Raw genomic sequence first — 66,824 nt, forward strand, 5'->3', positions numbered from 1 at the left:
GAACATGCTCTCATTCTCAATTTGTGAGTTCCACTGTTGATGTAAATTTGTCAAAAAATAAAAATAAAAAGAAAAAGAAAAGAAGAAAGGAAGTAATGGAGGAAATGGAGGAAATTGCTTTTGATATTACAAACTATCCATGTTTATAATTCCTCCTAAAATTCCAATAAAGGGGTCTGTTTATACATGATATATACAAAGGTGAGAGTTGTTATGAAGAATGGAGTGATTGGTTTTACATGTCTTATATATTCGAGCTTGAGTTGATTCATATTTGCTCCACTAGTTTCAATGGCTTTTGAGCTACACTCCCAAATATTTCTGTAACGCTCGTCTTTGTGGTGTGTCCTTTAGAAAATTATTTTAAGAAAATAGACGGGAATTATGGTTCCTTTTTAAATCTCTTTTCATTTCGTGCCAGGATACAAAAGACTCCATGTTTATAAATAAAATTATTTTTTAATTTAAAAGGTTACAACGGGAAACATTAAATTTGTATAATTAAAGTATCTTGTACAAAACAACATGCCTAGGCTTAGGTGCTCTTCCACCTAAGCTATGTCCGTATTGATGTGTCATGCTCATCTTGTCCTTGGGAGGGAACACATAAAAACTAAAATGAGTCAATGAATCACAAGCATTACTTCATACAGTTAAAATATAATAACATATGTTTCAATCATGCATTCATCACTCCATACATATCATACATAGACATTCAATTAGTTTAAAAATATTACGAGGTGGGGTTTTTCTTTAAAAATGGTTTTCTTTAGTAAAATAGTTCCTCACGCCTTCCTGTCTTCATTTCTTAAAGAGTTTGTTCATGCATACGTCTTTTCTTACATACATACATTCTTTTTTATCACTTTCATTAGCTGTAGCACACTGTTATGCCCCATGTGCTGGGGTTGGCGGTCTTTAGGACCTCGATTCTGCCTGTGGCCATGGGTTGGGAATCCATTTATGTTAGAATGCAGCACTGGGTGCACTACCAGTACTACTTATCCGGCATTGCAATTTGCCCAATCCAATCCTTTGGTACCTTTTTCCATTTATATGACCATTACATATTTTCATACATTAAACATTCAGTCATTTCATTTATTCCAGCCACTTCAACCCTTTACAGCCCTTTTCAGTCATAAAACACTTTCTTTGAGTCTTTTAAAGCATAGGGTCGAGACCTCACATTTCATATCGTGAAAATACATACAATACTTACCACGTATAGCATCCATTCACATGCATACACTTACATACTTAGGGTGCATGAAAAGTGGCTGCCAAGGAGGGCCGTTATAAATTTATACTTAACATTCTTTCTTAAAACATCTTTCGTGTCTTTTCATAAAGCATCGTAAGGAAAAGCATTTCATTTTCATTTTCATTTATTTAGAAAGCTCTAGAAGAGTATGAACGTAATACATACCTGGACTTCATGCCATACTCATTCCATGAAGTCCATTCATGTGCGTAGAACTACGCTTCACTTGGAACACTCTCTGTCCATCCCTAGGTTCTTACGTGCCATTTACTATGCTAAAACCTTCATAATCTTATTCCTTAAAAGTGAACCTCCGTGATTCACCTTAGGGTTAAGACATTAAGACTTTCGTCTTATTCTTTCATCAACCACATGTCAACGCATGAATCAAACTGACTAAGTCATGCATCCCAATCCTAGACGACATACTTGTTACTACCTTTATGCATCTTAGCTCACACTAAACCCTCATGCCCATCCATACACGTCACATGATTTAAAGCCAACTCTGGGGCTAAAACACAGCGTAATCATGTTGAGGACAGATTATCCATTATATATGGTAAATCCGTCCGGTACACATGTCTCACCAGATGCACATATACATTACCCTTTATCACTTAAGACTAACACACAGTCCATTGGTAGCTTGCTTATATAAAAAAGCATCATACTCTGATACCAATTTGCTCAGACCAAGTCGGTAGGACTCTTCCTACTTTTCGGCCCTATATAAGTTCATCCCGACACTTAACAAGACAAGACTGCATCCACAATTACACCTATGTCACGTTACGTAGCTCGAGACTATGTCACGTTACACCTATGTCACGTCACAATACCCGTCATACTTCCGCTGCACTACTCTTACACTTTTCCACCACTTCACACATACTCTCAGCCATAAGTCAACCACAACGTGACACCCATCACCTCAGACTACAGGCCACACCACAGCTACTTTGGGACACCGTTCTATAGTTCCCGACGCTACACAATACACTCTACGCTCTTCAACTACGCCGTCCAAACCTTAATGACATGTCGTCGTGTATATCACGACACTAGACAAAGTTACACTTCACATAAATTCTCTTCCATCCACACTACGCCACGCATCACTATGACCAGTGCCACATGGTGCATCTCCGCACAACATGGAGTACACACCATGTGTACTCCCTCCGCTACATTACGTATTATCATGTAGCAACACCACACGGTGTGTTGCTACACAACATGGAGCACACGCCACGTGTGCTCCCTTCACACTACATCACATCACCATTACGGCATATACACCATATGGTGCACAACTCCATCACATGGAGTAAACTCAACGTGTACTCCTTCCACAACACAACGCCGCATTATAACTATGGCCCATGCTTCACACCCATACTCTACAGCATAGTCCACAATACTACACAATTATGCCTAATGCTTCATTACACAGCCACACTTCACAATACTAATAGCACAGTCCACAACCTATCAACTAACATAACAAGGATAAAGGATAGAGAGTTAACCATCAACGTAATAACCCGTGCGTTGCCGCTACCCGTCACTACCAAATGCTTTAGAGGAGTCGTATGTGACGGTTAACACCACGTACGGTGGCTATCAACCTCGCATGGTGGTTGTCCACCATATAAGGTGGCGGTTTGGGGTTAGGGAAGGGCTAGGGATGGTCTTGGTAGGTTCATAATGGCCTTCGACTGGTGGTAAGGGGCGAAGCCCAGCGGCATCTCGCCTGGAACAGTGCACCCGAGAGAGAGTGAGGGTGCGTGAGGTTGAAGGGAGTTATGGAATTTTGTGGGGAGCTAGAGGGAGGAAGAGGGAGCTGGTGGTAGTGCTTGGTGGCAAGGTGGTGGCCAGATAGTGGGTCACGGTGGTGGATCTAGCTATGGATGGTGCAACTTGTGCCTTGGAGAGTGTGGGAGTGCGAGAGAGATAGGGACTTCGGTTGGGCATGGAATTTGCTAGGGGAGGTCGTGGTGGTCAGGGGATCATGCTGGTGGTGGTAAGGTGACGTGGGTAGCCATGCACGATCTAGAAGCCATGCATGCTTCATGTGTGTGTGTGTATGTGTGTGTGGTGGTGCAAAGGAGAGGAGAGAGTTGGGGGAAAAAAGACCATAAAGAGGAAGCCCATGAGGTGGTGGTGTCGTTGGTGGTGGTAGGAGGCCAAGCTAGCCGTGTACGGAGGTGCTAGGAGGAGAAATGGGTTTGGAACCCATTTCTGTTGAAGCTGCCATGATAGGAGGAGGAGGGAACATTGGGGCTCGCCGATGGGAGGAAGTGTTGGCTGGAGGAAGGGGAGCAGCTAGTGATCGGCAGTGAGGCCAAGGGTGGCCGGCATTGGTTGGGCTGGGAAGGAGAAGGCCACGGTGAGAAGAGAAGAGAGAGAGCACGTCGAGTTGGGGAGAGAGAGAGAGAGAGAGAGAGAGAGAGAGAGAGAGAGAGAAGAGAAAAGTGAGGGAAAAAGAGAGCGGCTTGGGTATTTAATCCAGACTCTTCGTTTTGGAATCTACAAAATGATCTAACAATGAGTTTAAATACTGATTTGAAAATACATAAGCATTTTATTTAATTTAAAACAGTGAGAGGAATTACGATAGTTTATAAAATAATATTCCTTTATCATTAATTAAAATGATGAAGTCTCGTTAATCACTTGAAGAAAATAAAACTATTTAAATTAATTTAGAGTTTTTAACATAAATTTAAATCTCGTAATATTTTTAAATGACTAAACTAATTTAATTTAAATAATTTTTCACAATTATAATATTTTTGGAGCTCTTCAAAATATTATAATTGTGTTATTTAAAAATAAGCTTAGTCTAATAACACTGGAAATATCACATATAAATATTTTCAGGACATTTAAAATATCCGTAAGCTTTAAAATATCGAACTTGTTTTAAAATCTGCTTTGTATCTTTTAAAACACGCCATCGAGGCTCGACACGTAGAACAAAGCTCGTAATTATAGAAGAAAGAAGCAACGGGTTATTACAATCTCCCCTTCTTAAATAAATTCTGAGAATAGAATTTGCTTAACGTCCTAAAATTTTGCTTAACCTTATTACGGACCCATTTAAATAGGCCCTTACATTGTCCTCACATTCTCGTGCACATTGCACATCTTGGTCATTCCTGGGAGGAAACTCCTTTCTCAAGTCTCGTCGCTCATCCATTGACACGCTCGGAATTGACTTCGGGCACTTAGCCGCATACATAGGGTACCATTCACTCTACCCATGCTGAGATCCTTACAAGAAAAGCTTGAAGTCACCGTCTCATCTTCCATCTCAATCCTCACTTAACTCATGGTAGTTCATGTGTTTCCTAACTATCATAGTCCATTTAGCAATTCTAGTCTATCCCTCTCATGACATGTGACTACTTTTATGCGTTCCTAACCTTTCATCTTTCATTTCTTCCCCTCTAACTACGTTCATCCTCTATTACTTCCATAGCAGCCCGCTAGAAATTCAATGGTAGAATTTTCATAGACTATGGAACCTCATGAAAACTCTGTAAGCTTTCACGAATCGATTAATCACAAAACTTTAGTCTGTCAACATAGTCAGTGTTATCACCCACTATGATGCTAGAAATGTGATTTTAATTTTTTGAGGTAGTTAGAAGTGTCAGAATATGTTATGGTCTGCGCCACTAGACTCAGTTGAATATTTAGGATTTTATGGCGCAATAACTTATTTTCATAATTTCAGATGAAACGCCTGTTTGAAACTGTGAATTTATTTTTAGGGACACTTCAGGATTGAGTTTTGGTAAACGATTTTCACTGTAGGTTAATATGAATATTTATGATTTTTCAATACTAAGTTTATTATGCATTTTTTTGAGTGAATAATATCCTCGATAAGCGTACTAAGTGCAATGTTTTCAAAATCACAGTGTGGAATGTCCAAATTAGGTTAGAGAAGTTTTATTTGGACACTTGGTAAGATCTTAGTCACACATAGTGAATAGTATTAGACACTTGGCATAAAGAGGAACCATTAGATAGATTTGTGAAGGAAATCAAGGTGTAAGATCATGGCACCTAAGCAGAAACCTTTTTCATCTGATCAACCAAATTGAGCCAGATCAAATAGAGTTTCAACCCTAATGAAACCCTAAATGGTTGGAGTCCAATTGAAATCTCAAAAGCTTGGTTGAAACCGAAACCCTAAATGGTTTCTCCAAACCTAAATTGGCCTTCAAACCCTTTTTGATCCAATTTGTAGCATTGTATTTAATCACTTGATTAAATCATTTCTACATGCTATTAATTTCTCAAATCCTTATTATGACATCATTATCCAACATTTTAAACCTTGGAAATTTGATTGGGCCAAGAAAAATTGGATTTGGGCTTGATAGCATCTCAAACCCTAACCAAACCCCCTTTAAACCTCAAATTAAAACCCACTTGGTTGAGGCCCACGAATTTGGCCACCTTGGTAAAGATTTTTGAAGAAGTTTCCTCCCCCACATGATAGACCATCCACTACCCTTGGCTGCATGCAATAGTGCCTTGATGAGATGGAGAAACCCACCCCATCAACCTCCATATCTCACAGCTTCTGCAAGCAGTCCTTTCCCCTCACTATTCCCCACTTTATGTCACATAGTCACATCCAATCAATGGTCATTCAAGTCCATATCTTCCCCCTCCAGAAGCATAGAGTCGTGAAAGACACACTTCTTTCCCTTTAATCACTTCTTCACACCGTTCTTAGAGAGAAACCCAAAAGAGCTCTCTCAGTCAAATTTATGGATCTTTTTACGTGGAGATTTTCGACCCTTTTTAAGTATTTTCACACGATGAATCCTTCATATAAGTTGTTCCTATTTGAGTATAGTTTCAATATATGTGCATTATTTGTATATTCCGTTGTCATTTGGTTGGTCAAAAGTATTTTTAATCATAGAAAGGTCATTCTGGGCGTGAAACTGGAGAGTATGTTATGTTTTGAAGTTTTTGACCAAGCTAATGGACATATCTTGGTCCAAAAATTTTATGGAGTGTTTTTAGCATGTGTTTAAGAGTTCATTGAGGTGTTGTTGCATGAATAAAGCTTTTGATGATAGAGTTTCCTAGATCTAGAAACTTGAAAACTGGAAGTGGCAAAACAGTTTTTATTTGGAGAAAGTTTGAATATTTCGAAGTTTGATCTTACTCTAAAGGCTTTGATATTTTTATCTGATGATCCTAAGTCTCTTATTTTGATTTTAGGATGTTATTTTTAAGATATTTAGTATTATTTTCAAAGATATGATTTTTCTATACAAGAGGATTTCGGTTAGGCCTAACATTTGATGTTTTTGGATTATATTCATGTTTTATTGATTTTTAGTCATGTGATTTTAAGTTTGATGGTTGGATATTCTTTAGGACATATTTTTTAAACCATGTGATGCTTTATTTTGAAGATCTCACCTTCTTAAGCAATTGATCAAGAGATTTATCAAAACTAGTTGAGGAAAAAGTTTCTGTTTTTAGACTAAGTACGAAACCAAAAACTCCAAGTGTTATTTTGTGATTTTGGTGACTTTAGTTTGATTATTTAAAGCATGGTTGATCTGAATATGTTAGAAAAAGATTTGATTTTTGGAATTCTTAGGGATGTTTTGATTTAGAGTCAAAGCTTGAGATCCAAGTGTTTTGATCTTTTTACAAAAAGTTTGGTGTGGATTATTAGCTTTTACTAAACAGATGTTTTAATTACAGTTTTAAACTTAGGATAGGAAGATCCTTGTCGCAAAATTTTTGTTTAAGCATGAGTTTTGAAGTAGGAAGGAATTGCAACAAAAATCAAGAGATTGGCCTATGGATGTTTCGGCCATAGTGTGTTTTCCCTAGTTTTGATTTGTTTTAAATTTTTCTAAGTTGATATTTGAGTTTAGGACAAAATTTACATGAAGAATGTAAATTTTGAAAATTTTTGGAGTTAGGATGTGAAATCCTTAAGTTATGGGTAAAATGGTCATTTTTCCACATGTAGAGGGTAAAATGGTCATTTTACTCTAATTTGTCTCTTTTACACATTTCTAATTGTTAGTAATTAAATTTCTAACTTTTAGAATACCTTCTTACAATTTCTCGTATTTCGTGCTTTATTCTCGCAGAACACGACGATCGAGGTAAATTAGCTTCTAACTTATTATCAGTTTATTGTGTATGTATGATGGGTAAGGAAACTACAATTTATATATGTATGTTATCATACATGCAATGCCATGCCACGTCATTACATGTTTATCTGTTACGCATGATTTATTCTGTCATGAATATTTATCTGTTATACAATCTATTCTGTCATGTAATGTTGTATGTTATAAGTATGCCAAGTTAAGTATGCCATATGTTAGATGTATGTCATATCATGTAATATTGACTATTGCAAGTCTGTCATGTCAAGTATGATATCTGTTACATGTTTAGTCATGTTACGAAGCGTTTCCATCTCAAGTAAGTCATGTCTTTCGAGTTACATTTAAATCAGTTATGTCTAGCATGCTCGTGATGTAATGATTATGATTGTTTGAGCATCTTCACTTGTAATTCACATGAGGTACTTTTGGCAAAATCATTTTGATTGTCAAGTTGCTATTCAAGTTCAATTATGCAGATACTCCTAACGTAATCATTCTGATTGTTAGGGTATCTTATTCGAAATACTCGTGATGGAAGGAATCATTCTGATTGTCAAAGTATTACTAGGTACTCATGGTGTAATCATTCTAATTGTTAGGGTACGTGTTTTAAAATACTCGTGATGGAATCGTTCTGATTGTCTGAGTATTACTAGGTACTCCTGGTGTAATCATTTTGATTGCTAGGGTACGTGTTTTAAAATACTCATGATGGAATTATTCTGATTGTCTGAGTATCTCTGATAGAATATGTTGTGCAGAATCATTCTAATTGTTCACTATTCCTGACGAAATGACTGGCAAAATCATTTTGATTGTCATAATTCAAGTCCAAATTTATGTCAAGAAGTTAAGAATAAGCAATCATGGTGACCCCATGAGATAAAAATAAGTTTCAGATCAAGTTCACGTTAAGTCAAGTTTCAAATCAAGTTCATGTTATGTTATGTTATATTATGTTCATATTCACATTAAGTTTCAAGTTCATGTTTATATCATGTTATGTTCACGTTTATGTTATGTTCAAGCTCACATTCATGTTAAGTTATGTTCATATTCGCGTTATGTTTCAAGTTCACGTTTGTCATGTTATGTTCACGTACATGTTATTTTCAAGTTTAGAACATATTATGTTATGTTCACGTTCACATTATGTCTCAAGTTCACGTTTATGTCATGTTATGCTCAAGTTTATGTTAAATTCAAGTTCATATTTATGTTATGTATGTTCACGTTCATGCTATGTTTCAAGTCCATGTTATGTTTCAAGTTCACATTCATGTTATATTGCTAGTCCATATTATGTTTTAAGTTCAAGTTCATGTCATGTTAAGTCAAGTTCAGCTCAAGTTTAAGTTTAGGTTATGTCAGTTACGACATGCTATATGTCAAGTTATGCTATGCTTACTTACGACTTTATTATGCATTCATGCTTTTACTGCTATGCATGCATCATTAACTTGTGTGGGAGTTTTTTGTTAACTTACTAAGATTTTTAATCAAATCTCACCGTGATAGTCCCAACTACCATTCCCCCCGAATGGTAGGCGATGTGTCAGGATCAGAGCAAGGAGCAGACATTGGTAGATTGGAAGAGGTTGACTAGATGTCGCAGACACGACGCGGAGCTTACAACTTCCATAGTTAATTTTTTGTTATTTTGGCTTCGTTAGTCGAGTTACACGAGTTACTCGACGAACTTTCTCAATAGTGTATTTTGGTAATATAAATATGGAGTCTAGTCTCCCATGCTTTTGAGATTACAGTCTTTTAAAACTCGTACTGAAATCGTGAATGTTTATTTTGTAAAGTATGCTTGGATTACAATTTAACTACTTGGGATATTATAAGTTTGGTGCATAGTTTTGTTAAAAAAAAACATTATCCGCTGCGAATATTGCATAATGCTATATGCATGTTAGGAACATTGCATCTTGTATATCATAAATGGGGGCAAGTAACCTTGTGTTACGTGTCCCAACGCTTTGGATGTCCGTCCGATCCCAAATGGAAATCTGGGGGCGTCACAACTTCCTTCATGACATGCATTTAACATAACCTTTCCTAGTAGGTGCCATTCTGACATGCATACATTGACTAGGTTATTTAAAACAGTGAGATGAATTAAGATAGAATATTATTTTATAAATTAAAGTTTATGAAATAATATTCTTTCATCATTAATTAAAATGATAAAATCTCGTTAATAACTTAAAGAGAATAAAACCATTTAAATTAATTTAGAGTTTTCAACATAAATTTAAATCTAGTAATATTTTTAAATGACTAAAATTATTTAATCTAAATAATTTTTTACAATTATAATATTTTTGGAGCTCTTCAAAATATTGTAATTGTGTTATTTAAAAACAAGCTTAGTCCAATAACACTGGAAATATCGTGTATAAATATTTCCAGGACATTTAAATTATTCTTAAGCTTTAAAATATTGAACTTGCTTTAAAATCTGCTCGGTATCTTTTAAAACATGCCATCGAGGCTCATCACGTAGAATGAAACTCGTAACTATAGAAGAAAGAAGTGTTATTAAAAATCAAACTTGCTCTTTTGACTCCAACACAGGTCCATAAGGATCAACTGAAACTGAAAAGTAAGGTTGATCAAAAAAGAAAGAGTGAAAGTGAGGATGATAAAAAAAGAAAGAGAGAAAGTAAGATTGATCAAAAAAGAAAGAGTGGGAGTGAGATTAAGGAAGAAAGAAATTGTGAAACCTCAAGAAAAAGAGAGAATGAGTTGAAAAACAATTGTGAGGTTGAGAGTTCAAAAAAAGATGTTGAAAAAGATAGTGAAAGAAAAGAGAGTGAAAGGGAAAAAGAGAATGAGAGTGAAGAAAAAAAGGACAGTGAAAAGAAAAGTGAGAGTGAAGAAAGTGAGAAAAAAACAAAGAGAAAAGTGAGTTTTTATGCCAAGACGAATTTTAATACTAACGAACTTAACGAATCTTTGCCTAGTGTTGTTATCTCTTTGTTCCAGGGATATGAGGTTGTGTTGCCTAGGGATGTTCTTAGTGGATTGTCACTTATTAGAGGAATAAAGCATCAAACTGATTTTGTGATAGCATTGGAAAATTGGCAACATTACCTTTGGCCAAAAGAATTTGTCCTACATACCAAATATAAGTCCTTGATACACTTGAAAGGACAAGGTAAGTTGACTAGGATGCATGCCAAGTGGGAGTAATGGGTGGAGAATCTAGTACACACATGGTAAGGAAACTTTTGTGGTTGATACATTAGCAAGAAGGTATGATCTTATTTTTATTTTAGATGCAAAATTATTGAGATTATCAAACAATTGAATTCAAACACACGAAATTAACAAGGAAGTAATTGAATAACCTAGAGATGTAAGAAATCCAAGAATTTCAAAACCCTAGGACAAAGCAAAATTCAGCCAAACCTTAGAACCCTAAGATAAAGAGTAACTTGACCAGCACTAGGATGAAACAAGGCAGCCCCAATAAGATTGAATTTTGGCAGCCCCTTGTTTCTTTTTTTGTTTTGTTTGATAAGTAATACAAAAATTAAAAGATAGAATCAGACCTGATTGGAAACTGAGCTATAAATACCAAATGATATGAACCTATGGAATTAGAATCCCTTGAACCCACAATCAATTTGAAAAACTCACCCAAGAAAGCCAAAATCAAGTCAATGGATAGAGAATCTAGACTCGTTGAGAACTCGTTTCAAGAACCTAGATTGTATTAAAATCTAGACCTGTTGAAGAACCCATCTCAAAAACCCAGATTACAAGGAAGAACGTCACAAAGGTTGTGATTTACCCCTTGATAAGTTCAAACATTCAATGAAGAACAAGAGCAACTCACAATAAATAAAATTCATCAATTTTCATAAACTTTCATATACTGTTTAAAATGAGGCAACAAAGAGTATTTAAACTAAAACCTCACAAAACTTAGGTAAAATAAAGCCCCATCTCCCAAAAATGCCCTAAGTGAATAGTGCTACGACTACTGTGCCGCGCTACAATAACTCGGCTACAGTAACCCTAGTTCAATAAAATAATAACTTTCCCAACATGCCCTTAAGTCCTTTTCATAATAAACCCAATTATTCTAAACTAATAAAATAAGTCATTTAAATGAATTAAACAAATCCAAGGCCTTCAATCACATAAACATAATAATAGGCCATAATTTATATGGCACTCTCCCATTGCTTGTATCACGTGAATGAGAACTAGATCTCCTTCTCACAAGCCTATCCTGAATATTAGGCTCTTGCTAGACTTGTCCCAAGTGGATTGCACCAATCTTTACATTACTTCCTCACTCTTCTTAGCTCGCGATCTTATCATTGCCCAATTTAGAACTTGCAAAGGATCTTTAAGACTCGGTCCATCTTGAAGCTCATCATTCCCCATCTCCTCAAAAAACTTCGACCTCAAATCTCCACCTGCATCAAAAGGAAAAAGATCAATAACATTGAAAATAGCAGATACATAATACTTACTTGGATAATCCACTAGACATGAAGTATCATTAATTCACTCAAGAATTTGGACAAGTTAATCCAAGCTACTCCTATTATCATCAGCAAGTAAAAGTATCAAATTTAAAGGAGTAAGTGGATTAAGACCATAAATAATTTCAAAATAAGAATAAGAAGTAGTAGTATGCATGGTCCTATTATATGTAAACTCTATAAATGGCAAACAATCCTCCCAAATTTTTAAATTCTTATGAACAACATTGTGTAAGAGTTGAGTAAGGTCCCATTAACTACTTCAATCTGGCCTTCTTTATGTGGATGGCAAGTAGTGGAAAATAAAAGCATAGTACCCAATTTTTCCTACAAAACCTTCCAAAAGTAGCTAAGGAATTTAACATATCTAGCAGAAACAATACTCCTAGGCACACCATGAAGTCACACTATCAAACCTGATTCGAAACCTTGCTCTGAATATCAAATGATATGAACCCGCAGAATTGGAATCCCTTGAACCTACAATCAATTTGAAAACTCACCCAAGAAAGCCAAAATCATGTCAATGGATGAAATAATCTAGACCTATCGAGGAACTCGTTTCAAGAACCTAGATTATATTAAAATCTAGTCCCGTTGAAAAACCTGTCTCAAGAACCCAAATTACAAAGGAAGAATGCTACAAAAGTTAGAATTTACCTTTGATATGGTGATCGCAGCTAGCAGAAGGTCCTTCCGAAGTTGGACCACAACCTATTTTAACTTCCAATTAAAATATTGAGCCACATCGTTGAATGGAGTGGCACATCTAGCCTTGTCCACTTGTGTAGCAGTGATCCTAAGACGATCCAAGATGTAAGGCAAACAATCAACCGAACCGGTATTATGTATCCAAAACGACCTGCCTCCTTGACCATAGATATACTGGAAATGCAAGCACTCAACATATGTTGATACAGACTCTACCCCATCCAAGTGGTTAACTTCGAATGGAGAACTAACACATAAATATGAGCAAAATTTTGTTTACTTTTTCTTAAATTACATGGTTTCAATATTAGAACATGGCCTCTTTGTTAAGTGGACTTCCCTCATTTTTATCTCATCATGCTGATATATTGGTGCTCCATAATCCTTGGATTAACTCTTTCTTTATTCAAGAAAAAATTAATTGGTTAATAGGCAATGCTACGTCAACATAGTGGAATATGAGTATAACATGTAGCATAACTTCTTCTAATATATGCACCTTAACAATGTATGTCAATTGACCCAAGACATCAGGAACATTTGCTCTAACTTGATTGGTTGATATATTGAGGAAGTGACCTGCCGTCAAGTCATTCTGACCAATATTGAAGTGTAGGAAGTGCAGAAATGTTCTTGCTTGGGCAATAGTTCATGGAGAACTCGTTCTACAAAAAGAACGAAAATACATTAAAAAAAAGCAATTTAGTAATTTACGAAGGCATACAAAAATGAAAAGTCAATGCGGTAAAGGAAAATCTTACCTTTACTACGAAAGACTTGTGTTCTATGATGGAAGTCGTTGAATTGATACCACTGAGCATTCAAAGAGAAAGGACTAAAACCACTTTGAGGAAGGGTTGTGTTTTTCCATTCTTATATTGTGTTTAGAATCTGTATTTTCTTAATACGCCAAAAGTTAAAACAGGAAGAATTCTATTTGCCAATCAGTGTGGACACACCTTCCATATTGTTTATATGGCATGATTTCATAAAATGGGGTCATATTAAATTATTACCTATAAAAACATGTCGCATAAGTAAGTTTAATTGCAAATTCTTTTTTTTTTTTTTTTATAAGAGGATAGTACCCCAATTTTATTACTAGAACTTTACTTCTGGTGGAGGAATATCTTATACATAAGAGCATAGGGTAACAGATGAAAATTCCAAAACCAGGCTCTTATAAAAAGCCATTGATGGGAAAGATACAATACTGAAAATACAAGAAAACCATGACGAACAATCTAATGTCGAAAGTTGGGAATATATGCACAATCTAACTTTAATCTTTTATTGTCCATAGTCTCTAATTCTAGGGCTTCTTCCTTTTATAGTACCTACATCTCAAGAGAAACTCGTATTTTATATTCATTAGCATATTTCACTAGCATCCTTCAAGGACTCTGTAAACATAATTCCACATAGCTCTAGCATGATAATAGACTCAATATATAAATCTATAAATTCATACTTGCCTGTAATTTTAGCACCATGAATAGCTTCTTTGAAATGAAATCTAATTCTTCAATGATAAATTTAACCCGGCACATCAACTCTGTAAGAACACATTTATATACATCCTCACTGCTGGGGGTCTACCAGCCATGATAAGACAAGACTGTATGAGCCAACTACCAAGTATGTTTACACCACCTTGCCTTGAGGGACTTTCCAAAGAAGGGGAGACAGCTAGATTGGGAAGCCATACAGTGGGAAATACTGACAATTATAGGGGAAAAAGCTTAAGTAGAAATTCAACATGCAGTAGGGGGCTAAAGGAAAATCAAGACCCTATCACAGTACTTGGCACCCCTTCCCAACAGAGCTCTAAGGCTCGAGGCATGCCCAAGAGGGACTTAAGTATCCTGAATGAACGTGACATGAATAATAATATGAGTGCTAATGAACAAAGGAGGGGTTGAACATGGAAAAGAAGGGCCCGTATTGAATGTTACAAACCCCCTAACCTAGATGAGGTAGTGCAGGCTCCTGATAGATAGGTTAATACATCTACTAAACCAACTAAAAGACCTGGAGGGCACAACATGTCGACGAGGAAGAAACTGAAAGCTACCATGATGTTGGTAGATGAAAACATGAATGAAGAGGCAGAGGCTGGGGACTAGCCCTGCCCAATAAAATGATGTGCATTAGTTGGAACTGTCATGGGCTTGGGAACCCACAGGGAGTTCGAGCACTTTGTGACCTGGTCAGGAAGGAAGTTCCCATGGTTTTGTTCTTACAAGAAACAAAACTACATGTTACTAAAATGGAGTATGTGAAAAGAAAAATAGGGTATGAATGTTGTTTTGCAGTAAGTAGTGAAGGGAGGAGTGAGGGGTTGGCAATTTTGTGGCAAAAGGAAACTAAACTTAGTATACAAAGTTTCTCAAAGAACCATATAGATGCTAGGATCTATAATGAAGAAACTGATGGACAGTGGCATTTTACTAGTGTATATGGCCATCTTGAAACTGAACAGAGGTAGGAAACGTGGAATATGATAAAAAACTTGAGGGGAGTAGACTCTGATCCTTGGTTGGTATGTGAGGATTTTAATGAGGTGCTATGTTGGGAGGAGAAGAGGGGTGGCAAAGATAGACCTGAACGACAAATGAAAGCCTTCAGACAACTTATAGATGACTGCTCCTTTATTGACTTGGGATATGAGGGATCTCAATTCACTTAGTGCAATAGAAGGGAAGCCCAACACACTGTCAGTGAAAGGCTTGATAGATATTTAGCAAATCAAAAGTGGCTTGAGTGGTTCCAAAATTATATAGTGGTACATGGGATGGCTGCCTACTTTGACCACCTCCCAATTATCTTATACTCAAGCAAAGAAAAGAGAAGTACAAGGGGCAAACTATTTAGGTTCGAGGCCATGTAGGCTAAGGATGAGGACTGTGAAAGAATTGTAGCTGACTCATGGAAGGGTAGAACAGATGGTAACCCCATGAACAATTTCAAGACACTAATTGAGGCCTACTCTCAAAGCTTAACATTCTAGAACAAGATCAAGTTTGGAAATGTGTAGAAGAAGATACAACAAGCCAGAGGTCACTTACAGCAGGTCCAGGATAGGGACCCCTACCATACCCAAATGGAAATGCACTAAGAGGCACGAAACCAGCTACAAGTCTGGTTGGAAAGGGAGGAGATTTTATGGCACCAGAGAGCTAAATCACTATGGTTGCAAGGGGGAGATCAGAATACCAAGTATTTTCACCAAAAGGCTTCCTTGAGAAGATCTAAAAAGTGGATGAAGGGTCTAAAGGATGAATCAGGTGAATGGCAAATTGGACAAGGGAGGGATGCAGTGATCATGAACTATTTTCAGAATCTATTTTCAGCAACTTCTCAGAGTCCTAACTTAGAATTCTTATCTGGCACGGAGGGTAGAGTGACTGAGGAGATGAATAAGGAACTATTGAAAGACTTCAAGAGAGAAGAAGTAAAGGCTGCTCTGGACCAAATGCACCCTACCAAGGCACCTGGACCTAATGGCTTCTCCCTTATATTCTATCAGAAATATTGGCATTTAGTTGGGAAGATCGTGACTGATGTTGTGATGTAGGCCCTACAAAGTGGTACCCTCCTATCTACCATCAACCATACTTTCATCACTCTAATCCCAAAGAAGGAGAGGCCTGAAAAGATAACTGAGTTTAAGCCAATTAGTCTATGTAACGTGGTCTACAAACTTATTTCAAAGGTCTTGGCTAATAGGCTCAAACTAATCCTGAATCAAGTTATATCAAGCTCCCAAAGTGCCTTTGTCCCTGGAAGATTAATTAGTAATAATGTGCTAGTGGCATATGAGATGATCCATTTTTTGAGAAACAGAAGGCAAGGAAAGGAAGGCTACATGTCTATCAAACTAGATATTAGCAAGGCCTATGATAGGCTTGAATGGGGGTACATAGAGGCAGTGATTAATAGAATGGGGTTTCACCCTTGATGGACTCAGCTGGTCATGATGTGTGTCAAGACAGTATCTTTCTCAAGGTTAATAAATGGAGAACCAAAGGGCCCTATCCATCCCTCTCGAGGTATCAGGCAAGGAGACCCCCTGTCTCCTTACCTATTCCTTACAGGCACTGAAGGCCTAATAAACCTCTTGAAACAAGCAAAAATGTCCAGGAGTATAGCTGGGATCAGGATATGTAGAGGGGTACCAAGGATTTCACATCTATTATTTGCAGATGACATTATACTTTTCTGTAAAGCTACTAGGCCCGAGAACAACCACATACAGCAACTACTTGGGCAATATGAAGAGGCTTCAGGGCAAAAAGTAAACAAAGATAAAACCTCCATGATCTTTAGCAGGAATGTAGACTCTAACCAACAACATGACTGAATGAACTTGTGGGGGGGGTCCAACACTTTTAGCAATATGATAAATACCTGGGACTACCTCCTCTAGTAGGTAGATAAAAAACAAGAGCCTTTTCAGACATCAAGCACAAAGTATGGACCAAGCTACAGAACTGGAAAGAGAAGTTGTTATCTCAGGGGGGTAAGGAAATACTGATAAAGGCAGTGGCACTCTCCATCCCAACCTATACTATGAGCTGCTTTAAACTACCAGGTAGCTTGTGTCATGAGTTAGAACAAATGATGGCACGTTTTTGGTGGGGACAGAAACAGAAAAATACAAAATCCATTGGGTAAGCTGGACCAAGCTATGTGATCAAAAGCAGGCTGGAGGACTAGGTTTCAAAGACCTGAGGACCTTTAATGATGCCCTTCTTGCCAAGCAAGGGTGGAGAATCGTGCAAGAACCAACTACCTTGATCCATAAAGTCTTCAAAGCAAGGTATTTCCCAAGTGAGGCCTTTCTTGAGGCCAAACTAGGTTTCAACCCTAGCTTTGCATGGAAGGGGATTTGGGAAGCAAAAAAATTCTTGGCTCTGGGCTATAAGTGGAGAGTGGGATCAGGACAGACAATCAAAGTATGGGAAGATAATTGGATACCTGGGCATCCTCCTCTGGGTAGAAATCAATTAACTGCAGCAGCCTATGACCAGGAAGCAACAATCGATAGCCTAGTGGACCTTTAAACTAAATTGTGGGATGTGGAAAAGATAAGGACCCTACTACCTACACGAGCAGCAGATGAAGACCTTAAAATAGTTCTAAGTAGCAGCACACCTGAGGAGAAGATAATCCGGGACCTTGAATCTCATGGTAAGTTCACAGTAAAGGGTGCATATCAGGTTTTCAAAGAGGCAAAGCAGAATGAGATGGATAGTGAGGGCTCAAGAAGAATGGGGAGGCAAAAGTTGTGGAAAGACCTATGGAGTCTGAAGATCCCAGCCAAAATCAAGATTTTTGCATGGAAGGCCTGTAAAGAAAGCCTGCCAACAAAGTATAACCTGATGCTAAGAAAGGTATTGAATGAAGACTTGTGTAGGTTTTGCAACACTGAAACTGAGGATGTAGCTCATGCTCTATGTTTCTGCCCCTCAGTAAGAGAGGCTTGGGAGAAATAGTTGCCTGTTATCTTCAACTTTGACCTACCAAAGGTGTATGGGGACATAGCTGGGTTCATCAGTTGTTTACAACAGAAAGATCAGTTAGAGTTGTTCTTCCTAGTCTCTTAGAGCTACTGGTATAGATGAAATCTTTCAACTTTTGAAGACAAAGTCATTCATATTGAGCAAGCCATTGCCCATGCCCTAGCTGTCCAGCATATCTATAAAGCAACCAATGGCCAACCTTTGAAGGCTGTGAGACACCACTGCCGTTGGGAATTCCCCCCACCAAGAGTCTTCAAATTGAATGTGGATGTGGCCACCTTCCTGAACCAACACAGTGTCAGCATTGGGGCCATCTTGAGAGACAGTAAAGGAGAAGTGCTTATGGTAGCAAGCAAGAAGGAACATGAAGTCAGGGATGCAACAAGTATTGAGATGCTTGCAATTTTCAGAGGGCTACAACTGACTGCTCACCTGGGAATTCAACACCTCATCATAGAAAGTGATGCACTGACCTTAGTTCAGGAGTTGCAGAAACCAGAACCTCAATGGCCTTGGTTGGGAATGTGATCAAGGACACAAAAGAGCTTATGAGTCACTTCCATATGTGTGAAGTTAGATATACTATGAGATCATGTAATGAAGCAGCATACAAGCTTGCAAGGCATGCATGGCATGTAAATAATATTAGCCTATGGTGGGGATCTTTCCCTGATGTAATTGCTCCAGTCCTATGGACGGAGAGACAATTGTAATGCTGATATTCTACTAAATGAAAAGTCTTATTCCATCGAAAAAAAAAAAAAATTGCATCTTCTATGGCACATAGCAATTTTGCCTCAATAAGATGCTGCTTTGAACTTTGATCTTTAGCATCAAAAGCTTATGATGAGGCACTTGACTTCCTTTTTCTTATTCGAAAGCAAATCTCTAAGCTGGTGATTTTATAAAAGAATGGATTCTAGTCCATCCTTCAAATTGCAAAGATTTTTAGCATTTTCACTGAATGCATATAGTGTCTCATTTTCCGTGAGAATGTCATCTAATTTTCAAATGAAATTTGCATACCAAACTCCTTATCTTTCTTCAATGACAAAGAAGATCCTCTTTCCCCCAACCTTAATAATTCCTGCTTGAGGAGAAAGTGATTTTCAGTCATCTCTTGAACTTTAGACTCATGATTTCTCCTCATATTGGTCATCTCGGCAATCAATTCAACTTGTCAGGTTTGCTTTAATTGGGCAGTATCAGAATTTTTTGGGATATTAGCATTTGAATCTTCTTGTTTTCCATTTTCTTCCAAGATCAAAGTTGATGATGAAACATGATTGCTTAAAACTTTGTAGTGGAAATGGTCAGACCTTTTATCGTCACTTCATTCCTCACTAAACTAATATCTAAGGACCCAAGTTCATTAGCATGCAGTGATTTAAAAATGGCATCCAATTCATGCCGTACACTTGAAGTATCTTGAAACTTTTCAAGCTAACTCAAACTTTCATTACTAAAAGGTTGAGCATTTTGATCCTAAAGTCTTTCTTCAAATTTCACCTGAAGACTCTCAATGCAATTCTTAATTACCATATCTTCAATTTCTAATTGAAATTGTTGCTCTTGCTTCCATGCATAAAATAGTATGTTACACAACTGAAGCATACCAGCCGCCTGTTCATAAACATTTTCTATTGTAGCGTGGAGGCTTTCAAAAATTATACGCACATCAGTCAATCTTTTAGACACCTTATCTTGAAGAATACCACTCATTCCCAGCAGTTCAGAACCTAAACCAATCCTTCTAATAGACCTAAATCCACTTGTGCTATCAATCACTTTCTTAAGCAGCTTGAACTGATCTTTAGCATCATTTATACGGCTTACTAAAGATTCTCTCATTCTCTCATTTTCTACAAAAGTGTCTTTGAAGTTATAAGACATCCTGCAATGACACGTGTCTTTTTACCTCATGGCATATCAATGAAGACCCCAAGTAGCATATCCTTTAATTGAGCCACCTCCAATTCCTTAGCAATTTTCTAATCCACTTCTTGTTTAACTGCAGTGACCATACCCCTTGTGACAGAGTCACTCACCATCCTTGAAACAGTCAACCCATCATTAAAATCTTGCAGATATGACTCCAAATTCTCAAGAAGTTCATCACCCAATTTCTCACTTTCTCGAAAATTATCACCAATTAAGTTGCACCGGCCCATCACAACTTTCAGCATCCCTAGTATCCATAACCCTTGAACTCTCCATAATATATAAATAAATATATATAATTATGGAAAGCTCAATCACGGATGATATTCCATACCAGACTTGTAAAACTGCCTATATTTGAAAAACAATAAGAAGATTCTTATTATAAAAACATTTAGAAATAGGTATAAATCATAATTTTTTATTCTACAAAAGTATACAATAAGAAATTATGTTTAAGCTATGATGGGATTGAGTGGTATTCTTCAAGATAAGCCATCTGAAAGATTGACTGGATAGAACCAACCGAAACCAGTCGATAAAGGGAGAGAACATCAAAGAAGTCGATTTTAGTGTGATCCTGGTTGGTTGTTGGTGTTCCTTCAGTGTCACGAGTGGTTGAAACTCAAAAATGGAGGTGCAAGTCATGACCATATGATGAGAGAGAGGGAGAGAGAGAGAGAGAGAGAGAGAGAGAGAGAGAGGGCTTAGTGTTGCGATGAGAGAGAGAAAGATGTGCGGTAGAAGGCGGAGAGAGAGAGAGATGCGCTGCTACGTGAGAGAGCGAATCGAGAGAAGAAGAACAAGAAGAAGAAGAGAAGAGGGGGCTATTAAACCTAAATTGAAACAACGCGGCATTAGTTCATTCTAAATTTTTATATATGTTTTATATATAAATATATATATATATAATCGGCCGATTGGGTAGTTGGAACCAAACCGACCGACAATGGTTGCAGCCTATTTCATACTCTAACAGCCACTTAGCGTCGATCCCGATAGGTTTTAACGGTCCCTAATTCATGGTACTAAAATTACAAGTATGAATTTGTAGATTTAGATATGGAGTCTATTATCATGCTAGAGCTGTGTGGAATTATGTTTATAGAAACCTTAAAGGATGCTAGAGAGATTGTCAATAACTTGAATGTGAAATATGCTAATGAACATAAAATACAAGTTTCTCTTGAGACGGAGGCACTAGAAAAGGAAGAAGCCCCTAGAATTAGAGATTGTGGATAATAAAAGATTAAAGTTAGATTGTACATATATTGCCAACTTTCGACATTAGATTGTTCTTCATGTTTTCTTGTATTTTCAATATTGTATCTTTCTCATCAATGGCTTTTCATAAAAGCCTGGTTTTGGAATTTCCATCTATTACCCCTTTGCCCTTATATAAGGTATTCCTTCACCACAAGTAAAGATATAGTAATAAAATTGGGGTATCATCCTCTTATTTAAAAAAAAAAAATGAATTTGCAGTTAAACTTACTTAGGTGACATATTTTTATAGGTAAGAATTTAATATGATCACATTTTATCAAATCATGCCATACAAACAGTATGGAAGGTGCGTCCACACTAACTAGCAAATATAATTCTTCCCATTTTAACTTTTTGAGTAGTTAGAAAATATAGATTCTAAACACAATATAAGAAAAGCTCACCGTGATTCGCATATTAAAAAGATATCCAAGAACAGCACCAACAGGAATTCCCACAAGATAATAGTAGGGCTTTGTTAACATATGCTACAGTGCTCTACCACCCAACTCCAACAGAAACTCCTATCCACGAAAATCATCTACTTACAACTAATTTGCTAATGTCATTGATAAGTGCGTGAAAGTGCATTCTAAATACCTTATTATTGTATTAAAATGCTAAAATGTAAATAGAAACAATAAGATATAATTTTTATTATTGAATTTAATATTTATTCACACTGAGATATATTTGAGCATAATTTTATAATATTTTAAATCTCAAATATTGCATTATTAGTTGGTGAGAGATAATTTGTAATTGGGCTTTACACGAAACATTTTTTGAAACTTTACTATTTGGTTTTTACATTTGGTTTTATTTTTATGGCATCTGCATGGTGTAAAATGCATGGCAACATATATAGGTGAAAAGAATTGGAGCAACCGTATATCACTTTGGGTTGCACATTAGATGAGTCATAAAAGAGAGATGCAAGCTGGAAGGAGCTATTGGCTATTGGACGTGAGACAAGGAGCAACTTCATTTATTCTTGGATGTGGGACCAAAAGAAATGGAGGATGTGTCAAGAGATATTGCTATCGTTTCTATTGTGATATACTACCTTGATATTTCCTTAATACCAGCTCTATATATTTATCAGTTGTTTCCTTGTATAGTTATTTCCTTGTATAGCAGATTATAGTTTCCATAGATAGATAATACGTAGTTGTACCTTTATTGTATTCATAAATATTTGATTCTTGTATTCAATATTTAAATCAATACAATAGCCATGCATATTCAGGTTGGCTTTCTTACATGGTATTAGAGCCAATGATGATGATGATTTCATCATATGAATTCTTCGTGGTGCAAGTAAACCAATTGATGATGATGATTTCATCATATGTATTCTTCATGAACTTGGCTCAAAATTTGATCCAATGGTCTCTGTGATCAATGCTCGGGATGTTTTTCCTCCATTGGAAAGTGTTATTAGCAAGTTCGAGACTTTGAACTATGAATTTCTGCTACATGAGCTTTGTCCCCTCCTGTAGCAATAGCCCCTGCTTCAGGTTTTAAAGGAAATCATGGTAGTAGGAGTCATGGTCATCATTCCATTTCTCGATCAAAAACCATTAGACATACTGATCGTCCTCAAGAAAACTCAACTGGCAGCAATTCCTAGAACGCTTCCTCTCGAGGTCATGGTCGTGGCCCAACTCGTATCACTTGTTTTCAATGTGGTGGTTTGAATCACAAAGCTAATAGTTGTTGTGCTTTAGATGATGAAGTTGAACAATATAAAGCTTTTGCTGCACTTCATGTGGGTGACACAGTAGATAAAACTTGGTATCCTGACACTGGGGCTAATCAACACATGAATGCTAATGCCATTGATGCTCAAGGTAAACACGCTTATTCGGGTCAAGATTCTATCATGGTTGGAAATGGTGATGGCTTACCAATTTCTGCTATCGATAATTTTCATATTCCTTCTACTGATGTCACTTTGTCCAACGTTCTCATTGTTCCTACCATAAAAAAAAAATAAAAATGATCATTTCAGTTTCTCAATTCACAAAAGACTTTAATTGTTGCTTCTTATATTATCCTTGGGGTTTCGTTGTTAAGGACCTGAAGATTAACTTTATGATGCTTAAAGGATTAGCCTCAGATGGCTTATATCTGATCAATCCCAAGTGATCTCTGCAAAATCTAGCTGCTCTTCTCCATCATAAAGGGTCTTCCACATTGTGGCATGCTAGACTAGGGCACCGATACTCTTGGATACTTGAAATAATGTCTGCAAATTTTCCTTTTCTTAATAAAAATTTTGTATTTTTTGAAAGTCGTGCTTTGGGCAAATCTTCTAAGTTGCCATTTCTCTTGCACTCTACTTATGCTTCCACATTTTTACACACCCTTCACATGGATGTATAGGGTCCTACTCTTGTTGCTTCCTATGATGTTTTTCAGTTTTATCTTGTAATGTGGATGAATACACTTGTTTATTTGGTTCTTTCCCTTGGCTCAAAAATCAGACTTGGCTCAAATTCTTCCCAATTTTATCAACCTCATGCACACTCAATTTAATTCTTGCATTAAAGAAATTCAGAGTGATAGTGGTGGTGAGTTTGTCAATCATGTTCTCAAGGATTGTTTTGCTTCTCATGACATTCTTCATAAGCTATCATGTCCTGGCACACTTGAACAGAATGGCCTCACCGAATGTCGTCATCGACACATTGTCTAGACTGGCTTAACTCTAATGGCACACTCATCTATTCCTTTTAGGCACTAGACAACTGCATTTGAAACTTGAGTTTTTCTCATAAATCAATTGCCAACCTCTATTTTGAAAAACAAGTCTCCATTTGAAATGGTTTATGGTTTTCACCTCCTTACAACTCCTTACATGTGTTTGGTTGCTCTTGTTACTCATGTATAACCCCTTTTGGCAAGACAAGCTTGATTTTAAATCCACAAGATGTGTCTTTCTTGGACATTCTCTTCATCACAAGGGCTATCGTTGCATGAACATGCGCACTAGTCGCATATATGTTTCTTGTCATGTCAAATTTAATGAATTCTTCTTTCCTTTCTCCATGCAAAAAACTATTTCTTCTACTGCTATGCCTCTTTTCAAAGCTCAGCCCTTACCCAAGAGACTTCAAAATATTGTTCAGACCCCACTTGCATCATCTCCTTCAACCAATTGTTCTTCTTTTCTTCCTATTGCTATGTCTGACTGTTGCTAGTGTTCCTCTTAGCTTACCTCCTGATACTTCATCAGTTGAATCTGTGCCCATTGTTTCTCTTCCTCCAACTCAAACTCATCCCATGCTAATTCGTACTCAAGATGGCAATCGGAGACCCAAAGTTTTTTACTCATCTCGGCATCAAATTCCTACCTGTTTTGTTGTTGATCTTGTAAAACATTATGAGCCCAAAACATATTGCCAAGCTCTTCTTGATCCACGTTGGTAGCAAGCAATGCAAGAGGAAATACAAGCTCTACATGTGAACCACACCTGGTCCTTGGTACCTCGAACAACTAATATGAATGTTGCGGGTAGTAAATGGGTTTTCAAAGTTAAAACTCATGTAGATGGATCTATTGATAGGTACAAAGCGCGTCTTGTGGCCCGTGGTTTCACACAGCTTCATGGTTTCGATTATGATGAAACTTAGTCCTGTGGTTAAACAAAGGACTATTTGATTGATTCTTACCATGGCCATCTCTCAGAAATGGACTCTTAAACATCTTGATGTCAGTAATGCATTCTTGCATAGAGACTTACAGGCAAAAGTTTACCTCTCTGAGCCACTTGGTTTTGAAGATCATACTCATCTAGATTATGTTTGTCATCTCCACAAGGCATTGTATGGACTAAAACAGGCTCCCCGAGCTTGGTATACCAAGTTTAGTACCTATCTTCTGCAAATGGACTTTCATAGATGCCCTTATGATCCATCATTGTTGTATCAAAGAAAAGGTGTGGGTATTATTATGTTGCTCATCTATGTAAATGATATCATTGTCACTAGCAGTTCTTTGGTGCTCATTCACAAGCTTATTTCACATTTTTCATCTGCTTTTCATATGAAGGATTTGGGGGACTTGCATTATTTTTTGGGTCTTCAAGTTTCAAGAGATGACTCCTATCTCACTCTTACACAGACCTGTTATCTTTTATCTCTACTATAGAAGTCTGAGCTAGATGGTGCTAAGCCAACTCCTACACCTTTAGTCTCTGGTGTTCAACTCAGAGCCCATGATGGTCCTCCTCTCTCTAATCCAACACTTTATCAACAACTTGTGGGATCTATTCAGTACCTCACGCTCACCAGGCCTGACATAGCATATGCAGTAATTTTTTTTTTTTTTTGTCAATTTGTTTAGTCTCCATGAGAGCCTCATCTAGTTGTTGTCAAGTGAATCTTTCATTACTTGAAAGGCACTCTGTATCTTGGCCTTCACTTTACTCCATCTGAACTTACTTCCTTACGTGGATACTATGTGCTGATTGCACAAGCTCCCGTGATGATCGACTATCCACTGCTGGCTTTGCCATTTACTTGGGTCATAATCTATTCTCTTGGACAACAATGAAACAAGGTGCTATTTCTCAATCAACTACTGAAGCTGAATACTATGCGTTGGCTACCACTACTGCTGAGCCTATGTGGTTCGATAACCTTCTTAATAGCCTTAGCTATTCTTTCTCTCCTTCTACACTCTATTGTGACAATATCAGTAGCATCAATATTGCCAAAAATCCTATGTTTCACCATCGCACTAAGAATATTAAGATTGACGTACACTTTGTCTGTGAACAAATAGCTCGTGGTGTCCTTTCTTTGGCTCATGTTTCTAGGAAAGCTCAAGTTGCAAACATCTTCACTAAGCCCCTATCTACTCCCAAATTTCTGCCAAACCATAGCAAGCTTTACATTAGTCCTGTACCACCTCCAGCTTGAGGGGGAATGTCAAGAGATATTGCTATTATTTCTATCATGATACACTGCCTTGATATTTCCTTAATACTAGCTCTATATATTTATCAGTTGTTTCCATGTATAGTTATTTCCTTGTATAGTAGATTATAGTTTCCATAGATAGATAATACGTAGTTGTACCTTTATTGTATTCATAAATATTTGATTCTTGTAGCTGTACCTTTATTGTATTCATAAATATTTGATTCTTGTAGCTATACCTTTATTGTATTCATAAATATTTGATTCTTGTATTCAGCATTTAAATCAATACAATAGCCATGCATATTCAGGCTGGCTTTCTTATAGCATGTAGTTCCATTGGATGTGAGCTATTGGACTTGAGCGGCATGGGCTTTTTGGGTTTTAGACCGAATTACACAAAAATGGAATGAGAGGACGTGGGCCTGGAGGGAATTGAAGGGACTCGATTACTTCATGCATGAGAGTACATCTCATAAAAAAGGAAAAACAAGTGAAGAGAAAAAGGAGAGCAACGCCGTTGTGGGAGCACGGACTGAAGAATGAAGAGAATTTTCTCCATGCCTGCCGTTTGCTCTACGTTTCTCTTGAGATCTTTGTTTTCCATTATATGTATGGATAGCTAAATTCTCAAGTAGGGTTAGGGATGAATTTACACATTAGATGATATTTTTAATTTATATATTTGATTTTCAATTACTAAAACTCTTTTGCTTTATCATTCTCAATTTATTGTTAATGTTTTATTCTCCGAATAATCATAGAATTTATTTTGTTTATGGATTCAGTCATTCTGTTTCTATTGAATGGATCAATTCTTTGATTATTTTTTGATCAATTATTTATCTATATTGATTTAATTCTTTGCTACAATATCACTCCTTGAGTATATTGTCGTCATTGGATTTTCTCAATAATAATAATAATGTACATATTTTAAAAGCAGTGAATGATTTTTCAAATAGTTACATTTGGTTTAATTTTGGTTTATAAATCTATATCTTATGATTAGAAATTTTAGAAATTGAGTTCCCAATTGAGTTATTCAATGAATTAAGAATAATTAAAATACTAGATTTGTGCAAGGGATTCCCGACTCTCTATTGTTCGTCAAATTTGAGTACTTCTTCCGTTAGTCACTTTAATTCACCTTAATTTGCATTTAAAATTAATCTTTATTCTCCATTAATCATTTAATATTTTTCTTTAGTTTTTTGTTCCTTCTATTATTCTTTTAATTTGTAGAATCGACACCTTAAAGCTGTACTACAACTACCGTGTTATTCTTTTGGCGTAATCATCATCAGAAGTAAATTCTCTCAGAATGCAAAACATATGCATTTTGACAAGTCAAATGAATTATCTATTGGATTGGAGAAAGGTCTTCCAACCCAAATAAATGGAGGAAAATTTTGTTCCACACCTAAAGAAATGTCAAAATTAACAAACTAATGGTACTCTGGTAACACAAATCTAGTCCAAATTGATTGAGATTAGTTTCTAATATCTACTTCATTGCATCCCACTAATTTCTTGATGTTGATGTAGAGTTGAACTGTAAAATGTACATTGCAAATGAGTCCTTAACTCAGTACTGCATATATAAATAATAAAACCTTATAATAATTTAATGATAGCCACAATTTATCCTCATTATATAAGTAAGCTTGGTTCATGGAATGAGGGTTCATAAGAAAAACTTTGAACATGTTAGCTGGGAACATGATATCTGACTTGTGTGACATCATTTTTTGCTTTCTCACTTTATTTGGGAGATGACAGTAATAGATATGCAAAGAAGGGAAGGTGTACAATTGGGAGTCTTTGAGAGTAATATTTGAATCAGATTCTGCTATACTTGTCCACTACTTTTTGAATTCAAAATGTGGGATGACATTGTAATTTCCTTTCAACAGGCTCTATCAATTTCTCTTCAATATTTTTACAGGGAAAGTAACTTTGTGGCTGATTGTCTAGCTAAAGTAGGGGCCGATGGTGTTTCTGTTACATATTTTTTTGGTCTCTCATCTTCCTAAAAAGGCCTTACAGATATAGGTTGAACTACACAAGTTTATTTTGGTTTAGACACTGATTTGATAAGTTGATTTCTTGATATTTCTATTTTTCTGGTTACTTTTGGTTGAATTCATTCCTTTAATCGGTACTTATAGTTTTCTGTATAGTTAGAGAAATTTTAGTTAGTATATGTAGGATATATTTCCATTATTACATTTTAAAGATTGGTTTTGGGATTTTTGTGCCCCCAAGTTTTTGTTTTAGCCACAGTTTTCATCAGCCATAAGTAAATATTATTAATAAAACTAGGGGTACCGTCCTCTTAAACAATATCACGAGAGTGGTTGGGCAATCCTTCAACCATGAGAGATGACGAACCTAAAAATTTCCTATTCTAATACCCCAAGAGTAGGTTGTTATTAGTGTTCATTAAAACGCAAACAAATTAAGGAAAAGTTATTCAATTCTAGAGATCTATTCCAGCGACCAAACCTAAGTGTTATAGTCATTGGAGAAAATAGCACGAGAGATTGAGAGGGGAAGAGTGCTAGAGAGCACAGGTTGAATACTGTTCAATAGTATCGATAAAGCCAGCAAGGGTGACAAGCTTGCAACTGCTTCAACAACCTCCTGACTGCCGGTCAATATGTAAGCAATATGTCCTCTCGCAAAGAGGAAAACTAGAAAAAGGGAAAATTCAATGACAAATGAAGTCAGCACTGTATTCACGATTGATAACTTTGCCGCTTTTGAATCCCCTCTTCCCAATTCATTTGATACCCAAACACTATAAGATTTCAATCAAGTATCAGTACAAGAATGAGGTTAACATTCATAAGCATATTTTATAAATAAGTAGTTCTAATGCTTCACAACGTTGATGAGAAAACCACATTCAAAACACATTTCCAAGTGGAGAAAAAGTACTCTCACCAAAGCTTAATGATCATGAATTTGATGTGAACTTATGTTTCGAGGATAGAGATGATGGTGATACCTTGTTGCAGCTAAGAATCCCAAAGATATCATCATTTCTAATCCATTGATTTTAATGCTTAAAAAAAAAAAGATAAGATATTTCAATGATCAAGGGGCATAAAACAGAAATTCTTGTGTCTGAATGATGTTTCCAATAGTAACATGATGGCAAGGGTATAAAAACATGACAGTAAAAATGTAATACTCCGATCCCAAAGATCCGGAGAGTTAGTTCTTATTACTGAATATCAACTCCAATATCATAATCTATATAATCTGGAAAACTACATAAAATATTAATTCATTTGCTTAACCCAAATATCCATGTTCCTCCACAAAAATACTAATCAAAATCCTCAATAAAATAGAATAACAACCCCACAAAGACTCAAATTTCCCATAACTCAACGTACCAAAATAACCACCAAAGGTAAACAAACCTACAAAATATGTTCCTCTAAAAATACTTGTACCCTTAGCCTTATCCATATATGGTCATCGAACTTTTCCAAAACTTCATACTCGTGTTCTCTAGTTGAACCATCAAAATATCTTTAAAATGTTATGGAGGTGAGGGGCGAGTTATCAATAACTCAGTAAGTAGAAGAAATATACTAGTGTGCAAACATGAACATTTACAGAGTATAGTATGCAAAATAAAATATTTTTTCAGGGTTATCATGTAGAACAAAACATATTTTCAAACGTAATAGAGTGATGGTTTTAAGACTCATAAAATCTAGAGTATTTTGGCACAACATAACCTAAGTATCATCATCACATCAAAATAGAGCATCTCACAAAATAGACACCATATTTAACCCTAGTGGTAGGGTTGTGCTATCTCTAGTAGCCAAACCGGGCAAAGACAGAGGTGAATATTCCTCTTATTATTCTCGAAGCCCCGAGTGTGCACACATGTAAGACTATATAAAAATCACTTTATTTTCAAAGTGGGTGCACTCAGAGACAGAGAAATTGGTACCAACCCAAACAAAGCATAACATATCATAGCAGAGCAGAGACAGAGTCATATACAAAATCAGTATACCATACCAAAAGTTTTTCAGATGCCATGTCAAAAGAAAATAGAGTACCAAAACATATTCAGATCATTCTCACATTCTGAAAATAAAAGTTGGAGCATCTTTCTAAATAAATGCACAATTTTTTAGATTTTTCATATCGCTCTTTTTCACAATTTAGAGATAGCATGACAAAAATATAGGCTTATAACTCATGTCTACACAATGCATGTTAGAAAATATTTTTCCTTTTTCATACCGATTTCATGAGTAATGCAAAGAAATGACCGAAGTTGTTTTTTCCAAATTCTCATTTCATAACAAAACATGCAAAGTTTTTATAAAGTCAACCTCAATCTCAATAATCCATGTAAAATCTAGCATAGGAATCCCGCTTACATGAACTTCTTAGCTTTTTCAAAAAATTTCCTCAATAATGTTGAATAAAAATTATTTGCCACCTATAAAAATAATCACGCAATTCTCGTAAATTTCTAGTCAAACACATATTTCAATATTTAAATTTGAAATGCTATATTAACCTGTCCTAAATCGTCAAAACCCAAAATCCTCATAATTCCTAAAATACCATCCTTTTCGAAAACCATCAATTATTCACTTAATATTTACCTAACCTAATTCCCACTTATTTCACAAGTCTATTTAAAAGACAACAAAACCCAACCCATTTAAAAAAAATGAAAAGTCACTGAAATAAAAATATTACCTAACCCCAAATAATTTAGAACCCGAACTCGACCGAAAAACATTTTACTTTGAAATAACTTAACACAACACACTAAAAATATATATATATATATATATATATAAAGAAACCAAGTAGAAACAAATTCACTGAAATAAATTCAATAATTTCCTACAAAAGACTTAGGCTCGACATAAAAACCAACCCAGTGAGTGACTGAAAAATAACCTTAAAAAATCGAAGGGTATATAAACATAAAATCATTCCTCCTTAACCAGCTTTACGAGGGCATGATCACTTTTTATTTTCTTCAAAACCAAAAGAAGGCTTCTTCCATGAAACAGGGGTTGCACGTCAGAAGTTAATCGAGAGCGAGGGAGACACGGCAGATCAGGGTGGTGCGGCGAAGATGCCATCAAGCTGAGGGCTGAGCACACATAGAGAGAGATGAGAGAGAGAAAAAGCGAGTGATGAAAGAGAGGGAGACGAAGAGATGAGAGAGAGAGAGAGATAGAGAGTGAGAAAGTGGGAGGAACTCAGTGTGGGCTTACCGAATCAGAACGGGGTGACTAGAGGTGGCACGAACAGTATTTTTTAGGCTTTTCTTGGTGTTTCATGTTTGTTCCATCGTGGCTTTGAGGTTGAGCAACTGGGCGGCACTGTGCGGGTTGATGAGGCTGAGATGGAGCGTGGCTGAGAAACTGGTAGATGCAGGTTGCTCTATTATGGTTTCCAAATAAAAAAAAAAACACAGGGGCTAGTTGGTAGTGAAGAGATGAGATGGTTGGGTACAAACAGAGAGACACAAAGTGAGAGGAACTAAGAGGAATTTACAGCATTGACGAGCCAAGATGTAGTGGAACTGTTTGGCGTAGATAGGCTTCACCAAGTCGTGATTGGAGGCAGCCATGAGGGTGGAAGCTAGGAGGAAAATATGCTCTATTTTTGTGAGGGAAAACAAGGGCTCCTTGCACATCCAATGGCAGTGTGACGCCCCCAAATCCCCACGCCTGGCACGGGAAAATCGAGACGTCTGGATGATGACATCACAGGTCACCACCCTATCGACGAGTGCCAAGTGTGTGCATCAGCAACGAATGTGCACGAAGAAACACGCAGCGGATAACAAAAGTCATAACTAAGTACCATAATTTTTCTTGTTTAATACAAAGCTGTTCAAAACATACATAATAAAATATTACAAATCACAAATATAATTCAAAGTAACAACAAGATATTACTTCAACTCAGAACTCTGGCGGAGCCTCATCCTCGGGCACAGCCTCCTCCTCTTCCTCGAACTCTGCACCAAAATCTACGGTACCAAAAATGGTGCCGCAGGTAAGTAAAATCCAAACACCACTAGATAAAAACATATAAAACTCAAACAATTTGCATGAAAGGATTCCAATGCTCAACACCCATAAAATCATATTTTTCCACACATGCCAAAAATCTCTTTTGGCCCAAAAACATATCCTTTCAAATTATCATGCCAAAAGTCACATTTGGCCCATATCCAACTCAAACCATTAACCAATTAATCCGTATGCACCATGACCTCCCCTAGGGGTCATCCGCACACCCTGGCTCCTGTGCCACACTGCAGGTAACGACCACGCGTGTGACACCTAAACAAGCGATGCCAAGTTCCGTGCCCCGCGCGTTCGTAGCTAAGCATCCTCTAGCCCTCGCCAGTGAAGCGCCACAGAGTCGGTGCGTAGAGCGATGCCCAGTTCCGCACGTTCGTAGCCAAGCATCCTCTAGCCCCCGCTCCCGTCGTCGCCCAGCGACAACTTAGGGGACGTCACTCAGTATATTACGCTCCCGAGTGACCAGAGGAGCTCCACCAAGATAATAACCCATCCCGGCTTGGGCTCGTGCGACACACCCTCCCAAAATCCATTTACGCCAATAAAATGGGATGTTCTCAATTTAATTAAAATGCACATGTATGCAATATGTAACGCACGCCCCATGGCACAAATAACCAAGCAATCACAAACAATCAAAACCAAACACTTCGTCCTCAATCCATCCGACCCCCAAACTCCTCGGACTCAGTCCGGAATCAGCCAACCAACAGATAAATATTTATTGAATGAGCAAAATATATTTAAATCTAAAAGTAGAGTTTAGAAAATACTTACAGCACTATATGGTATTTTTTGAAAGCTCGCGGCGTTGCAAACGGCAGAAGAAAAGCAACATAACAGTGAAATTTCACTGTGACCGTGGGTTGTAAAATACCCACTTTTGAACGAGGACAAACCAAAGCTCGGGATTGATAGGGAATGGTCTACGGATGTTTATGAAGCTAAGGGAAGTGGAGTTTGGCTGTGGGTGGCGGCGAAAACGGCGGAGGAAGGCCAAAATACCCAAATCGGAAAGCTAGCTCGTGGGGACTGTTCCGGCGATGGATTGAGGCCGAAAATGGGTGGGTTAGGACGGCAAGGAGTCTGTGATGAAGTGGTGAAGAGGTGGTGGCTGGAGGTGGAGTGACGGCGGCAAATCGGAGCAAAAGCCGTTCGGCTTTGAGTGACTATTCCGGCTAAACGGCAGCTCGGATGGCGGTGAAACTTGGTAGGGGTGATTACCAGCCGGAGGGGAAGAAAACTGGGTGGGTGGTGTGCCGCACGGTGGCCGGCAGCAGTTGTTCTGGGTGGAGAGAGAAAACGAACGGAAATGGTGTGGAGAGAGAGTGTCACACGGGAGAGAACCGGAGGAGGAAGAGAAAAAAAAAAGAAAGAAAAAGAAGAAAAAGAGAAAGAAGAAGAAAAAGAAAAGATGAGGGAAAAGAAATGAGGTCCAGTCCTCACTTCGGAAACCAAAACAGGTCCGCCGAAAACGATATTAAAAATCGTAAAACGACTAAATAAATTAAACACAACATCAAATAAATTAAAAACTAATTAAAATACAATAATTTAAAATAAATAAACCAATATATTAATTAAATTAAAAACAACCCTTCAGTGAAAATACACATAAAAGCGGGGTCATCACATCCTCCCCCCTTAAAAACAAATTTCGTTCTCGAAATTTGCAAGATCAAACACCAACTTAAAACGAGCCACATAATTCCACATAATTCCACATAAAACCACATGTGACCAAGATTAAGAAACGTACCGTCATTACTCAAACAAGTATGGGTACTGCTCCCTCATGTCCGCTACTCGCTCCCAAGAGAAATCTTGAGCTAACGGATCTCCCCATGCCACCTTAATGAAAGGTATCGTCTTGGACCTCAACTATTGCTCCTTCCAATCCATGATCTGCGACAGAACAACCTCATAAGTAAGGTCCAGTTGCAACTGAATACTCTCTAGGTCGACAAAGCGTGGCTCTTGTTGTCCAAAGCTCTTATTCAAGGATGATACGTGGAAGACATCATGAATATCCCCAAAATATTCTGGCAAATCAACTTTATAGGCGACGGACCCTACCTTCTCCAGAATCTGAAAAGGGCCAACATACCTCGGATCTAGTTTCCTATTCTTACCGAAACGCTTAACTCCTTTCATGGGAGAGACTTTGAGATAAACCCAATCACCTTCTTCAAAAGATAACTCTCCCCTCCTGGTATCAATGTAGCTTTTCTGACGGCTCTGAGCTGCCACCATTTTATCCCTGATGATCCGAACTTGGCTTTGCATCTCTTGAATTATTTCGGGTCCAATTATCCTACTCTCCCCGACTTCATCCCAACACAAAGGCGATCTGCACTTCCTCCCATAAAGAGCTTCATAGGGAGCCATCTGAATGGTCGCATGGAAGCTATTATTATATGCAAACTCTATGAGCGGCAAATGGTTTTCCCAACTCCCTTGAAATTCCATGACACATGCTCGCAACATGTCTTCAAGGGTTTGAATGGTGCGCTCTGATTGACCGTCTGTCTACGGGTGATATGCAGTACTGAACTTCAACTTAGTACCCAATGCTACCTGCAAACTCTTCCAGAACTGAGACGTGAACCTTGGGTCTCGATTCGACACTATACTCTTCGGTATGCCGTGCAGCCGCACTATCTCCTTGACGTACAAGCGGGTCAACTTACCCAAGGAATCAGTGTTATTAACAAGCAAGAAATGAGCACTCTTCGTTAATCGGTCAACAATCACCCAAACAGAATTTTTCCCACTAGGCGTCCTCGGCAAGCCCACTACAAAGTCCATCGTGATGTCATCCCACTTCCACTCAGGAATAGGGAGCGATTGGAGCATACCTACGGGTCTTTGATGATCGGCCTTGACTTGACGGCATGTGTGGTATTTCTCAACATACAAGGCAATATCCCTTTTCATTCCATCCCACCAATAATTTTTCTTCAAGTCCCGGTACATCTTTGTACTGCCGGGATGAACTGAATAAGGGGCTGCATGAGCTTCTGCCATGATCCACTCCTTGAATTCTGAATCTTTGGGGACCACCCTACGATCTCGGAACCGAAGAATTCCATCTTTATCCATACTATAGTGCAACGGCCCTCGAGATTTTCTGACTCTTTTCCTGATATTCAGCAGCTTCGGATCCTTCCTTTGAAGAGTCTTCAATTCCTCAAACTCAGTTACCCGAATATCAAGAACTAAAGATAAAATCTCTTCTTGCTGTGAACTTTCAATAAGGAGTCTTCTCATCCCACAAAGCAAAGAATCCAATTATGACGGCTCGGCTTCATCTTCCAAATGCGATTTTCGGCTCAAAGCATCAGCAACTATATTTGCCTTCCCTGGATGATACTTGATCTCGCACTGGTAGTCACTGATTAACTCCAGCCATCGTCTCTGCCTCATGTTCAGATTCTTCTGGGAAAACAGGTGCTTCAAGCTCTTGTGATCAGTGTATACTTCACAAGCTTCCCCATACAAAAAGTGCCGCCAGATCTTAAGAGCAAAAACAATCGCAACCAATTCCAAATCGTGCATTGGATAATTCTTTTCATGGTCCTTTAGCTGACGAGATGCATAAGCAACAACCTGTCCTTCCTGCATAAGGGCAAAACCCAATCCAAATTTAGACGCATCACTGAAGACTACGAATGGCTTATGCGGTTCTGGAAGCGCTAACACTGGTGCAGTCGTCAACCTATTTTTCAATTCTTGGAAACTTCTCTCACACTTATCTGACCAAACAAATTCTGCATTCTTTCTAGTCAACATTGTGAGAGGTCCGGATAGGCGAGCAAATCCCTCCACAAATCTTCGATAATATCCGGCAAGTCCCAAGAAACTCCGAATCTTGCGCACTGAAGTCAGACGCTGCCATGACAAAATGGCTTCCACCTTACTAGGATCAACAGTCACTCCGTCTCCGGAAATCACATGCCCAAGAAATCTGACTTCCTCCAACCAGAATTCACACTTGCTGAGCTTGGCATACAACTGGTGTTCTCTCAATTTCCCAAGAACTAGACGAAGATGATACACATGCTCTTCAACATCTCGGAAATAAATCAGACTATCATTAATGAATACTACCACAAAGGAATCTAGATAAGGTCGAAATACTCGATTCATTAAATCCATGAAAGCAGCAGGGGCATTGGATAATCCAAACGGCATCACCTTAAATTCATAATGCCCATATCTCGACCTGAAAGCAATTTTGGGCACATCCTTGTCTCTGATCCTCAACTGGTAGTATCTCAACCTCAAATCAATCTTCGAGAACACAGCTGCTCCTTGAAGCTGAACAAACAAATCATCGATCCGTGGAAGATGATATTTATTTTTGATGGTCACCTTATTTAATTCCCGATAATCGATTCACATACGGAGGGTTCCATCTTTCTTTTTAACAAATAGCACTAGCGCACCCCACGGCGAAGTACTAGGCTGAATGAACCCCTTATCTAACAGCTCTTGTAACTGAGTCTTCAACTCTTTTAATTCAGCCGGCGCCATGCAGTAAGGAGCTTTATGTACAGGAGCCGCTCCAGGTTCCAAGTCTATAACAAACTCCATTTCTTGAACAGGGGGTAGCCCAGGCAAGTCATCCACAAACACGTCTGGAAATTCTTCCACAACGGGAATGTCTACCAAAGACTTATTCTCAGACGGCGTAGACACCATCTGAACTAAGAAGGCTTCTGCTCCCCATGCAATCTCTCTTTTTGCTTGAATTGCCGATACAATTACTGGCTTTTCTTTTAGCTTACTTCCCGTAAATTCCAGATAATCACCATCTAGAAGCTGAAAGCTAATTATCCGACTTCTACAATTAATACTCGCAGAATATCGGTATAGCCAATCCATCCCGAGGATGATATCAAAACCCAACAGCTTAAACACCACCAAATCAGCATCCAAGAATCTTCCATCAAAATTTAATGGGCATCCCAAAGCAACCTTGGAACACCACACCATTTCACCATTGGGTAGAGCCACTACCAATGACTTTGGCAAAGGTTCCATGACCAAATTACACATCCGAGCAAACGTGGAAGATACAAACTACTGTGACGCACCGGAATCAAACAAAGTGCAAGCATAAAACTCATATAAACGAACTCTCCCTGAACCAAACACATAAACCCATGAATTCCAAATACACAAAGAAATGAAAGCACATTGAAAATCAAATCCAACATAAAATCAAATTAAATCCATACCTGTAATTACTCCAGCATCATGGGTCGCTGGTGCCTCATCATCCACATCTCCGGGTGTGACAGCATAAACCCGGGCTTGCACTGCTTGTCTTGGATTTTTTCTTCCACCGCGTCTACCTCCACGGCTTCCTTGAACTCTGACGGGGCACGCATGAGCAATATGTCCCACTTGGCCGCATCGGTAACACTGGGGTCCACCACTCAGCCGACACCCGCCCTCATGAGCTTTATTACAAACTCCACAAATTGGCACCCGTCCTCCCATACGACCACCTGGAAGCTTGCGGTCGAGTTCCGGTCCGCTGAACAAATTTCTGAGGCGAACCCGAGCTACTTCCTTCACCAGAAAAACTCCGCCTCTTATGTCCTGGAGGGGAGCCCATACTCAGATTATTCTCTCGCTCTATAAGGGTGGCCACATCCACTAAGTCCTGAAAAGTGGATATCCGGTGACTGACCACCATACGGTGTATATCAGGGCGTAGTCCCTCCTGGAAATGCTCAACTCGCATTTCCTCTATGGCGATGAGGTGGGGAGCAAATCGCCCAAGTTCTATAAATCTTCGGGCATACTGTTCCACTGTCATGCTCCCTTGGACCAAACTTGAGAACTCCCTTGCCTTTTGCTTCCTTATAGAAGCGGGAAAGAAGCGATCATTAAACTCTTTCTTGAAGCGTTGCCAAGTCACAGTGGCGAAAGATCCCAATTCCGATTCCAGCATTACCCTCTTGGTATCCCACCAATCAGAAGCGGTACCTTACAACAGATAGTTGGCGTAGAGTACTTGTTGCGCCTCGGTGCAACCACACACCTCAAAAGTTCTTTCCAAGTCTTTGATCCACTTTCCAGCTTGAAGTAGATCCCTCTTCTCCAGTGACGTGTGGAGTTCTATGCGCTAGAAAGTGCTCATAAGGGCATCCAGCTTGCACCATGCCACTAGGCCCGCCTGGGTATAGCCAAGGCCCTCCCTGCTATGGCCAGGGACCTCTTGGTTGTGGCCAAAGCCCTCCTTGTTGCGGCCAAGACCCTTCTTGTTGTGGCCAAGGAGCCCCTTGTTGTGGCCAAGGTCCTCCTTGTTGTGGCCAAGGCCCTGCCTGCTGTGGCCTAAAATTCTGCTGCATAAACTCTGTCATCTACCGTATTGCTTGGGCTATGGAGTCATCTCTCGATGTATCGTCTCGTGGCTCTTGAGTAGATTTCCTTGGTCTCACCATTTTTCCTGCCACAACACAACCTTTGACCCCCTTTAAGACAAACAGATAAAACCAACATAAAACCAAAAACCAAAACTAAACCATACAACAAGAACCAAAAGAAACCAGCATGCAAAAACATAACTTGATAAATAAAAACAAGTAAACAAGCTCAAACAAATAAAACAAATCAAATAGCAACTTTACTTAACATAAATTTTAAAACACAACTTTAAAAACATTCTGGTACTACCTACGAGACATGTGGTTTTACCTAGAGCCAAACCGCTCTGATACCACCTGTGACGCCCCCAAATCCCCACGCCTGGCACAGGGAAATCGAGACGTCCAGATGATGACATCACGGGTCACCACCCTATCGACGAGTGCCAAGTGTGTGCATAAGCAACGAATGTGCACGAAGAAACACGCAGCGGATAACAAAAGTCATAACCAAGTACCAGAATTTTTCTTGTTTAATACAAAGCTATTCAAAACATACATAATAAAATATTACAAATCAAAAATATAATTCAAAGCAACAATAAGATATTACTTCAACTCAGAACTCCGGCGGAGCCGCATCCTCGGGCTCAGCCTCCTCCTCTTCCTCAAACTCTGCACCAAAATCTATAGTACTAAAAATGGTGTCGTAGGTAAGTAAAATCCAAACACCACTAGATAAAAACATATAAAACTCAAACAATATGCATGAAAGGATGCCAATGCTCAAAACCCATAAAATCATATTTTTCCACACACGCCAAAAATCTCATTTGGCCCAAAAACATATCCTTTCAAATTATCACGCCAAAAGTCACATTTGGCCCATATCCAACTCAAATCATTAACCAATTAATCCGTATGCACCATGACCTCCCCTAGGGGTCATCCGCACACCCTGGCTCCTGTGCCACACCGCAGGTAACGACCACACGTGTGACACCTAAACGAGCGATACCCAGTTCCACGCCCCGCGCGTTCGTAGCCAAGCATCTTCTAGCCCTCGCCAGTGAAGGGCCACGGAGTCAGTGCGTAGAGTGATGCCCAGTTCCGCACCCGACGCGTTCGTAGCCAAGCATCCTCTAGACCCCACTCCCATCATCACCCAGCGACAACTTAGGGGACGTCACTCAGTATATTACGCTCCTGAGTGACCAGAGGAGCTCCACCGAGATAATAACCCATCCCGGCTTGGGCTCGTGAGACACACGCTCCCAAAATCCATTTACGCCAATAAACTGAGATTTTCTCAATTTAATTAAAATGCACATGTATGCAATATGTAAAGCACGCCCCATGGCACAAATAACCAAGCAATCACAAACAATCAAAACCAAGCACTCCATCCCCAATCTATCCGACCCCCGAACTCCTCGGACTCAGTCCGGAATCAGCCAACCAACAGATAATATTTATTGAATGAGCAAAATATATTTAAATCTAAAAGTAGAGTTTAGAAAATACTTACAGTGCTAAATGGTATTTTTTGAAACCTCGCGGCGTTGCAAACGGTGGAAGAAAAGCAACATAACAGTGAAATTTGACTATGGCCGTGGGTTTTAAACGGGGACAAACCAAAGCTCGAGATTGATAGGGAATGTTCTACAGATGTTTATGAAGCTACGGGAAGTGGAGTTTGGCCGTGGTGGCGGCGAAAACAGCGGAGGAAGGCCAAAATACCCAAATCAGAAAGTCAGCGGATTGAGGCCGGAAATGGGTGGGTTAGGACGGCAAGGAGTCTGTGATGAAGTGGTGAAGAGGTGGTGGCTGGAGGTGGAGCGACGGCGGCAAGTCGAAGCAAAAGCCGTTCGGCTTTGAGTGACTATTCTGGCTAAACGGCGGCTCGGATGGCGGTGAAACTTGGTGGGGGTGATCACCGGCCGGAGGGGAAGAAAACTGGGTGGGTGGTGTGCCGCACGGTGGCCGGCAGCGGTTGTTCTAGGTGGAGAGAGAAAATGAACGAAAATGGTGTGGAGAGAGAGTGTCGCACGGGAGAGAACCGGGGGAGGAAGAGAAAAAAAAAGAAAGAAAAAGAGAAAAAGAGAAAGAAGAAGAAAAAGAAAAGATGAGGGAAAAGAAATGAGGTCCAGTCCTCACTCCGGAAACCAAAACAGGTCCGCCGAAAACGATATTAAAAACCGTAAAACGACTAAATAAATTAAACACAACATCAAATAAATTAAAAACCAATTAAAATACAATAATTTAAAATAAATAAACCAATATATTAATTAAATTAAAAACAACCCTTCAGTGAAAATACACGTAAAAGCGAGTCATCACAGGCAGCATGCAAGGGGTTCACGGCACAGGGTGAGAATGGATTGGGGTGGCTTCCATGGATGGGGTGAGTTTGGGCAGTGGCTAGCAGGATCGCGTGGGCTAGGTAGCGGCCAGCTATCACACGGTTATTTTGTTCCAGAAGTGAGGCTCACGATTTGGAAGAGTTTCACATAAAAAATAAATAAATAAATAAATAATACTGAAGGCTGCGGAAAATCTCCTTTCGTAGAAGAGGAAAAAAAAAAGGTATATTTATAGAGGTTATTCGAAACCCTAGATGAGAACAAAAAGAAGGTGGCCGTGCACGAGAGACGTGCATGGTATGGAGTCTGGAAGTAGGTTCACATGGGATTAGGTTTTGGTACAAGGTTTGGGCTATTGGGTGATCCGGTAAGGCTTATTTTAAATATATTTGAGCCCACGGTTTGGATAGTGTCAAAATTTATAAAATGGCTCTTTCTTAAATTTTTGGACCTCGACTCAAACTCAAAAAAAAAAATCCAGCTTGGTTAAAAAAAATATCTCGGCTCATAAAAAGATTTTTAACCTAAATATCAAACCCAAAGACAATCCTAATTCACCAAAAGAGATGTTTTAGGCCCGTAGTCTACTAAAATGCTAAATAAATAAATTTGAAAACTCAAATGGACTTTTCACACATATTAAAAAAAGAAAAAATTGAAAACAGTTTGACCTTATACCCGGGTGTTACAAAAAAGAGAGGGGGAGCTTGAAAGAATTACCATATAGATCGAGCATCAATGGAGAACTCAACATTTTTCATTAATCCTGCTAGAATAACCTTGTATTGTAGCAGATCTCGAGACTATCATAAATAAAATAGCATTAAGTAATAATTATAATACAAAAGCAATCACATCAGTCATGAAATCTTACAAGGAACTCACAAACTTCAAAAGGTCATAAAGAGAATTTCTATAAAGAAGAACAATAACTGTTTTTCAGGAAAATAAAAAATAAAAAAACACCATGCCATATTACTTCGGCTTTAAAATATAAAAGTCTCTGAACACCATGTTGGGTAAGTGCTTACCAGAGCATAACACCAGATGACACAGAAAGCTTGATAACAGGCCAAAGCTCCTTGAAAGCGAGTGATGAGAAACCTTTCCATGTTTGCCGACATCCTCCACACATAACAAACGCCAGCTGACCGATATTTGGAGTCCAATATGCCAACACAGTGGAGAACATTGCACCAGGAATCACAAACTTAAAATTCATCTTTAAAAGCCATGAGAGAAGGAGGTGGATTGCAATTGAAAATGCTGCCAAGTAAGTTATGATCACGTTTTTGCTCTATGCTTGTAGGAACATTAGACGTGTAAAACTTGGAATCAAGGAAAATAACACGGCAATGAACCAGGGACCAATGTCCCCTCCAATATCTACTATATTCCCATGTCGACCAAAAATCTTAAGAATTGGGGTTGCAAAGATAAGTAGAGGAAGAAGAAACATTGAGGTGCAGAACAAGACCATCCACGATCTTTGAAGATATACTCCAAGCATGTTATACTATTTCGCACCGTATGCTTGCCCATAAAGAGTTTCCAGTGCACTTGCCATGCCGAACTGCACTTCCAAATTCAAAATTACAATTCAAAAGCATATTTCATTACCAATTGCATGCTGTTATCACAAAAACAATGATATAATGTTGGTTTTAAAAAAATAGAAGACTTTAAAAAACAAAGGAGAACTTCAACCAACACTTGTTTGATTGATTCTAAATATGTTCTACGTATGCCATAAACCAAATACAACTTATAAGCAATCTTGAAACAATCAGCAACTAATGACAGATAGTTCCAAAGCAAAACATTAACTGAGTTGGCTAAAAATAACAAAAGGCTAAAAATAGAGTTTATTGAAAAACTGCATCAGCATCAATGTGCAGCAACTTCAATATTCCTCCTTGATGCATTTTTCTGAAACTCCAAGGATCATACGCAGCTTTTGAAATTTGCCTCTAGGAAGTGCCTTCGTAAAGATGTCAACCATTTGTTCTTCTGACTTACAGAATTTAAGCTGAATTTCTCCTTTGGCAACAACTTCTCTTATATAGTGATACTTGATTGCTATGTGCATAGTTCGGCTATGATAAACTAGATTCTTGGCCATTGCAATTGCTGACTTATTATCACAGAAAATATCAACTAGAAGTTGTTGCTTTGCTCACATATCTTCAAGTATTCTAGTTAGCCATATAGCTTGATTTACAACATTGGCAGCAGCAACATACTCTACTTTTGCTGTAGATTGAGCCACAGATCCTTGTTTCTTCGAGCCCCATGAGAAAACACCTGATCCTAGATTGAAACAATATCCTAAAGTGCTCTTCATATCATCAATTGAACCAGCCCAATCACTGTCTGTATATCTAATTAATTTTGAATAAGAACACGGCTTAAACAAAATGCCAAACTTCAAAGTGCCTTGAACATATCTCAACACCCTTTTTGCAGCACCAAAATGGACTTGACTGGGATTTTGGATAAACCTAGACAACATGCTTATAGCAAACATGAGATCAGGTCATGTAGAAGTGAGGTACAACAAACTTCCAATCAAACTTCTATAGGCAGCACCATCTGCCAATTTTCCCCCATCTTCTTTCTTGAATTTCTCATTTGCAATTAAAGGAGTTGCCACTGATTTTCAATTAGACATTTTGAACCTCTTAAGCAAATCTTCAACATACTTCTTTTGAGAAATAAAAATGCCATCATCTTGGCATACTTCCATACCAAGAAAGTAATGCATTAAACCCAAAAGACTTCATCATCTCTTGCTTGAATTCTTCAATCATCTTTGAGTCATTTCCAGTTATGATTAAATCATCAACATATAAGGAGACTATGAGTAGATTTTTACCTTTGATTTGAAGATAAAGTGTAGGTTCACTCACACTTTTCTTGAAGCCTTGTTCACCAAAGTAACCATCGATCTTGCTATACCATGCTCTAGGTGCTTGTTTAAGCCCATATAGAGCTTTTTTCAGTTTAAACACCTTGCCATCTTCCTTCTTGAAGCCTTCGGGTTGCTCTACATACACTTCCTCTTCAAGTTCTCCATTGAGGAAAGTTGATTTAACATCAAGTTGAGAGATCTTCCAACTCCTTTGAGCTAATAGTGCAACAATAGTTTTGATGGTGTCCAATCGAGCTACTGGAGCATAGGTTTCATTGAAATCTATCCCGGGCTGTTGTGAGTACCCTTTAGCAACCAATCATGCTTTGCATTTCTTTAATGACCCATCCGAATTAATCTTCCTTTTGTAAATCCATTTAACTCCAATGATTTCTTTGCTGTCAGGACGAGGAACAAGCTCCCAGGTATTGTTCTTTTCAATCATCTTGATCTCCTCCTTCATTGCGTCAACCCAAACTAATTCTTTCACAGCAGCTGCATAATTTTCAGGTTCCAAAGAGGTATAGTTGCAAGATTCATAAATTTCACTTAGAGGTCTTAACCTTCTGGGAGGTGACTCGGGTGAAGATTGATCTGAAACTTCAAAGTTGCTATCATACCTTGTGCTGAAGTTGGTGTTGCTGGCTGATTATCTTCATCATTTTCCATCCTCACTTCAGGTTCTTCAGTTTTTGGTTTAGTCAATGGCTTATTTGAGTTTTCATCTTTCTCCCAACTCAAGGTTGAGGGTTCATCAAACACCACATCTCTACTGTTACCAGCTGCTGAGTTTTTAAATTGAAGACTCTATATCCTTTGGATTGAGAGCTGTATCCAAGGAAAATTCCCTTTACTGACTTTTCTTTTAACTTGTGCCTTTTTTGCTTAGGGACATGGATATAACAAATACATCCAAAAATTTTCAGATGCTCAGCAGTAGGTTTGATCCCACTCCAAGCTTCAATAGGAGTTAAATTTTTCACAGCTTTTGTAGGACATCTATTCAAGAGATACACAGCTGTGTTAAGAGCTTCGACCTAGAACTTTTTAGGAAGTCCTTTTGCCATTAGCATAGACCTGACCATCTCCATGACAATCCTATTTTTCCTCTCCGAGACTCCATTTTGTTGTGGAGTATAGGCAACAGTCAACTAGTGTTCCAACCCTCCATTTTTGCAAAACACATCAAACTTTTTAGAGTTAAACTTAGTGCCTCCATCACTTCTCAAAGTTTTGACTTTTATACCACTTTGGTTCTCAATAAGCAATCTAAATTTCTTAAAAATTTCAAATACTTCTGATTTTTCTTTGAGAAAGTACACCCAAATCATTCTAGAAAGATCATCAATAAACAAGATGAAGTACCTGTTTTGACTTTGTGAATGAGTTCTCATAGGACCACATAAATATGTATGCACAAGTTCCATAACTGTTTTGGCTCTCCATGCTTCTCCTTTTGGAAAGGATTCTCTGTGTTGTTTTCCCAACATGCAACCTTCACACACAGCCATATTTTGATCCAGAAGAGGTAAGTTTCTCATCATAATTTTTTGATTTAACAACCTTAGTGCATTAAGGTTATAATGTCCAAACCTTTGATGCCATAAGGTAGTTTCATCATTTTTAACCACAAGAGCCTTTGGGTATTGCCAATAGATAGGAAAATTTCTCCCATTTCCCATCTTCACTTCAGCCACCACATGATTGTTGTTCTTTATATCGTAAATAGTGCACTGATCATCTTCAAAGTGAAGGGTGTATCCGTTTTGCATCATATGTCCAACACTTAGCATACTTTGATCAAGGCTTGGAACTAACAACACATCATTTATAAATCTGGTTCCCCTTTTGGTTTCCAAAGCTATTGTGCCTTTCCCTCTTGCCTTTCCCCTTTTGATTTTTACCTTAACAGAATCATCAATCCAAGAAAATAGACTTGAATCTAGTGTCATATGGTTGCTACAACCACTATCAAGAAACCATTCCCTTTTTTGTTCAGCAGCCACTTGACAAGCATAAAACAACTGCCCTTCCTTATCCTCTGTAAAATTTGCTTGTTGATTCTTGTCTTTAAACCTGCAATCCTTTTCTTCATGGCCAAACTTTTTGCAATTTGTATACTAAGGTTTGCCACGATGAAAGCAATTTTTCTCCAAGTGATTAGTTTTCTTGCAAATAACACAAGGTTGAAAATTACCTTTTGTAGCATACTTTTTCTGATGACTCTCTTCATCTTTTGCCTTGCCCTTATACCCCTTTTTGAAATCCTTTTGCTTCTGATTTTTAAGATTGACTTTCAACTGAAATGCATTCTCAAGAGTAGCTTCATTCCTCTGGTCAAGCCTTTGTTCATGTGCTTGCAGAGAACCCATCAATTCAGTAACTGAAAGTGTAGAGAGATCCTGAGATTCTTCAATGGCAGCAACAATTGAGTCATATTTCCCAGTTAAACTAATGAGGATCTTTTGTACGATTCTCTCATTAGTTATGTCCTCTCCATAAGCCCTCATTTGATTAACTACTTCAATGAGTTTTGAGCAATACTCTTTGGCAATTTCAGAATCTTTCATTTTAAGATTCTCAAGCTCCCTTCTCAACCCTTGAAGCTTAATAGTTTTAACTTTGCTATTTCCTTGAAACGCAAGTTGTAAAATTTCCCATGCTTGTTTAGAACTTGTAGCTCTCATTAGTCTTGGAAATATAGATTCACTTACAGCTTGTTGCAGAGTGAATAATGCCTTTGCATCCTTTTGTTTTTCTAGCTTGACTTGACTTGAAACTGAATCGCCACCACTTGAGCTTTCATTGTTGTTGGAACTCTAGACTCGATGACATCCCATAGATCAAGAGACAGGAACAAAATCTTCATTTTTATGCTCTAGTAGTCATAATTTTCACCAGAAAAAATAGGAATTGAAGTGGATGAACTAGGGGCAGCCATTTTTCCTAAGAAGATCTAACCTGCTTTGATGCCAATTGTTAGTTTTAAAAAAATAGAACACTGTAAAAAAACATAGGAGAACTTCAACCAACACTTGTTTGATTGATTCTAAATATGTTCTACGTATGCCATAAACCAAATACAACTTATAAGTAATCTCGAAACAATCAGCAACTAATGACAGATAGTTCCAACGCAAAACATTAACTGAGTTGGGTAAAAATAACAAAAGGCTAAAAATAGAGTTTATTGAAAAACTGCATCAGCATCAAGGTGCAGCAGCTTCAATATAAAATCATCAAATAGAGAACTTGTCCTATCAGGCCATTCTCGAATGCAATTTATAGTAAACAATAACATGTAAGATCAGTCGAGTGATTCTTGCTTTTGAGTTTTCATTTTTGTTTCTCTCCGCAGCATCCATGTGATATCCCCTTTTTACGTGTATTTTCACTGAAGGAGTATTTTAATTTAATTAAAATATTGGTTCTTTTATTTTAAATTATCGTATTTTAATTGGATTTATTTAGTTGTGATATTTGTTTTGCAGAACTTTCTTAATGTTAATTATCGTTTTGAGTTTAAATTGTTGTGTAATTTATTTTAGTTTGTTTTTGGATTTAAAATTATGTTGTTAGTTTTTACTAGTTATTTATTATATTTTAGCTTGATGTGGTGTTTAAATTATGTTATTCGTTTTATAACTTTTAAAGTTGTTTTCGTCGGACCAGTTTCTGGACTCCAGAGATGAGGATTGGACCTCATTTCTTTTCCCCATCTTTTCTTTTTCTCTTTTTCTTTTTCTCTTTTCTTTTTCTTTCTCTTTTTCTTTCTTTTTCTTCCCTGATTTCCTCCCGTGCGGGCAACACTCTCTCTCTCCTCCATTTCTGTCCGTTTTTGTTCCACCGCCCAGAACCGCCGCTCTTCGGCGACGTGTATGACACCACCCACCCAGAAATCTTCCCCTCCAGCCGGCGCACCTCCCCACCAAATTTCACCTCCATCCGAGCCACCATTAGCCGCCATGAGCTCCTCCAAACCGCACATTTTTGGGCCATTTCACCGCCGTCGTTCCACCTCTGACCACCACCTCTTCACCACCTCTTGCCATCCTAAACCACCTATTTCCAGCTCCGATTCGTTGTCGGAGCAGCCCCCACGAGCTCATCTTCGTTTTTTCCATTTTTCGCTTCCACCGCCATTTCCTTCGCCACCCACGGCCCATTCTCAGTTTCATTAGTTTCATAAACACCTCTAGGCCATTCCCTATTAATCCCAAGTCTTGGTTTGTCCCCATTCAAAAGTGGGTATTTTACAACCCAAGGCCACAGTGTATTTTACACTGTTATGTTGCTTTCTCTTCGCTCTTTTCAGCTCGTTGATCCTTCAAAAATTATTATATACCGCTGTAAGTATTTTTCAAACTTTATTTTAGATTTAGATATATTATTGCTTTTACAATAAATTCATTGACTGGTTGGTTATTCTGGACTGAATCTGAGGAGTCGGGAGTCGGATGGATTTGAGGACGGAGTTGTTTGGTTATTGTTGACGTTGAGTTTTGTTAGATAAATTGTATCTTGAGGTGTGCATTGCATGGTGCATTCATGTGCATGTATTAAATTGAGAAAAACTAGTTTTACCTGTGTAAATGGATTTTTGGGTGCGTGTGTATCACGACCCCAAGCCGAGATGGGGCATTATCTCGGTAGAGCTCCTCTGGTCACTCGGGAGCGTAATATACTGAGTGACGTCCCTTGGGTTGTTGTTGGGCGACAACAAGAGCGGGTGGGATGGTAACGCTCTCATACCGACTCCGTAGCCCTTTGCTGGCGAGGGCTAGAGGATGCTTGGCTACGTACGCGCGGGGCACAAAACTGGGCATCGCTCGTTACGAAGTGACACGCATGGTCGTTACCCGTGGTGTGACAACGGGAGCCAGGGTATGCGGATGACCCCTAGGGGAGGTCATGGTGAATTCGGATAAATTGGATATTGATTTGAAATTGGATTTGGGCTAAATGTAACTTTTGGCGTGAGTTGGAAAGGAATTGTCTTTGGGGCCAAATGGGACTTTTGGCGTGCGTGCAAAAATGTGGATTTATGGGATATGTGCATTTGGCATTCTTTTCATTCATATTGTTGAGTTTAATATATTTTATCTTGTGTCGTTTGGATTATTACTTACATGCGGCACCATTTTTGGTACCGTAGATTTTGATGCAGAGGTTGAGGAGGAGGAGGCTAAGCCCAAGGAGGCGGCTCCGCCAGATTATTGACTTGGAGTCCTTTATGTTATAAGTTATCTCTACTAGTTTGTATGTCTTGTAATTTGGTTTGAACGATATTTGAGACTTGTAATATTTTATTATGTGTACTTTAGACGAGTTTGTATTTAAACAAAAATTATGGTACTTAGTTATAAGACTGTTATTATCCGCTGCGTGATTTTATTGTATACTTGTTGCATGTACACACACTTAGCACTTGGCGATGAGATGTGTGACCTATGTTGTCATCATCCTGATGCCTCGATTTCTACGTATCCATACATGGGAGTTGGGGCCTCACAATCCATCTCACAGTACTTTAGTCCAAGTATTGAAAGATTCTATTTCAAGTATTTCATCTAAATTTGAAAGCTTTAAATGGTAGATATATAGGCACATGAAATGAGTGTTACAGCATTTATTGAACATTCAACGTTGCATAAAAATATAAACAAATCACAATCAATATTGTGATCTTTCTCCCAAACGTTCAGGTAATAGTACTTAAGGAATCTTGATCCTCATTTTACTATTAGCCATATTTTGCATCTATCTCCAGCCCTTTTCTAAATAGTTCAAGCAAGAGGAGCGTGCTCTTGCTCCAATATCATGATCCATTAAAGTCAGGGCCATGGTGATGAGAGCCAAAACCGTTTCCATTCAAAGCATAAGCTGATGCTAACTTGTCTTCAAACTAGAAATAAACCAGAATGGCAAAAACATATCGGAACACCGCTTGAAAACCTCAAAAGCATGGTATATATGAAAGAGTAGGCAGCTAGTTCTGGAGCACAAATATGACCAATAAAGGATTGACTGATGACATTGATCCCAAACGTGGTGAATCTGGTCACTATATCAGGCCCCGCCACAACCCACATCTTCTTTGTCTCGCTCCAAACCTCGTTCTTTAACGACATTTCATGATCTGCTACAGTTACTTCTGCTCTTGCTGATTTGCCAAGACACTCCTGGTTGATATCTTCTTCCATTTTTCACACCATTAAAACAAAACTTTATGCATATTTTAGAAAGGGCTTGGGGGTAGAATGAGAGAGAGGAAAGAAGGGTTTACGGGAGTGGTTTGCAAGAGTAGAACTAATACTGAAAATCCTAGGCAAACACTGTCACTTTTTTCCTGCCATGAAAGCTGAAGCCCAACCGCACCATAATTGGCCAAGCTGAAAATGCGGGAAAAAATGAAACCGAGCTTTTCATGCACATTGGTATTGGTTTATGAATTTTGCTAATGACAAGTAAAATCGCGTACTAATCTACATACTAATACTAATTTATTCATATTCAAAATTTAAATTAACATTATTTTCAATAAAATCTACTTTTTGACCAATCACATTATATTGGTATACATATTAGTGCGCAGTTGTGCTTATAACTAGATTTTTTCTTAGTTTATTATATGAAAACACATATTTATATCAAAGTTTTGAATACAATAGGGTTATCATTTTGGTTGGCACTAAAACAAAATATTTTGATAATGGTACCGTTTTATTATACCATTTTGAAATTAATTATATATTATATATAAATATTTATATGTATATATAAATTAACAACTAATCAAATAAATACACATATATATATGTATCATGTATATGTGCATATATATGAAATAATTGAAAATTTATAAAATGAATATAAGTTGAAAAAATACAAACTTGAATTGAGACACAAAAACAAAGAACAAAAAATAAAAGAATAGACAAATTATTAAAAATAATGGTATTTAAAAAAAATGAGGAGACATATTTAAAGTTACAAAAAAATTAAAATTATATAAATACATTTTATATTTTAGAATTAATTAAATACCATTTGGATTTAAAATTTACAAAAATACAATATAAGTACAAAACAATTACAAAAATAACCCAAAACGGAATGGGGACTGAAATGCCAATTCCAGCCAAAATGACCTGAATGGCCAAAATGGACGGGAATGACCAAAATTTAAAGTGAAATGGAAGGGGTGGTGTAATGTACCAGGCATTACACCGGATTGGAAAATTCTAGCCATACTGGCCATTACTTAACGAAATTAAAAACATTCATTTATATAACTATACCATTAATTTGATTTCATTAAATTATGCATATGTAAATGTATGGATAGTTATGAACAATAACTTTGCATCTCTGTAGATGTAATGTTCACTCTGCAAATCCTATTTTTTTAATTTATTCTCTCTCTCTCTCTCTCTCAACAATGAAAAATTGGTATTTTTAGTATAGGTTGAAGGATGGAATTTGAAGTGGGTGCTAATTGCAAAATATAAAAAAAATTTAATTTTTTGAAAAACAATAATAATAAAATAATAATATTATTATGGTCAAAGATGCATAATTCAATGTGGAAGTTTTTCTTAGGGGTCTGCAACCGAATCTGAATCTGGATATTCGGCCATAACTGGATTTGGATTTTAAAAATTAAGCGGTTATTTGCCCGGATTCGAATTGAATCCGATTATGATTGAACCCAGTCGGATAACCGGATTCAATTCGGAGATCCTGACTGTAACCGAATATTTAGATTTTTAATATATGTTTTTTTAAAAGACTTTAAAACTTTTAAAAAATTTATAGCACTTCTTTTATAAAAAAAAAAAAAAAAAAAAGATAGATTTTGATATCATGTTTAAATTGCCCAGATTTTTTTTAAAAAATAATTTAAACACTTTTTAAAAGATAAATTAGAACAAAATAAATAAAAATGTAAAATAAATAATATTGTTGTTTACATCACAATGCAAAACATAAATTTACAAAGAACAAAATAAATAATAATGCATCACAACTAATTAAACTAATACAATGCTACTACTCTTCACATCTTAAAAGTTGAATATGGAATTGGGAGAAGTTGCACAAGGGACATTGACCAGCACAAGGGACATGACATACCAGCATCCTCCAGCAACCCGATTATAAGAAACATTGACCACCCAAGTACAAGAACAACTCAACCGACAAATGGGTGTAAAATGAAAGCCTTGGTTCTATTAAGGAGGTAGATCACAAGTAGTAGGCTTACGTGAGAGGCAATGAGAATGAGGCCGAAACCCCACCAAATGGTATTCTACTTGGCTTTGAATACACTACTAGTAGGTTTTTCTGTATCATATGATTCTCCAACTCTATAATAAAGAAAAGCATATATAGATCAATATCAATGAAAATTACTTTTGGAACTACTAAAACTATTTGCAGCTTCTCATTTTATTGGCTAACTACTAGACAAGAACTAGAGAATCAAAAGGAATGCATTCCACTAACTCAACACATGCAACCACGAAGGAAAATATTAAAATAGAGAGAGAATACCAGTCTTTAATTTTTCAGAAATTTCTCTCTCAAGGGTATTCTATGGCCGAAGTTGTTTTTGTCACGTCCATGCTTTAAAAAGAGATGCTTTCTCATGTCAAAGAGTATTAATCCTTTATTTCTACCAAGTAACAACTATTGCCAGAGTTGCTCATTCACTTTCGTGCATTGATGAATAACAACGGGCATGTTCATGCCAGCTCAGTGGAAGCAACCAGAACATAGAGGGCAAATATTTACCAAACACCAATATGCCCTATAATCAGTAGAAAAGCATGAGATTGAGCACCCACAACGAAGAGAAAATTATGAAAAACCCATCTTCCACAAACAAAATATTTAGACATTGTAGAGAGAACATTATAGAGACCACTTACAATATCAGTTGGCTTGTTCTGCTTATACTCAGTAGTCTTTGATTCAACAATCTTCTCCAAAGTCTATTGATCCTAGTCCTCCATTGTTTCTTCAAAATGAAAGTCATGTGAAACTCACAATGAAGTAAAAGAAATCAAATTAAGTAAAATACAGCTTGCAAAAGAAAGATAAATTACATTGTGTAAAGAAGTAGCCTTGAGACTCCAAGCTCTTATCCTGAAGTTCACAGTCATAGGTACTTTGGTCATTCATACCATGATTGAATAAGAAGTGTATGCAAAGTCAGATGCTCAAAAGTTCACACCATCAAGAACAAAAGTTAAGTTGCTAAAGTTGAAGGAAGAGGGTTACCTTAAGCAGAAAAAAAAGTAAAGGTTAAGTTAAATGAATAAATTAGTAATAAAAAATCAAATTAACAAATAAAAACATTTACCTTCGATGTCAACGCCTTCTACATGCTCCTTCACCTCCCAAGAACTAAGTTGTTCACAAGTCAACTAATTTTGAGTGCAGATTAGTGCTTGGACAATCTCTAGTGCTGAAGAGCTTTGGTATGGGTGTATTACATGTCCACTGGTGCTGAATGCGGACTCGGATACCACAGTGGAAATAGGGATGGCCAATATATCACATGTGATCTCCGCAAGGATGGGATATTTAAATGAGTTCCTCTTCCACCAATCCAAAATCTCAAACTCAGATACTTTTGGTTCAATCACATTCGACAAATACCTCTTCATGTCCAAGCTAAATACTGGATTGTTTCGCTCCTCAAGAAATTGATCTAGAGATATATCAAAATCTTCACAGTCTGAGTTGTCACCAATAATACTTGAGGAACTTCTACAGGTCATATTTGATCTTCTATTACCTAGCCCATGAAACTTGTGGTATTGCTCAATCAAACGATTCATAAGCAATCTTACTTTGGCCTCAACTCTATCTCCACATTCATCCCCCTCGCACATTTTTAACCAATATGACAAGGTTGTAATCTTATATTGAGAGTCAAGGACAAAAGCTACATAAACAATCATGTTCATCCTTCCATGTTTCCCCAATATTTATCAAACTTAAGTTTCATAGTAGATGTCATTCTCATCAACATATCATCCTCACTCTAACCCATTTTGTTCAAATTGTGTTCAATTGCAGAAATTTATTGAAATAACATATTAGATGTCACGTAAGATGAAGCAAATATTTTCAAAGTGACATCATAAAAAAACCTTTAGAGACTTAATAAAAACTTATATGTAAACACATATTTATATCAAAGTTTTAAATACCATTCTGGTGACTGTTTCGGCTAAGATACTAGAATGACATATTTCGATAATGGTACCATTTTGGTACACTTTTGGAATTAATTATATATATATATATATACAACTAACAACTAATAGAAGAAATACATAGATATGTAAGTGTGTATAATGTATATGTGTATATATATGGAAGAATTGAAGATTTATGAAATGAAGAATATATATTGAAAACATCACAAACTTGAGTTGAGACACAAAAACAGAGAGAAAAAAAAAAGAAAGGAATAGATAAATTATTAAAAATAATGATATTTTAAAAAATAAAAGAATGAGGGGACATGTTTAAGTTATAAAAAAACTTAAAATTATATAAATATACTTATATTCTAGAATTAATTAAATACCATCTGGATTTAAAACTTACAAAAATGCCATCTAATTGCAAGAAAATTATAAAAATAGCCCAAAATGGAATGAGGACCGAAAAAGAATACGTCTTAAACATATTCGCAAAATAAGACGATAGTACTTCGTCAAGTTACTTGCCTTAGTCATGGCATCTACTGGTATTAGATGCTACCTCACTCTGGCATCTTTTAGAAAGAATCCATTTGAGGTACACAGATGGTTCTTTGTCGACCCAAGGATTACCACTCTATTCTTAAGAACTCCAGAGTGGATAGAGGAGTCCCAGTATGACAAATTCCCCGCCCTAGCATTTGGGATCATGATAAAACTTTTTTTTTTCTTTCTTTGACTCATTCCTTTTCTTTGAAAAAGAGCTTGTACCCAAATGCTTGTGATATAAGACTTAAGATGTAACCCTTTTCATACTAGACGTGATATATGAGTAGGCCTGGGCTCCGACTCCGACGGAGTCGGAATCGCCAATTCCGAACTCCGACTCCGACGAGGAGTCGGATTCCGACTCTGATACCTTTTTCGGAGTTCGAACTCCGATCGCAGTTCCGATGGATTCCGAATGGAATCGGGCTCCGACATCCGCCCGATTCCGATTCCGATTCTGAGTTTTTTTTTTTTTTTTTTGAAAAAAAATGATATATATATATATATATATATATATATATAATACATATTACATCTTTAAGAAACTCTTATACAATTGTCCAAAACATTGATAATAGTTTAAATGCTATTCCGAACATCTTCCAAATTCCAATACCAAAATAAAAACATCTTCTAATACAGAGGTGCTCCAAAACATCTTTCAATATATTGTGGTTTGTTGTTGACTCGTTGGTGATACCTGAAATTAAAATAAAAAGTCACAATCAATAAAAAGAAAAAAAATGATTAAATAAAAATGATTCAAAAAAAAATGATTATCATTTGTCACCAATATTTTTTAATCGCGAGTTTATCAACTTAGCCACACTCCAAGTATTAGTCATCGGCAAGTATGCTAGGATTCACAATTATATCTATGAAATCATAAAAAGTATAAGGTTAATAGATTTATGAAATCATAAAAAGAATTAAATAAATCAATTGAAATACTCAAACAAAGTTACCCGATTCAAGCTTATAACTATCAGCATCAAAGCCAATGGTATCTAGTCCAATGGGCGTATCACTCAACTAATTCTGTGTGCAAACGAGGGCCTCCACAGTTGACAGTGACAATGAACTTCGGTAAGAATCCAATACTCGACCTCCAGTGCTAAATGCTGACTCAGAGGCAATTGTAGTGATTGGAATGGCCATCACATCTCGGGCAATACGAGAAAGGATCTGATACTTGGTGGAATTAACCTTCCACCAAGTTAAAAGCTGAAATGACTCGCTAGGTGCCTCGACCTCTTCCATAAAATACCGTTCAATCTCAGAAGTACACTGCATAATATTCCTCGTTGCAACGAGCTGATGATACTGATTCACAATATTATAACCTCGACGAGGTGGATTTAATGAGTCATCTGAGCTACGGTCATCGAATAGAGGTGTCGGCCTCGAGTGTGAGGTGCCCGCTGCGGATGAAGGCTGACCACTATTGTTGTAGTGAGAATATAAGTCATCAAGATCCCTTTTAAGCCCTGTAATAAACCGTGCAGCCTTCACTGCCCCCATTGTGGAATTTGCCCAAAATTCTATCAAGGCCAACTTATATCGGGGGTCAAGGATCACAGCCACAAAAAGCAATCTATTTATTTTCTCAACATCCCCCCAATATTTATCATATTTGGCCTGCATCCTCATAGCCATACCAGATAATAATCCACATGAACCCGTACAACCTTCTTGCAAGTGGTAGTAAAGCTCTGAGAGCTCGCTGAAGAATAAGTTTGCAGTTGTATATGCAGATCCAGATATCCGCATAGTCATATCATAAAAAACTTGTAAAAATCTCACAAAATACCCCACACTAGTCCAGTCATGTGTGTCTGGCGCACCAAGCCCCTTTCCTGCAGGCTCCAGCAAAGCATACTTAAGTGCCCCATCCTTGACCTCCATCCGCTCGAATGCTCTTTGGTACTTTTGTGCCACATCCAACATAAGGTATGTTGAGTTCCATCGAGTCGAAACATCCAAGCACAATGTCTTAGAACATGAAATTCCAAGCTGGCTTGCTATTGCCTTGAACTTTGACAGCCTTTGAGGGGAAGCCCTCACATACCGCACAATGTTGCGGACTCTGGTAATGGAATCATCAACCTCTTTTAACCCCTCACTGACAATAAGGTTGAGGATATGAGCACAACATCGAACATGAATAAATTCGTGGTTGCGGATGACATCAGCTTTCATACTCGTATTTCTCTTGAACCATTCAATTGCGGTGTCATTGGCACTGGCATTGTCAACTGCAATACATAAAACCTTTTGAATTCCCCAATCCTTCAAACAATCATCCATCAGTGCCCCAATTGATGCTCCCTTATGATCAATAATTTCTTTGAACCCAATAATCCGTTTCCTCAAATTCCATTCACTATCAATGTAGTGCGCTGTGATACACATGTAGGAAATGTTCTGTATGGAAGTCCATGTGTCAGTCGTAAATGACACTCTCTGGCTAGTGGTAGTGAACATCTTCTTCATCTCTGCCTTCTCTTTTGCATGCTTCTTCATACAATCCCGCATCACCGTATACCGTGATGGCAATGGAAATCGTGGCTCAAGAGTCTTGACAAACTTTCGGAAGCCTCTTTTATCGACTGTGGTAAAAGGCATCTCATCTTCAATTATCATCTCTGCAAGCATACCCCTCACCAATTTCTCACTGTATTGAGGGATGACCATTTTCTTAATCTGTGTACCATCAGTGGCCGTAGAAACTTCGTAACTAAGCTTGGTCTGATCAGTGGCTGCCTCTCCCTTCGACATTTTATATCGCTGGCAACCTTGGAGATGGGCTATTAAGACAGCGGTGCCGTGCTTCTTTGAATGACATTTGCAGAGTTGCCCACAGTGGTGGCATTGGGCCTGTGGGTTCTCAGGATTACCAGGAATCCTGGTAAAATGCTCCCATGTCCAAGACCTTTTTCTAGTATTTCGTGGTTGAGATGGAGTTGTAGATGGAGGTGGTAGATCACCAATACCCATCTCCTCATCCTCATTAAACTCATCCTCATGTTCTATGTCTACTGGCATTGGGAATCGGCTACTTGCACAAGAAGTAGCTGCTTTAGAAGTGGGTCTAGATCTCGGTGTCAGTGACGGGATTGTGGGGCTTGGATTCTCTTCTGACCTTCCACTAGGTGAAGCCTCCATATCTATAAAAAATAAAATAAAATAAATAGTTAATATAAATAGAAAAATAAAATAAAAGAAATAGTTAATATAAATTCATCTAATATGCCACATGAAAATGGGATGATGGTCTTGCCATATAAATTCATCTAATCATGCCAAAAAAAGCAAAGAAGTCTTGCATGGATCATGGTTTCCACATGGCAATTACAAAATGGGATGAAGTTGTTGCAAAAGAAATGGAAATCATGGTGAAGGAGAAAGGTTGGTTTCAATATTTTTAGTTTTATTGAACAAAGTTCGTCTTCCATTGGAATTTGGTTAACGCTACTTTAGTTTCCTTTTCCAAATCCAATGAGTTTGTTTATGAGTTTATTGTAAATGCCAACATATAGGTATCATAAAGTTTTTACAAATAATTAAAAATACAAGTAATATTATATACTATACTATTGTTTTTCTTTCAATGCTCTAAAAAATTTGACACTTTTTGTCATTCTGGTAAATTTTTAATAAAAAAAAAATTATTAGGAAATAACTAACTCTTGTTACTTTAGGAAATTGTAAGTCAATGTATTATCTGCCCAAAAAATGTTTGGCCCATGTTTCACAACATTCTTCTTTTCGTTTGTTGGAAGATCATTTAATTGGCTGGCTATGATGTGGACATAATTATATATGTCCAATATGTTGGTTATGATGAACTAAGAAGAAATTATGTGTTGGGTGGGTGTTGAATGGGAGTTTTAATGGTTATATTCTGTTTGGTTGAATCTTTTGTCAGTGAAACTCAATTTTAGCTTTATCTGAACATTATACTTGTTTTATTGATGTATGTAGAAAATTCTTGCTGGACAGTGATGCATGAATGATGAATAAACATGTTTGCTCGTTTCTTATGTATTGATGTCTTCGTGATGTTCATGTGGTAGAAAATTCGCAGCCATTTTATTCTTGCTGGGTGATCATCTTTTAAATTCTTTGTTAAAAAAAGGAAATAGAGTTTGAAGTCTTGCTTGAATAATGAATGTGTTTGAGTGGATAAGTGTGGGAATATAATGGTTTGAACTTATGAAATCATGAATATGCTTGTCAAGGGGCTTATGAGCAGGAGAGAAGTATTCGTGAAGGTAGAAACTAGAGAAATTAGTTCAACCTACTGCTTGATGAGGTAGAATAAAATTATGCTTTGTTATGATTTAGGCAATTTGGGTTCTGTTATTGTTTCTACTGTAGATTTAGCTCTATCATTTCCTCTAATCAACTATGTTTAAATCTCCATTTTTTTTGGTATGTCAAACCATTATATATCAATGCGAACGTGAGCCACAAGTCCCTTGCATCAAACCAGCTCCATCTCTCTTTGGCAGCTGTTACAAGCCTTTCACTTAGGCAAATTTATTTTTTGTTCTTGCCTCATATTCCTCCAGTTTTATTAGATTATAGCACCTAAACACCTAAGTTAGTTGCTGCACATCAAACCAACCCTCTGATCACGTCATTCTCATCCCTTCTCACTACTAGTTAGTAGTTCTAACATCAGTACTAAGAGCAGATCTGTTAGTTTTATTGTGGTTGTTTCCTTAATTGCTTATTTCTTGAATATCTTCAAAGAAAAGCCAAATCTATGATTTGGCTTGAATGTCCATACAGTTGGAAGGAGAGGCAACTGCTCGAGCAATTCCTTTGGCAGGTTTGGACAGAACCGAGAGGTAGATACAGATGGACCTCAAAGCTTTTTCAGCCTTTGAGGCATTTATTCAAACACCTGGCGCAAGAATCCATTTACACATCAACAACATATGATTCTTACTGTAAATTTATCCTAGATACATCCAGCAATTTCCAAAACACATACTGTAAATAGGACCTAAATACATAAGCTAATAATTTTCATTCCTAAATACAAAGCTTACAGCTTACCAGTTTGTAATGGTGAATCGATGCAGGCGACTCGGCGGGCACTGTGTTGACGGCTTGGGAGAGCTACGACGGCAGCACTTTCAAGAAATGAAATGGCTTTGACTTTGAGGCGTTGAACGGTTGAAGATTAAAAGCCAGTCCGAGATTGAGAGAAGAAAAATCTTCAGATTTCGCAAATGGAAGAAGAGAGTCGAGAAAAAGATAGACTGAAGAACCAGCCTCGGCTGGAATCTATACCCAGCCCGCAGCCATACGACGTCGTTCCTATCTTAAAGGAACGCCGTCGTTTAAATTAAGAATGTAAATAACACAGAAGCAAAACAACGTCGTTTTGCTTCTGTGTTGTTTTTTAAAAAACATCGGAGTCGGAGTTCGGAGTTCGGAGTCCGGATCAACTCCGAACTCCGACTCCGACTCCAACTCCGTTTTCGGAGTGGCTCCGATTCCGATTCCGAATTCCGAGAACTCCGACTTCGTCAGAGTCGAATTCGGAGCAGAATTCGGAGCGGAGTCCAAAATATCGGAAATTTGCACAGCCCTATATATGAGATGTCATGCATGAACTCATGGATTCTATCATCCTCAAAACATGGCACGTTAACAAGGGCATGTGAAACATCCAAAGAACTTCATGAACATACACAAACATGTCATGGCCGAAACATCCAAAGCAAAAAATCATGGGAAATCTTCACTTAGCATGTTTCATAATTGAAGCTTTAAACAATGGCCAAGGCCAAAACTTTGTGTATTCCAACATATTCCAAACTTGAATCATATCACCCTAATCATGGCATGGATGGGTTTAACATAAAATCATGGCCATATCACAGAAATCTGAAGCATACAATATTACACTTGCCGAGCTTCAAGATGAATGACATATCAACACAACCACAAGCATAAACCAAAACATGAACATTTGATTCATGGCATTTTCATCATGGATTTGAAACATATGACGTATTCTCATGAAATTATACACATTGAAGCATTAGATTCATCCAAGCAAAGATAAAGAACAACTTTCAAACATGAAAACAAACTAGAAGATTTACACAAGTATATACATATGCTAACCAAACTAGGTTGAGTGTATATTTACAAAATTTCTTCGAAAACAAAAGCAAAATATGAAAATACAATATAACGTATTAGAAATCATCACTAAGATTCTAGATTCGGAAAAGTGAGTGAGTGAGTGAATGTGATGCCCCCAAATCCCCACGCACGGACACGGGAAAATCGAGACGTCCAGATGATGACATCATGGGTCACCACCCTAACGACGTGTGCCAAGTGTGTGCAAGACAAATGTGCACGAAGAAACACGCAGTGGATAGCAAAGACATATAACTAAGTACCAGAATTTTTTCTTAATTTAATACAAAGCGGTTCAAACATACATAATAAAATATTACAAACTACAAATATAGTTTCAAAGCCAAATACAAAGCATAAACTCCACTCAGAACTCTGGCGGAGCCGCATCCTCGGGCTCAACCTCCTCCTCCTCCTCGAACTCTGCACCAGAATCTACAGAACCAAAAATGGTGCCACAGGTAAGTAAAATCTAAACAGCACTAGATAAAAACATATTAAACTCAACAATATGCATGAAAGAAAAACCAATGCACATGCCCCATAAAATCATAATTTTACTACGCACGCCAAAAACCCATTTGGCCCAAAACATATCCTTAAAACCAAGCCTCGCCATTATCCCAGATAATGGCCTAAACCACCATTTTCCCGAAAAAATGAATCAGAAGCCTCAGTACATTCTCTCCATTATCCCAGATAATGGCCCAAACCACCATTTTCCCAGAAAATAGATAAGAAGTCTCGAAACCAAACCTCGCCATTTTCCCAGAAAATGGCCAGCTTCCAAAAGCCATAAAAACAATCCGATTATGCATGCACCATGATCTCTCCTAGGGATCATCCGCACACCTTGGCTGTGACGCCCCCAAATCCCCACGCCCGAACACGGGGAAATTGGGACGTCCGGATGGTGACAACCCGGGTCACCATCCCATCGACGGGTGCCGAGTGTGTGCAAGGCAACAGATGTGTACAGAGAAACACGCAGCAGATAAAGAAAGTCATAACTAAGTACCAGAATTTTTCTTAACGTAATACAAGCTGTTTAAAACGTACATAGATAAATATTACAAAACACGAATACAGTTTTAAACAAATATAAAGATAGCATCAGCAACCCGGCGGAGCCGCATCCTCGGGCTCAGCCTCCTCCTCTTCATCCTCTAACTCTGCACCAAAAGCTACGGAACCACGAATGGTACCGCAGGTAAGTAAAACCCAAACACTACCAGATAAAAACACATAAAACTCATACAAGATGCATGAAACATGCCCAATGCACAAAGCCCACAAAAACCCAAGTTTTCCACACACGCCAAAAAACCCATTTGGCCCAAAAGCATATCCTTTCCAAAAAAACACGCCAAAAGTCACGTTTGGCCGCCAAAAGTCCATTTGGCCCAATATCTCGCCGGAAGTCCATCCGGCCCAATATCTCGCCAGAAGTCCATCTGGCCCACGCCAAAAGTCCCATTTGGCCTCATAAACCATTATCCAATTTTAACCGTATGCACCATGACCTCCCCTAGGGGTCACCCGCACACCCTGGCTCCGGTGTCACACCGTAGAGTACCACCACGCATGTGACACCTAACGAGCGATGCCCAGTTCCGCGCCTCCCGCGCGTGCGTAGCCAAGCATCCTCTAGCCCTCGCCAGCGAAGGGCCACGGAGTCGGTGAGTAGGGCGATGCCCGGTTCCGCGCCCGGCGCGTTCGTAGCCAAGCATCCCCTAGCCCCGCTCCCGTCATCTCTCTCGACAACTCAGGGGACATCACTCAGTTTATTCCGCTCCCGAGTGACCAGAGGAGCTCCACCGAGATAATAACTCATCCCGGCTTGGGCTCGTGATACACACGCACCCGTAAAACCACTCACGCCAATACACAGGCTTTTCACACGTGAACAAAAACACACATGCATGCACCATGAAATGCCAAATCAATGCATAATAAAATAACCAACCAACATAATCAATTAAACAGACAACTCCGTCCTCCATCCATCCGACCCCCGAAACTCCTCGGACTCAGTCCGGAATCAACAACCAACAACAGTAAAATATTTGAATGAGCAATATACATTAAAATCTGAAAATAGGGTTTGGAAAATACTTACAGCGCTATACGGCAATTTTAGAAAACAAGCGGCGTTGCAAGCGGCGGAAAAACAGCAACGTCACAGTGAAAATTCACTGTGGCCGTGGGTCTGAAAAACCCACTTTTGAACGGGGACAAACTAGGACACGAGATTGATGGGGGATGGTCAAGGGATGGTTGTGAAGCTAATGGAAGTGACGGACGGCCGTGGGTGGCGGCGGAATGGCCGGAAATGGCCAAAAAGAGCAAATCGGAAAACAAGCTCGTGGGAGCTGCTCCGGTGGTCGTTGGAGGCCGGAAATGGGTGGGTTAGGACGGCAAGGGACCGGTGATGAAGTGGTGAAGAAATGGTGGCCGGAGGTGGAGCGACGGCGGCGGATCGGAGTGAAATCCGTGGGGGCTTGTTGGGCTTTTTCCGGCCAAATGGCCGGCCGGTTGGGGGTGGTTTTCGGTGGGGAGGCGCACCGGAGGGAGGGGAAGAAAATGGGACCGGTGGGGGTCCGGTTGGTGGCCGGACGGCGTTGGGCTGGAGGAGAGAGAGGGACGACGCGGGGGAGAGGGAGGAGAGAGAGGGCTCGGGGGGGGAAGCCGATCGGGGAGAGAGAAAAAGAGAGAAAAAAAAAGAAAAAAAAAGAAAAAAAAAAGACGAAGAAAAAAAGAAAAAGGAAAAAGAAAAAGAAAGGAAAAAGGGAAAAGATGTAGGGAAAAGATGAGGTCCAGTCCTCATTTCGGGAAGCAAAACTAACCAGCCAAAAAGATTAAAAACCACAAAACAACTAAATAAAACGCAACATCAAATAAACTAAATTAAATTGAAAACCAATTTTAAAAACGCGAATAAATTAAAATAAATAGCTAATATATTAATTAAAATAAAAACAAATATTTCAGCGAAAATACACTCAAAAACGGGTCATCACATCCTCCCCTCCTTAAAAACAATTTCGTCCTCGAAATTGCAAATCAACCACCAACTTAAAGCAAGCCACATAAACGCTCATAAACCAACTGAGATCAAGATTAAAATACATACCTTCATCATTCGAACAGATACGGGTACTGCTCCCTCATGTCCGCTGCTCGCTCCCAAGAGAAGTCTTGAGCTAACGGATCTCCCCAAGCCACTTTAACTAAAGGTATCGTCTTGGACCTCAACTGTTGCTCCTTCCAATCCAAAATCTGCGACGGAACAACTTCGTAAGTGAGATCCGGTTGCAACTGAACACCTGCTGGGTCGACGAAACGTGGCTCTTGCTGCCCAAAGCTCTTCTTCAGGGATGATACGTGGAAGACATCATGAACATCCCCGAAATAATCTGGCAAGGCAACTCTGTAGGCGACGGACCCTACTCTCTCCAGAATCTGAAAAGGGCCGACGTACCTCGGATCTAGTTTCCTTTTCTTACCAAAACGCTTAACACCTCTCATGGGAGAGACTTTAAGATAAACCCAATCACCAACTTCAAATGACAATTCTCTCCTCCTGGTATCAGCGTAGCTTTTCTGGCGACTCTGAGCTGCCGCCATTTTATCTCTAATGATCCGGACTTGGCTTTGCATTTCCTGAATTATTTCGGGTCCAATTACCCTACTCTCCCCAACTTCATCCCAACACAAGGGCGACCTACACTTTCTCCCATAAAGAGCTTCATAGGGAGCCATCTGAATGGTCGCATGGTAGCTGTTATTGTAGGCAAACTCAATGAGCGGCAAGTGATTTTCCCAACTCCCTTGGAATTCCAGGACACATGCTCGCAGCATGTCTTCCAGGGTCTGTATGGTGCGATCTGACTGGCCGTCTGTCTGCGGGTGATAAGCAGTGCTGAACTTCAACTTAGTACCCAAAGCTGCCTGCAAACTCTTCCAGAACTGCGATGTGAACCTCGGGTCTCGATCCGACACTATAGTCTTTGGTATGCCATGTAGCCGCACTATCTCTTTGACATACAAACGGGTCAACTTACCCAAAGAGTCGGTGTTGTTAACAGGCAGAAAATGAGCACTCTTCATTAACCGGTCCACGATCACCCAAACAGAGTTCTTCCCACTAGGCGTTCTCGGCAAACCCACTACGAAGTCCATCGTGATGTCATCCCACTTCCACTCAGGAATAGGGAGGGGTTGGAGCATGCCTGCAGGTCTCTGATGCTCGGCCTTTACCTGACGACACGTGTGGCATTTCTCCACATGTAAGGCAACGTCCTTCTTCATTCCATCCCACCAGTAATTTTTCTTCAAGTCACGATACATCTTTGTACTGCCGGGATGATTTGAATACGGGGCCGCATGAGCTTCCGCCATGATTCGTTCTTTGAAATCTGAGTCCTTCGGGACCACTCTGCGATCTCGGAACCGAAGTACCCCATCACTATCCATGCTATAGTGCAACGGCCCTCGAGATTTTCGGACTCTTTTCCTGATGTTCAGCAGCTTCTGATCCTTTCTTTGGAGAGCTTTCAATTCTTCAAAATCTATTACCCGGATGTCAAGAACTGAAGACAAAATCTCTACTTGCTGCGAACTCTCTATAAGGAGTCTTCTCATCCCATAAAGTAACGAATCCATCTCTGACGGTTCGGCTTCATCCTCCAAATGAGACTTCCGGCTCAAAGCATCAGCAACTATGTTAGCCTTCCCCGGGTGGTACTTGATCTCACACTGATAGTCACTGATTAGCTCTAGCCAACGCCTCTGCCTCATATTCAAATTTTTCTGGGAAAACAAATGCTTCAAGCTCTTATGATCAGTAAATACCTCACAAGCTTCCCCATACAAGAAATGCCGCCAGATCTTGAGTGCAAAAACAATCGCAGCCAATTCTAGATCATGCGTCGGATAATTCTTCTCATGGTCCTTAAGCTGACGAGATGCATAGGCTACAACCCGTCCTTCCTGCATAAGGACACAACCCAAACCGAACTTAGACGCATCACTGAAGACTACGAATGGCTTATGCGGTTCTGGGAGTGCTAACACTGGTGCCGTTGTCAACCGGTTCTTCAATTCCTGGAAGCTTCTCTCACATTTCTCTGACCACACAAATTCTGTATTCTTCCGAGTCAAAGCTGTGAGAGGTCCGGATAGGCGAGCAAAACCCTCTACAAACCTTCGGTAGTAACCAGCGAGTCCCAAGAAACTCCTGATCTCGCGTACTGTAGTTGGGCGTGGCCATGACAAAATGGCTTCTACCTTACTAGGATCAACTGCCACTCCACCCTGGGAAATTACATGCCCAAGAAATTTAACTTCTTCCAACCAGAACTCACACTTGCTGAGCTTGGCGTATAGCTGGTGTTCTCTCAATCTCTCAAGTACCAGACTAAGATGATACACATGCTCTTCAACATCTCGGGAATAAATCAGTATATCATCGATAAATACTACCACAAAGGAATCCAGGTAAGGTTGAAACACCCTATTCATCAAATCCATGAACGCTGCAGGGGCATTAGCTAACCCAAACGGCATCACCTTAAATTCATAATGCCCATACCTCGACCTGAAAGCAGTTTTAGGCACATCCTGGTCTCTGATTCTCAGCTGGTAGTATCCCGACCTCAGATCAATCTTAGAGAACATGGCTGCTCCTTGAAGTTGGTCAAATAAATCATCTATCCGCGGGAGAGGATATTTATTTTTTATGGTCACCTTGTTCAACTCCCGATAGTCAATGCACATACGAAGGGTTCCATCTTTCTTTTTAACAAAT

General features: G+C 38.4%; 1 pseudogene; it reads right to left on the reverse strand.

Moving 5' to 3' along the window:
• Nucleotides 1-19,672: 19,672 nt before the first annotated feature.
• On the reverse strand, nucleotides 19,673-50,530 carry LOC122278590 (annotated as a pseudogene).
• Between the last annotated feature and the right edge of the window lie 16,294 nt (nucleotides 50,531-66,824).

The sequence above is a fragment of the Carya illinoinensis genome, chromosome 10 (genome assembly GCF_018687715.1).
Source record: "Carya illinoinensis cultivar Pawnee chromosome 10, C.illinoinensisPawnee_v1, whole genome shotgun sequence".
Lineage (NCBI taxonomy): Eukaryota > Viridiplantae > Streptophyta > Magnoliopsida > Fagales > Juglandaceae > Carya > Carya illinoinensis.